This window comes from Numenius arquata, chromosome 5 (assembly GCF_964106895.1).
Source record: "Numenius arquata chromosome 5, bNumArq3.hap1.1, whole genome shotgun sequence".
NCBI lineage: Eukaryota > Metazoa > Chordata > Aves > Charadriiformes > Scolopacidae > Numenius > Numenius arquata.
In genome coordinates this window covers 23434671-23489409 of record NC_133580.1, presented here as the reverse complement: position 1 = coordinate 23489409, position 54739 = coordinate 23434671, and the positions used below count along the sequence as shown (strand labels likewise).

General features: G+C 42.9%; 1 protein-coding gene across 3 annotated transcripts; it reads right to left on the bottom strand.

The window, feature by feature from the left end:
* Window positions 1–2231: 2231 nt before the first annotated feature.
* LOC141464288 (integrator complex subunit 6-like) lies at window positions 2232–41644 on the bottom strand. 3 transcript variants are annotated; one of them, XM_074147090.1, is made up of 19 exons: window positions 41544–41644; window positions 41309–41497; window positions 41145–41222; window positions 24636–24785; window positions 23089–23178; window positions 22608–22791; window positions 21644–21772; window positions 19756–19919; window positions 18524–18676; window positions 16823–16955; window positions 10795–10889; window positions 9931–10041; window positions 8043–8258; window positions 7446–7569; window positions 6717–6859; window positions 6155–6386; window positions 5113–5505; window positions 3154–3247; window positions 2232–2738 (listed from the first exon to the last, which is right to left on the bottom strand). In XM_074147090.1, exons 1-19 carry the CDS (start codon window positions 41622–41624, stop codon window positions 2639–2641), a joined length of 2859 nt encoding a protein of 952 aa, XP_074003191.1. In that variant the 5' UTR covers window positions 41625–41644; the 3' UTR covers window positions 2232–2638. The 3 variants fall into 3 exon arrangements, with proteins under 3 accessions (XP_074003191.1, XP_074003190.1, XP_074003192.1); XM_074147089.1 differs by having other exon boundaries at window positions 41309–41624; XM_074147091.1 differs by lacking the exons at window positions 9931–10041; window positions 41544–41644 and having other exon boundaries at window positions 6284–6386; window positions 41309–41419.
* Window positions 41645–54739: the final 13095 nt, after the last annotated feature.

The window sequence follows — 54739 nt, the reverse complement described above, 5'->3', positions numbered from 1 at the left end:
TCCCACCAGAGTGAAGCATCCATTCCCAGCTTGTACCTTGTTCAGCGCCTGTTCCGCCCACATCCCACACGGCTGCTTGTCTAACTTATCTCTGAGAAGATTCTCCTTAATGCAGTCGTGGAGCTTTTGCTGTTTCCTGAGCAAGCAAATGTTTGTTTTGTGCTCCGTTTGGGATGCAGGACTGGGCCACTTCCATGGAGAGTTGTCACTCCTCTTCCTTCATCTCTGCACGGACACCACCCAGGAGGACAGCACATCTTCCTTCCTTCTTCTGAAGACTCATGTCCAGTGCACTATAAGGTTTCTTCCCCTCTAATATTCTGATCCAAATTCAATTTATTCAGGTAAGGGAAAATTCTCACCGCTTGGACTTGGACTATTTTATCGTTTCTGAAGCGTAAGATTCCAAACAAGTGAACGAGTCATCAGCTTCCTGTAGTTAATTTGGCAGCCAATGGCATCACACCAAGAGAGCAGGTTTACACACTAACAAGGTCACTAGTTAAAAACTCAGCCCCTGCTCAGACACATCATCAAGTGAGTGTTTCTAGAACCAGGAAATAAAATTAAATAACCATTAACTAGGTAGAAGAGAGCTGTCTCCTCTTACCACCTACGACTTCAAAAATAGCACATTACATTCAACTTGATGCACGCAACCCTTTTAAAACAAGGTATGCACAGTATATCTGACCTGCTGTACATAAATTCCCTATTAAGAATCCGTCATTAGGCACAGGAGGTCTCTCGTGGTGACACGAAGCTTCCACGTAAATTTTGAAAGTGTGAATCCCTCTTTCATATCATTCCAAGGTATTTCTGTGTTTTTAAAAAAACATTCAACTGTACAGATGAATAAAAGTTACTCCCAAGAGAAGAATTAGGAGGCTTTTATAGTAACGCCTTTCCCCATGTCATTTCATTCATGTAACAGTGCGACAGAGATTTGCTGTTGCTCGGTCTTCTTTCTTTCTTGAATTTCACTGGTGTGACTCCAGTGGTCAAACTGCATCTTCCAGAGAGACAAGGCCACTGCTTCAGAGCAGGTGGAAAAGATGTCTCACAGGCTGGTTGGTACTATAAATACCAGCAGGAACAGAGAAGTACAGGCTCACCAGTTAAAATCTGTTTTCCTGCCTCTCACACACTGGCTCGTCAACTGGAATCCGTAGGCTATTGGCAGCACAAGGTGAAGAGCTAGATACCACGAGGCACAACTGCCACCTGCCTTTAAAAGAAAGCTCTTAGAGGACGTTACATGCGAACAACTGAAAATACACAACAATCGGAACAGCTGCTTGCTGCTGGCACGTTATTGGTACTGCTTTAAAGGAAAAAAAAAAATTACACGCAGGTGCTTCAGTCTTCTTTGTATGTTCTGCGAGATATAAAATTACCTTTGGATAAAACAGTAAGAGGAAGGGAGGAGAGGATACCAGCTCGGGTAACCAAGGGTTTGGTTATGGAACCCAGTGCCTTTAATACGGAGTAAGAAGGTGTGCCCCGCGCAGGCTGAGCTGAGTGATGGGGCAGGTGCTCCAGGGTACAAACGTTCTGCAACTCTTAACCACGTGCTGTGTCAGAGGGTATGCAGATCAGGTTCAGCCACAGCAGAGCTCCGCTACTCACTGCTTTTACAAAAATACTGGCAGTCTGCTGGTAACAGACAACTGGAGGAACTCGGTGCTGCCCGCTACAGACTCCTCAGATTAGCGCTTATTAAAAATTAATAAAATGGTTTATTTTATATATACACATATGTTCCAAAAAATTTATACAGTTAAAATATCAAATTAGTGATCTGGTAACAATACTGTTCAAAATAATCTCTTTTGTATGAACATTAAAATACACGTTTTTAAAAGCGTTTCCTTTTAGTGCTTCCAAAGCACAGCGTGTGCCAAGGCCACCTGAAGAATCTCCGTCCTCCTCACAGGATGAAAGAGAACTGAAGTCGGGGACCTGGGAAGCCTCAGGTGCACTTTCATAATGTCTGCAGACAAAACAGAAGAGAGTCTGAGGTAGATTGTTTAGTGACCATCGGGTGGTAACAGTCACAGGGCTGTCTTTAGCTTTCATTAACACAATAGCAGTTTCTTTACTCTCAATTCTACACTGAATCTCAAGTTTAAAGGCATGGCTAGCAGTTCTCGGGAACAAGACCCTCGTCTCTGTGGTGGCAACATGCAATTTTACCAGTGCAGGTGTTTCTGGGAGGGTTTTTTTTTTTTGGGAACACACGGGCTCTCTCCACGATGCAGACAGTGTGTGCATTTGACAGTGCCCCATTTTAGTGCAACCTGCTGCCTATAGCACGTAAATGTCTAATGACAGTGTTCAAATGAGTAAATTCTCATCACCTGCAGGAGGGGCAGCAATGGTTATTTTCTTCAGCCTGTTGAGCAAATAGCACCCTCCACAGGAAAAAAGCCACACCTTTCATAGCAAATCCTTAAGGTTATAGCCCAGCTTCTGCCGATAGGGGTTCTTAAAGTTAAAGCTCCACTGCTTCTTCTCAGACTGTGACAGTAAAATCACTTGACTGCCAAGATGGTGAGGGCAGCACCTACATCCTCTTCCACTCTTCTGCAGCGCAGCAAACTCCTTCGTGGTCCATATTCGTCTGGCTGGTTCATTATTATCTACTGTTGACATGATTAACTCTGTTGGGTAGGCTGTTCAACTCTACTTCCTCTAGTATTCTCTCCAAGTGTTGTATTAAGACCCGTTTTTTAAACCTAAGAAAGAAAGGGAGATCGATTTATACTTTTTTCTACCAATAATACAGTTGAACAACTCAAGACTATTCAGCCATGATAAATCATACTACCAGAGGCTCTCTGTTTCCAGTACGGAAGAGCTTGCTTTATTTCTGGCATTAGCATGGCCAGAAAATTTGATTTAATACAGCCACCCTTCCTCCAACCCACCCAAATTTTTGGTCAGTCTTCAATAAAAACCCATCTCTCTTTTTCACATTTAAATTTTAAGTAAAGCCCACTTACTCCATAAAAATAGAATGGTAGTTTGACCACTAAACCAATTATAATAATTGAAATACGTCAAAAAGGAAAACAGAAAATACTAGTACTGGAGAAGTTTGTGATTTAATATTATGACCCAAATTAACATTTAATTTATATTTATACAAACCTTGCTGCTTCCTTGATAGCAAATTCAATGAAATACTTCTGAATTTCCATAGGTCCTTGCACCTCCTCAAGAAGACTGAAAATTTTTTCATAATCTAAAAAAAAATTAAAATCCAACCATATATTAAAAATTAATCTTGCAAACGCATTTTCAATGAAGTTTAACAGCCAGAACAAAAAGGAAACCCCAGAGATTCACGCTTCTGTGTATGGCAATAGATGCAAGGCAAGAAAAAAAAGCCCCCATCAGCTCTATGCACAGAAAGCAGGTGATACCGATAATTTGAAAAGTTGATACTGATGACCTGGTATTTGAATGTGGCACCAAAGAATTAGGTTCTCTTTAGGAGCAGCAGCTAAAAACAGCTGTCCTCAGAAAATGCAGGGTAGGTAGAGAAGCCTCATGCCTCCAGGAACACAGTGCCATCATTACCAGTTAATAGCCACCAAGGGCCACCAAGCCCTGTTTTAACCCAGAGCTGTCATTTCTGAAAGCGAAGGTTGGGATTAGTTCTCTTAGAAAGATAAATTATTAGTGCAGGCACAATTAATAGGACTATCTTACAGGTACACAGTAAATATACCCACTGCCAAAGAATGAACTGGACACATTAAATTAGAAACAAAACATAGCATTTTTTGCAGTATTTTCTGTGGTTGAAGCCAACGTGGAGATATTTACAGTGCTGTGACTAAGAGGCTGCTCAGAGCGATGCAGCAGGCGCAGAGAGGATATATGGTCAGAACTGGGAATATATGTACATATTTTAACCCAGTACTATTTATACTCTTTCTTTGATGACTGCCTGAACTCTGCAGCAAGACGGGTGACTCACACAGAACATAGTACTATTTTACTCTGTATCACCATTCACCAGACATGAATTTGGTGGATGATTAGATGAGCCCACTTGGCAAAAACAGGAAGCAAAGACATACCCATTTAGGAAATTTTAAAACATCTTAAAAATAAAATACAGACGCAGTATAAAAATGGCTTCACCTCTCCACAGCCTCAATCTGCCACAATGATTATGTGCCTCAACAAAATACTAAGTTTTGCGAAAGCAATGCAAGATCAGAAAAACAGAAAAGTTAAGACTACTCCATTTACTAATTATTGGCACTTGACAATGTATTTGAAAAATATTCAGTAGTTTGATTTGTAAAAATAATTCATTCAGACACGGACCACATTAGGGACATCTGCCATTCAACAAAAACAGAAAGATTATGCCTATGGCAAATCCTACAGCATATACATTAGCTGGCGTTTCAGGTTAGTGTTTTGGGTTTGATCCTGAATGCAAATACAGGCAAAAAACATGTAACTGAGGAGGCAAGTTACTCTTCCTCACAACGTTTTAGATTTTGGGGGGTTATCAAAAAGAGAGGAGGTAATTTTTAGTATTCAGTTCTTAAAGAGTTTATTTACATAAACTTAAAGAGTTTATTTACATAATTACATTATCTCGCAAAATGAAATAATATCACTATTATCTACTAAGATTCCCTTTGGAATGTATTCCAAGATGCACCCTTGTAGCTACATGTCTTTGCCCTCCAAAGGAAGCTCTGGCAGACACACAGCAATGGAGTACCCCAGGCACACGCAAGGAGCCACGCAGCACAAGGCCCAGTCTATCCAGTAGCATTAGATCAAGGTAACACCTTCGTGGAGCTACACACGGTACCTCTCACAGCAGTTAACCTACCTTCAAGGTCAACAAGGTCACCTGGCACTCAACTTCCCAAACACTGCTGTCTAAACTTTAACTCACCTCCCCAGCACACAAGAACTTTCTTCCTTTTTGTCCCTCCATTGCTCATTTGCAAGCAATCAGAAATTATCCAAAAGCTGAAGTTGTACGTGTACTGAAAACAGCTTCTCATTTCAAGAAAAAAAAACCTCCTCTCCCTAGCGCCATGTATAATATACTAATAAAAACCCCCAACTTACTTCTTCCAGGTTTGCGAACCTCTTTCATCACTTTAATTTTGATATCAGCATTGCTTCCCTCCAACATCATAGGTGTTATTTTAAACGAATTTGGCACAGATTCGGAAGTAGACTCCATTGCCCGTTTTTGGTCATCTCCAGTCATGCTATAATTTAGAGGCCCTCGAACAAGTGCATTGGTACCAGGTTTGTGATCCAACCCGTCTTCACTTAAACAATTGAATTCAACAGGTAGAGAGTCCAAGTCATTGGGTAACATTTCATCCTCTCCCACAGTGGCTGGAACCAATGGAGCCATTAGCACAGGTAAGCCATCAATTTGCTTTTCCGGTGACTGACAGTTTTCTGCTTTCTTCTCTCCATTTCCATCTTGGACAACACTGTTATTGGTATCTACAAATTAAAAATACGTATCTTATTAGTGCATAACTGTAGTATCAAAAAATCAAAAGGAAACAGTTCTTGTTTGAAGTACTGGGTAGTGATCCGACAGTGCTCAACAACTCTCCGATACTTTTATTCAACCTTTGACGTGATTAAGGGAATACTTCCCTTCAGACTGTTACCATCTTGTGTCACTATCGTGAAGTCACCATTTTCTGTATTCCTACTGCAGTTTTATGACTTCTAATGTTTTCCTTCTTTCCCCCAATTTCAGCCAATAGAGTTTTATTCTAACTCCATTTGCTGCAATAGGTGGGTAAGAAAATTAGTACTTAATGGGAAATGAAAACATAACCATATTTTAACTTTCCTTCCCCACCACAGAATCTGCAAATGAGAACTAAAAGCTGATCCGAAATCCTTGCTACCTCCAAAGCACTCTGGGGAAAGGTTTCCGTTTTATTTTTTAAAAACAGTTCATCAAAATTATTTTTTCTTCCAGACTTAATCAGCTGTAACAGCAGACTGTTTATCCAGGCCAACAAAAGAAACTCAGTCCTAATTAACACTAAAGCCCAGGTACATGGCGATACACCCTTTTGAATCAACTCAAAGAGAGTGGTGACTACGCAGGGTGCTGTACAACAACTCCATATACCTTTATTTGCTGGGACGCCTTTGAGGTTCAGATACGACGGGGATCCAGAAGCAGCTGGTGGCCCTTTCCCACCAACATGATTCGTTACGACAGGTGGTGACTGTGGCCGTCTCAACAGCGGTGACAGGCTACGCCTTCTCTTTAGTGACGCCGGAGTATTGGGCTCTCCAGGACGCTTTATCTTATTCTGAGGCCCAGCGACAAATTCATCTGCTTCATCGATCATCATACCCTGTAAAGAAAAAAAATTTAAAATTTTAAAAACAGTACAAAATAGAAATTGTTTCATCATTGATGGAATAAATCCCTCTGCGTTAAAATTCAATTCAAAGTGAATTTTAACACTTCACAGCTCTCAGAACAGAGATACCTAATGCACACTGTCGCCAGAGACAGACTCTGTAAACCAGCATGATTCTTTACACATTTCTCTTGGACCATGTGAAAGACACCACTCCTTTCGCACATGACAGAAGAGCTACACAGGTCAGCAATGTGCTGCAGCTGGAGAGAAATTCTATGTTAAATATAAAGACACAGTAGCTCACGTGGCTCCTCCTACCTTCTTATCCTGCTTAAACGGATTGCCAAATGTATGAAGTCTTTTTGGTTGATCTGGGTCGATCTCCCGAAGGGGTGAAGGCATCATTTTCAAGTATTCCTGGTAATTTCCCATCTGAGCAACAGGAACGCTATGAAGGCAGTCTGCAACACAGCAAGAGGTCCCAATTTAGTTTATCTTAAAACTAAGGCAATGCAGACTTCATGCGCTTCAATTATGAGTTTTAGCATTTAAGAACTGGAAATGACTATTACCTTTCACTATGGAGGAAGAACTAAACACTACAATTTTAGAAATAAGGCTGGCAAGAGCTGAGCTTAATCGGCAGAAGAAGAATGAAAAATAATCAAGTTTAATCCCTATATTAACAACTGCTTTTTTTTTTTAGACCCCCCAGCACCTAACAAAGGTAAAACAAAATAAGCCCCTCTCTGCTTTAAGCCACCATCACTATAAAAAACTTGCGTACTGAAACTTACTGTATGGGAAAGCTCTCCCATCAAACTTAATTTTAAAATTCAAAGCAAGCATGACATTTTGCATGACAGAAGGCAAAAAATCCCTTCTTTCCCTTTCAGAGTCAAGAAAAGGACACCAACTGACTCAATAAATGATGCAATGTCCACTTCTGCTCCCACACCCAGGACAGAAAACACTACTTCAGGGAATAAAAAAAAAAAAGAAGCTGTGCCTTCTCCAAACTGTTAACAAAGAACAGTGGCTACTTACCTTCATCCTGCCCCAAGATAAGCCTGTGTGTTTTCAGAAGATTAGTTCTCATTCTAGTTAGCTGGTCTAGAAGACTGCGACGAGGAATATCATACGCATTTCTGAATGCCTGCGGCTTCAAATCCTAGTTTTATAACAAAACAAATAGCTTTCAGTTAACCCATCAGTTCTCATGCACAGAGAAACTCCTCTATGAACTGTAATAATGTTAACTATTAAAAAAATTATTCTGAAGTCTCTTCAGAGCTTCAAAACTGGACAGAGCAGACTCAACTGACTGTCTTTTCAACAAAATCTTATTCAGCATTAGCACTTTCAGCTCCATTAAGAATAAGCATGTTAATTCCCGGATGAACACCACTAGCTGTCTTTTGCAGAGATTGTCACTTAAAACACCGTCATCTTTGTTTACTACCACGGGATTTTCAAACAGTGTCTGAAAAGCAAGTGCAAAAAATTGCATTTACTCTTCTCACTATTTATGCCTGTGCTGCATTCTTCATAATTCAATGAAAGTACTTCATGTCTTTGTCTACACTAAGTCCAAAAAAGTCACCCATTTAAAACAGATGAGATCACCTGCTTAATCACGTTTACCTTGTTTAAAAGTCCTATGTGGAAGCCAGTAAATTCTTTAACATTCATTTCCGCCAGTCTCAGTGGAGATTCCCCAGTGATGCCTTGCAGCAGTTGCTTAAAATCCCTACTGTGTACCAAGGAGAGGCCACTGGAATGATTTTTCACTTTTATTCCAATTTCTTGAGGAACTTTCTTACCCACTGAACCTATTATCCGTTCCGACTCTATTTTTGTCTAAAATGGAATCACACCATGAGTTAAAGAATCAGCAGGCATTGCAGATTTCCAGTAAAAAACACATCATACATTAACAGAATAAAACTATAAATTTAGTTCCTAACTACTCAACAAACGGGAGAACTACCTACCCAGGGATATACTGGATTACATAGATTAGATCTCAAGGAGAAAGAAATCCTATTGTGCTAGCACATGGAAAAAATATTTAGCCAGTGTATCTAAATTTATATGTCAGTAGGAGGTCTGGGGATATCCCTGATTTTGCTGCAAGTCTTGTGACTTTCTTTTGTGTCCCTGAAGAATCATTTTTAAAGGGAAAGGAAAAAAAAAATAACGGAAGGTGGGATGCCTTAGGTTACTGTAAAGTTTTATATAAAACAGTATTATTCAGACACAGTAACATAATTCCAGATTTCATTTTTGAAACAACCTGCGAACTAAGGTTTGCGCTTTATGTTTGCAACAAGGGTAGGGAGGAAAGTTGTAGAAGAAATTTGCTTCATCAGTAACTTTCTAAAACCATATTACTTCTCCAACTAGCACAGATTTCTTATTACAGCTAAAGGTAATTTTACTGTATTAAGCGTTAACTACATTCAAGGTAAGACCCGCTGGCAATACTTCCAGAGAACCCCAACCAACCAAACCCCCAAACCCCACAGTGATTGCAACCCACTTCCCCCAGATCTCATCCTCTGCGGGGTTTGCTTCATTATCTGTGGGGAACTCTGAATTTAAGGAAAGCAGGAGCACAGCAGAGTTCTGGAATTGCCTGTCCTTATCCATGAGCATCCAGCACATTTAGACTGTTTCTTGTGCTGAGAATGTCTGTGAAAACCACAGTAACCATCTCAAGCCATTTCAGCTCTGTATTGCAGATAAATAATGTGAATTTGCATATCGTTAAGTTACCAAAATGCCACAGGAAGTTTTATATGTAATAGATGCTCAGTCATTCGGAGGCTTTTGGAATGTATTTTGTGCATTCTTTAAGGCAGAGGATTTTTTTTTCTTTGTAATTTTAAAGGCTGCACTGCTTCCCCACTGACTTCTAGATATTTAACTACTGTTTAAAGAACCATTGGTGCTAAGGAGGCGTGGTTTTCAGACAGCTACACCTGAAATGGCATTCTTGACAAAGAGAAAAAGATATGCAAAACTATTTCCCAACAGGTCATGCTTAACATAGAATGGATTTGACCTGAAGGAAACAGAAAGCTCAAACATAAAGCTTAAACTATGACTTTAAGTCCTGTGGACAAGAGCATACACTTTTTTGGAACATACACATTGCCAAGGCACACATGGAAATAAACATGACACTCAGAGCAAGGCTCTAACTTCAGCTGTGAAGAACAATGGCAAGAGCAGTCATAAATCCAATTAGTGATAATCTTTGGAGTTTCAAGGTCTAGCAGATACTTAAAAATGTAGCTGAAGAGGTCTCCTTCGCACTCCCCTCCACCACTTACAGAAGGCACAATCACTGGCTACAGAATTGCTCTGGATTGATCCACGTTTGCGGTGGAAATGCTGACCCATCTTCAGTTATGATATATGCTGTACACCCATATGAACTCCCACAGGGATTAACTGCTTTATAATGAGATTACCACAAACTAAATAATCAACGCACTTCTAATTGCAAAGGTTTTATCAATACTACCTGTTGGCTGAGTTTTTTAAGGTAAGAGATAACACTGTAACTAAGTCCACAATCTAAATTATCTGATATCAGATTTGGAGCTCCCATCATCCTTAGGGCTTTCTTTAATGGCTATAAGGAAAACAAAATACACAATAGTAAGAGAGTAAGTCTTTAAAAAAGAAATTTATAAGATCAATTACAGGAAGCTAAGGCACGTGGATTAGTGCTCTAGCTTTTCCACTTTTGGCCACTAAAATTCCAGTCTATTCAGATAACATGTGACGTGAGTTTGGCAGTCTAACTAGCTCGCAATGGACGGTCTGCCACATTACCACGACACCACACCACGTGGTGCCACTGGCAATTTCCACTCAAAGGCTCAGTACCAGAATAGCCGGGATGATGCAAGTCCATATTGAGGTGCATTGTCCAAGCTACACGTAAAAGGTGACACGGTGCCTCCCCCCACCCTTTCTTTGGCCCAGCCAGTTCACTTCGCAGCAGCTTCCCGAGTTCTAGCACTTCACCCACATTAATAAGCAAACAAATCTGCATTTTCCTTATCACGTTACAAAAATAATGCCAAATTTGCCTTCTCTGAACAATCTAAAGTACTTTAGATCAAAGCTTATTTAATATTTAATGCACAGAAAATACATTTAATATCTTAATATAGTTACTATTACTCAGTATTACTAGAAATTTATTTATCTCTTAAAAATGTTTGACCTGATCTACATACCTCTGCAAAGCAAAATGTTTACTACCTAAAATGTCATCATAATTAGGTAAACAAAATTTACTAGGAAGAGGTATGATGCACAGGACTCTGGTCACACCAGCCATTATACCCGGGAGGATGAAATGAGAAAAGGAACATACCAGTAAGTAGTAAGGAGGCATGGTTTTTAAGTAGTTGTCAAAAGCCTGTCGCCACTTCAGATTTGGCTTAAGTTTGTGAACCTTAAACAAGTCATCTGCAAGAAGGAAAACAAGAAAAGAAGGTTTCATTTATATAGTCCCAGACCATCAGCATTATCCAAAATTCAATGTGCCAATCTTCCCCCCCTTTTCTTCTCCCTCCACCCATTTCCCAATGGGGCCTCCCCACAAAAACTGTTCTTAATCTTAGGTTGGAAGGCTTGTGAACCCCAAGTCCTAGCTGCAGCAGACAATCCAGACCAAGTCCTCATTACAGTCAAACTTACAAGGTACACCAGCCTCAACCACACAACTACCAGCAGCATGGAAGGTGCGACAGATCCACCTGTGAAGAGTGTCACCTCCCTTGCATCGTCAGGGACTCCCCTCTAGCTGATTAAACCAAACAACACTCATTTGGTTCCATTTCCATTTTCAGCCCAGCTTTCTCTTGTTCAACCTGTATGACGAATTCTGGTCTCCAAGAACAACATTCTTGGGCATCAAAAGGAAAGGAAAATAAACATCAGAGCACGGAAATCTTTCTGGTCAGCTTTGTGGGACTCTGCTGCCAAGAGGAGCAGCTGGTGAGAAGGGGTGCACCTCCAGCCAAAGCAGCAAACTTGCCCCCAGACACAGACAAGAGACAGGAATTACCTAATAAAAACCACTGCCCTCTAAAAGAAGGGCAACCAGACAGATTATTTCCTTTGGGTACTGTTTTAGAAATACCCTGCTCACACTAGAGGTGTGCATATTGCCATTTCGGAATCACCGAGCTGAAGCATGTACCTATTTGCTGTGCACGCTATAAACTGTGACAGTGATATCTAAATATCAAAACCGAACACGATATGCTGCAAGGTATCATTTGAAATTATGGATTATCAATTGAGATCAAGTTTCTCCTTGATAGGGCTGTAACACGCTGGCAAAGTGAGGCTGATGAAAGGATACGTGGGACTGGAAAAAAGAATGTCCAAAAATGAGATGGGGAGAGCTGCGGGAGACAGAGATGCACAGCAGAGGGTGTGCGAAAGACAGATGCAGCAAGGAAATAATTTTCTCCAGATTGAGCTTTCAGGAAGATATATTTGGAAAAGCAAATTTGACTTACATAGGATTCTGCACAAATCGAACAGATGTTAAGATACGATTTTCCCAGCTCTCATAGTCAAACCACACTTAATTACAGGTATTTTCCAATCTAAATGAATGCTGTATCACATATAAAAACCACACTACAGATGCTAATTGTTCTCTTTCCTGGCCTGAAGGAAGCAGGGTGGAGTTGGAGAGGACAAGTTAGAACTCCATTTAAAATACCACATGCTTAGCACTATTATCAAAAAGAACCTGTGATGGTATCATGACATATGGCAAATATAAAGTTAACATCCATTCTTATCTTATAAGCCTATTAGCTATTTGCAGCAAAATGGAAGTTACATTATACCTCTCCCGAAATTCAAAACGGAAAAAAAAGTGTGAAATGTTTAGTATCATGGTATGTCCTAATATTTTAAAGCCTCTGAGTTGGTTATGAGTACAGCTTGAACCTTAAACCCCTTATCAGCACTTTATTAGTGCCTCACACCCTGCAGTGGTGCAGGCTGGACCAGTGTATAAGGCTTCAGTCTGAGTGCACAGCCCTCTCCAATGGCACAGACACTCACAATGCCCAGTGAGCCACTGTTCTTAATCCTCGCCAGAGCTGGACTCTGAGAAATCACATGCAAAAGCCCCTCCCTGACCTTTGCTATCCAAGTAAGAAGTTCTCAAATCTACGCAGAGCTTCAGCAAAGATTTGTCTATTTAAAACGAGAGCTTCCCCGCAGCATGAACTCACTGCAGGAACTCCTACCCCCTACAAGGAAGATGGTCACGGTGGGCAACACAGCCACAAGTTTCAGAGAACGTCACCATCAACATCTTACCTGCCTGTATCGCAGGAGTTCGAGATGTACACTCTCAGCAGGTTGCAACACAGGCACTTGAAATGGATTTTTTCTACCGTGCCCTGGGCTGCACATTATCATTTATATAAATAAGCAAACAGTAACCCAGTTAACTATGTCCTTCATAAATGAAACCCCAATCTTTTGTAGATAAAATCCAAAAGTATTGAAAATACCCTTTCACAAATTAGTTTTAATCCAGCCTATTCATCGTCAGATACTACTCTCTGCATAGCCCACTTAAGGCAGAATTCTTCTTACTTCTAAACTCAGAGGGAGCTAAAAGCACTGGGTAATTGGAAACGTGGAATTAAAAACCACTAGGAAAGGGCCACAAGCTGCAACAATTCAAGAGATCTGGTAAAACTACAGACAGACCAGTTAATTTAAAACGGTGTTGCAAAGTCATTATCCACTTCAGATGAATGTACAAAACAATCAAATTGTGACAAACAGGATACTGATACACATCCTTTATGCCCAGTACCACAGAAGGGGGCTTGATGCACTCTCAGGCTCAGTGAACAGTTAACAAAACCAAAAAAAAAAACCCAAGGGAGTATAAGAGAGAGAATGGTCACCAGGTCATTTTAGTAGTTCAGCTGGAGCCTAATTATAGAACAGTTCGTGTGACAAGTCTAGCTGTAAGTGACGGCCTGCACCACGTAAACCAAAGTAAAAACTTGCATTTTTTTTTAATCACCACTCACATTAAATTTCACCTGAGCAAGTACACCACCCTTCCCTGCTGGCTCCTGTAATTCTCTGAGCTCTATAATGCCTCCGCACTAATAGATACACTCCTTTGTTTTTAAGCAGTAGAGACTCATGATTTTACATTCACAGAAATATCCTTCCCTGCAAACAATCTAGCCAAAAATAAGGCACTACAATGTAAAATAGTATCCACCATTAAAAAAGGTATTGTGGCACACTTTTTCCATTGACACAAAATGTTTGGCTCCCCCTCCCCGTGCCACACCTGCTATGGTCCCATTTGTGAGAAAGACAGCACTTGGTTTCCAAAATATAAAATCATTAGTTGCAGGTTCTGTCAAGGAGCCTGTAAAAGCCTCAAAGGAAACTGTCCATGTTGCTGTCCCTCACGGGCAGACGTTTTCCAAATGCTCAGTCTTCCGCATATTTAGACCCACAGAGAAAGGCTATTACCCACCTTCTGGTGGTATTTTCCCCATGGCTGTTTCACTACTGCTGCTTCTGCTGACATTCCCAATGGATAACCACTGCCATTGCCCAGCAGCAGCCAAGGAAACACCCCAGGCAAGGCAGAGGCACCCAGAAACGAACCTCATCTTTGCCAAGCTCTCTCTCTAACCCCTCGTTGGGCCTGGCTGTACAATTGTTTTTAAACAGAGTATCTGAAGTACAATAGCTTTGCTAGAATCCGTTAGCGGCAACAACCCTTCGAGAGGATGTTTCTATAATCCGTGGGTAAAACATTCAGCATCGGAGCACGTCAGCATCTACCTATGAAATGTTCTGTCTTCAGAGCTCTGTCTCTCACTGAGCAAAAGGAAGCCAAGAGGAGAACTGCACCCCACCTCCCCAGTTCTCCAAGCAAACCTCCGCCTCAAGCTCATCGTGCTACCTCTCTAGGCTTTCCCGTGAGAGCAAAAAGGAGCTGCTCAGCTCATCCCAAATGGTCTGTCTTACCATGGTACAAAATCTAGAGACCAGAATTTTTCTCAGACAAGCCATGGGGCAAGTTAACGCACGGACTGTGTGGCTACACAGTTTTATGAAGTCTCATTAATTGGCTCCTTTCCGTACAAAGCTTCAGATTCTAAAAGCAGACCCATTAAGTTACAAGGTAGGAGAGGCTACAGGATTCCCAAATCCACTCTCACAGAAAAGGACACGTAAATCACCAAATCTACAGGATGTGATACAATTTACCTCCTTCAGTCACGGACCACTACAACTTGTTTCAGTTTGCTCAAGTATCACTGCAAGTTTCTTCGTGCACACCTATCTTACCTGTCTTCTAGGGCTGTCTCTTACATTATTTTCCAAAAATAGAACTACAACTTCTCCTGCTCAAGAATGCAAAAGAAATATAAAAATGCAAGAAAAAAAAAATTTCTGAAGCATCTTGCTGTCTATTTATGAGGCTGAACACACATAAGCCACTTGATAAGACAGTACAAATAATGCAGTTGTGAAGTGGTTTTGGCTTTGTCTGAAAGAGTCACTAGAAGGAAGGGAGAGGCATTATCCACTGTACTATCCCAAGGTAAGTCCCAGTCCTCCAACAAAATATTCTAGCAGTAGGGCAGTATGTGATGCATCGGTATGGGTGGGTACTAGGGGCTGAATAGAGCAGACTTCTCCTAGGCTTGGAAGTTCTCACGTCCTTTTTAATGTGGGTGAGAGTAATGAAAGATTGGGTTTACACCCTCAAATCAGTCCTCTACTGCACCATCAGTAACGTGGTACGCATTAAGACAGACACAGGGAGAGAGTTTATAAACAGAAACAACCCCTATCTACAAACACAGAGTATTTTTTAAAACATCTATAAATAATTCAACAGGTAAGCTGCTCATCATCTTAGTAATTTTCTGTACTCCTAAGTAGAAAAGGGGGCAGATCTGCTTTTGTGTTTTATATTAATTCTGCCATGCCTTAGAGATCAAGGATAAACAAAGTCCTGGAAGAAGATCTGAAGGTCACACTTTGTATATGCGTTCGTGTTAACAATATGGAATGCACAGTATTTGAGTTCTAAAGAAAACATCTGCTTTACAACTCGGGCTCCGTGGAAGCTCCGCATTTCCCTTTAAACAGCCTTCAGAAATTTAAGATGTGGGATACCAGGTGAGTAAACTGCAGGATAGCACTGCCCATACTGAATAATGCCTTTCCCCAAAGAGTAGGAAGAGCTTTACACCCCTGCAAAAAAAAGGCAGGGGGGAAGACAAGAGCTGCCAGGGAAGACACAGCAGAACTGCAAATGTCAACATCAAAATGAACAGGGAAATTCACTTGGTATCAGTGATGGCTTTTCAGCTGGTGGATCTGCTGCAGTAATTCAGTAGCCACAAACTCGCAGAAACTCTGATTTAATCTAGAAGTATCTTTTTGCGTACTTCGGGACAATTATTAGGCTACATGGATGGCTATGTAAGACATACTCAAATTATGAGCAAGCATAAATTTATTTTTTTGGTTATGATCAGGATTATGAAAAAGCATTCCTGAACTCTGTTGTGGGTTTTTTCTAGAAATGAATAGAAAAATCCTGTGTAAGACAGTAAGAGTCAATGTTAATTCTCTTGATCTCCACTGCTATTCTGTCTCACTAAACACACCTACAAAAAAAAAAAAAAAACACAGAACAAAAAAGTCTTACAGCGTCTGCAACTAAAAGGGTTAGTAGCACCCAGGAAAGTCTTCTCTCTGCCATTACCTTTATGCCAGAACCCAACAGCCACAATTATTATGACAGTTATTCACACAGCACCTTTTCATACCATCTTTCCTGTAGAAAGTAATTTCACTGTGGGAGAAAAAAAAAACCCACTGGTCCTTTGGGCAGGGAAGAAGTGTAGGCTGTTTCACTGCTCAGTTCCTCCTTACTGCTCTAAACTGCGTCAGGGAATTCCCTCTTCCCAACACCCATGACAAACACTGCATCTCATCTTCCAGTAAAAAATTAGCTGCTACAAGAGCAACTGCAAAACCTGGATACACCACACCCTAAATGAGGGAAAAGAATGGAGGTTGAAGCTTACTCCAGGTTAAGGAAGAGGCTACGTGTCTAGGAGGTGAACAGCATCAAACATGCACTGGAAGCAGGTAGCTCTCCTCCTCTGCTGGAGAGAAAAAAAGGGAGAGGGGGTATGAAAATCCTCTCCTCCCAAATTATGTTAAAGAGTTTGCAACATTCTCTACTCTCTGATCTCCATTACTTTATAACGTCTCAAACTAAGGCAGAACACCAACCATTACTGTTTTTCTTTTACTCTGAAGCAGCTGCATGGGCAGTCCAATGTAAATTTATTACCTACCTAACAACGGAAGTAAAACAGGGTAGTTGTAAGGCATCACAAAGAGGTTTACACAGGTTAAAGTAGTGCTTGCTTTTAAATACCCGAACGGGTGGCCAAGTTCGCTGTATTTTCCACTGCTGCTCACAAATACCTGATAAAGAATAAAGAGATATGACTGTATTAGAAGAATATGAAGAATATTAAGCATGGGACATTTAAAAAATGAAAACCAATCTGAATCCAATTGCATTAAGACAGTAAGTTATCAAGAGCAGCCAAGGTTGAGGTTGTACACATTGGGGATGAGCACGCGCTTACGCTCCCCAGTCACACAAAACTGAGACATGCAACATTTAGTGTACCCCCAGCCAGTGTGGAAATGCTCTTCACAGCATCATTTTCAGTGCTTTAGTGAAACCACTTTGAAGCCATGCTCTGAGAAGTTTTTGAAACTATTTAAAATGGCTTAGGGGACATCTGTTGAGGGTACGTTAAAAAAAAAAAAAAACACCAGTCTGTTTGAGATTAGTCTACAGCACGACTAAAATTTGTAACACCGATAAAAGAAATCTTTTTAAGCATAGAAACTAAACAAAACAAACAAATATTCAAGAAACATCTTTTCATTATGCCAAGCACCAACATTCTTAACATTGACTTTTTAAGTGTGTACGTATACGGGGGTATTAACCTTAAAAAACATGCAAAACAACTACTTATTCTTATTGGGACAGTCAAAATAACACACATCTAACCAGAAAATTTTTTCCTAAAAAAAAGTAAACCTTGCAGTAAAAAGGGAGTGGTTTTTTCCCCTATTTTTTCGAAGTGTAAGGAGCAGGGTTTGTTACATGGTTTCTGTGACAATGAGCCTATTTCTCTAGTTTGTAAGGGCCTGACACGAAGCTGGGAGAAGAAAAGCAGTTTTTGAAAAACAACCGAGTAATTTTAATAACTTAGGCAAATAATGTAACTAGGAATGTGTAAAGGACATTTTTGAAATTAATTTAATAAAAGTACCTTCAATTTTTCTTCTGAATATGCATGTTGCATTTCCAGTTAATTTGTAATATTTATTAGGGAAACAGAAACATGAAAGAGACACCTCTGAACCCTTCTTTCCAGCTGAAGTACCATACTAAGCAAACTCCTAGTGTATGTATTAAGCTATTCTTTACAAGAACACCATTGAGAAGGGAATTACAAGCCTTTATTTTATAGAAGATGCAGAAACAAGTCACTTATCCAAAAGTCAGAAAAGGAGCATGACAGAGGATTTCAGCAACAGAACTTTGACCTCTTCAAGGCCAATCTAGTCAACAAGATCAACAGCTCCCATTTGATTCCCAGCAGCAGTTTCAACTATTTAGTGGAAATTATTTGCAGCTGTTGATGAGGTAACATGATGGAAACTAGTGCTAGGTTTTCCTTGTAAGCAAATAGAAGCCTAGAGAGAATTTCAATTTGGAGGAAAATGGAACCTGCGGGACACATTTCTTAGCAAAATGAGATGGACCTAGAAACAGAATTAAATGAGATTACAAAGCCTGGAGAGGGAACTCATCCTGACTCCTTGATAATTCTATTACAAAGGAGGTAAGGGAAACCTTGACACGTTTCTTCTCATCAGCTGTAGTCTGCATCCAGACCCCAATTCTCCAGGCTTACAGTACCTTAGGATGCCCACTACATTTCCAGAATCAAATAAAGGGTAAATACCTGCCAGCAGGTATGAGGAGACTTTCGTTCCAAGATGTACTGTGTTAAGGGCGAAGGCTCAAGCTCATACTTGTCAAAAGGAAGCTTGTCTATTACCATTGGCTCACAATCAACACAGGAGAACCTCACTACGGGGTGAGCCGTGCGCGGAGGCTGAAAGGAAGGGGGGGGAAAAAAGATACCAATTGTCTGGTATGTACAGCAAACAAATCAGTTCTCTTAAAAGGATTCATACACATGTATTTTACCATCCTATAGTCATAAACTCTCAGTTTCTACAATTTCCTTCAAGAGAGAAAAAGATACAAGCTCCCACAATAGAACACAGATTAATTAAATAATTCTGTAACTTGAAAAAGAGAGACACACACACGTGTACATACATTCTTCCCACCAAGAGAAAAACAGGGTTAATATTCAACTATTTATCTTGATATTTAAAATCCTCCATGCCTATCAACCTATAATATCACAGCTAGGTTTAAAGAAAAGAAACTTCAACTCTGCTTCCCAGCCTGATGTTCACAGAACTACAGATGTGAAACTCTGCTCACTTCACAAAGGATATCTCGAGATATTCCCTGTGAAATCTGATTTTTTTCCTCTTGAATCATGGGGGAGACAAAAAACAGTATCTTGAGCACTTGCAAACATGCCTAACAAAAGAGAGCTGTTTGGAAAAGCTAGTAAGACATGCCAAATATATGATCATTTCAGTAAGAAAAGGAGGAATGAATGCCGGTTTCCCCTCATTTTCTGAATGGGGTAACTCTCCTGTTTCAGTTTTAATTCTTCCTGCTAGTGAAAGAAGAGTCCATACATGTAGTAATACTAAGCAGAGAAAACACCATTGATCTATCAAAGCCAAATACTCCTTTTTCCATATAAATGCATTTTATAAAGCTTTTGACTAATATTTAAGAAGTTCACTATGATTTGTGGCATGTGAAATAATTTATAGTTAAATTTTATAATCTTTAAAAAAAACATTTACTAAATTAACTAACCATATACATGGAAGTAGACTTTCCAGATGTAAAAAACATCACTGCATTTAAATTATACCATTCTGTGTTAAAAATTGCTTTTAAAAGGTAGTTAAAACTAAGTCAGATCATATTAGTAAGCAGAGAAAGTAAAAAGAAAAAAAACACCCAACAATTACTTTATTATTCATTTTCAGTCTGTTTCAGTAGTTGTAGAATCCTTTTTTCAGTTCTTATTTTACTTACCAGTGTTGGTGAATTCTGATCAGGCCAAAATGATTCTGGGATTGGCCAATGCCCGACAGGAACCCCAGTTTTAGGGTTAGGCCGTACATAAATGAGTTTATGACAACTATGCCATGGTTGAGAAGCAAATGAATTGATGGGCCTGGATGAATCAACGAGTCCATCTAAAATTTAAACAAAGCAAAATAACAACAACAAAAAAAGAAAAAAAAGCTACGTGCATAGCATATGTCTTTCTGTATTAGCAACCCATAAGGTGTTTCATTACAATTGCTTCAAAGACATACACATCTTTACATCAGTGGTTGAAAAGAACCTACACATTGAAATGTGGAACAGCATCATCTGAGAAACACCGATAACATTTGCCCACATCTACCCTTCTGCTCCTGTGGCACAGATTAACAAGCGCAGCAAGGAATACTCACGTATAGAAAATGCTATTTGCTTACGCTTAGTGCTTTAACATAGATCTGATAGGCAACAGCAAACCTATCGGTTTGAGTTCTGCTGCACCTGTAAAGATTGATAATTTGCATTTACAGCCTTTCTACCCGGGATGCAAAGCTCTCTGACTGATGCTGCCATCAGTGGAAACTGGAAGTGAAGAAAAGTTTCAAGGAAAAGTTAGACACATATTGCAGGAGCAGCTTTTATCACCTTTTTAATTAGTAAGAATTCACAGATCACTTAAATCCCGCTCTCTACTGGAAGGACCAGTGCTTTCCGCCAGTCCACTGCAGTGTACCAGTATAGACTCCCCTTCACACTCAGGGCAAAGACGTTTGTAGCAGGACGGAATCTCAGCATTAGTTTTTAAATACTGCTCTTCAAAGCAAATGAAACAGCACAGATCACCCATTTAAAGACTCTTCTTCACTGTCCAAGTATTTTACACTACTCATTTTCCCTGCTTTAGATAGCTGGCCAATAATACTATGCAAAACACCTTTCACATACACACCAGTTTGGTTTCTCTGCATTACAAGTGCAGTATTCTTCTAGCATTGTGAAATCCCATCAAGTTTCTCTCTAGGACTTTCTCGATTCACATAAAGAGGGAAAATCTCGGGTTTTTTGTACGTTCATATACATGTACATACATACATTTTGTACATACATATACACACTGCATCACAACTTAAGTGTGACAAAAATAAAAAAACAATCCAACAACAAATTTCACCAGCCTTTTTGCCACCTGGGAGAATATTCGGGCCAGCAGAGAGACAGGAATTTGTTGAGGTGCTGTCCTGCAGAATATTATAGGAAAGCCTTCCAATAAAATGGCATTTAAATAAGCAAAAGGAGAAAAAAAAAATACATATACACAGCAAGAAAAAGGCGATTCAAAAAATGAAAGCAGGAATAAAGCTGGCTATGCTGGGAAGCTCAGGGGATCCTAAAAGCTATTGTTTCTGACATTCCAGAAACATCCTGATTTCCTAAACATGGTCAGGTCTCTATCCTTCCTTTCAGCCATGAATTTCTGCACATCTGAAAAACTGCTCCACATTAAGAGTGCATTTTCCTCTCCCCTGTTATGCCCTTTGCTCACCGCTAGCAAAATAATTCCTTGTTCTCTGCACACAATTCTTCGCTTGCAGCTAAGAATATTCAACCAAATCTTACTGTTGTGATCAATTAGTAGAATTAAAATGTATAGAAAATTAAGCCTTGAGACTACTTTGGAGATGTTTAAGTGTTTAAATACGCTACTCCTGGATTTAATTATTTTAAAATTAAGTTTTCACAACACTGTAATTCAAACTTTACTACTTCCTACAAAGATTCCCTTCCCTCAGGCCCCCAAAAAAGGTGACATTTGCATGCATACAAAACATCTTTTCTTGAACTTTGGGGGGGGGGGGGGGAACAGTTGCCATACCTTCTCCAATAGGAGCTGGATCCGGTCCTGACTTTTCAAAGTTAATAACAACTCCACTTTGGACTTTTTGAACTAGAGATTCTAAACACTGATTCAACATTCTTTGTGTCCGAACGCAGTAAGAACGACCTATGCAAGGGAGAAATTACACAGGGAAAATACAAAAGCAAGTTTTGAGTAATCTTAATTAAGGAAGATGGTTTTTTACAGAAGTCACGCTGCCAAGGCTTTCCGTTTTATCCAAAATAATAGCAACAAACTGTACAAGTTTATGTAGAAGGCAAATACTTCTCAAACGCAATACAACCAAGGGAAAAAAAACCAAACCCAACCTGCAGAGCTTTTACTCATTAGTAAAAGAGACAATTACGGCTAAATCAGCCTGGTCCAGGGCCAAGTTTATAAACACCCTGAAGAATGCCCGATTTCACCAAGTCTATGTTATCTATCTGCTCTTGTCTACCCAAACCTTACCAACTCCTATACACTCCCAAACTTCCCCCTCCCACACAACATTTTTTTCAAACACCAATTCAAAAAAATAAATCTGATTAACATCTCAAGGAACAGGCTCCAGAATTAACTCTTTTAAGATGAAATTTAGCTAATTAGCCCTGCAGCAGTCTCAGTAATACCCGTCCCATCCAATTCAACATTTAAGTAACAAATCTCATGACTGAGCAAAGGCAACCTCTGGAAGGACAATCTAAGAAATTTTACAATCGCTCCTACTGGTGCATTAAGAAAATTCTCTCACATCTAGAAGGTCTGAAATAGAAATATGGTTTTATTTTAAAGTTCTCCTGTGCTACTGGAAACCAAACTCAGAAAATACCACACAGATTCACATGGACACTGAGTAATTCAGATGAAGAAAACAGCAAGAGGTGAAGTGAATCAAAGAAAAAGAAATACTTTAAAGCAAATACCAAATGTGAACCAAAGCAAAGTAACATCCGGTTACCTCCTGTCACTTCACACATCTGTGTGATAGCAGACTCATCAGTAGGCACACTCCCGAGCTGCTCCGGTTCAGCAGAGGCAGCTCCTGGCAAACGCAGCACTAGAGCAAACAGCCTTTGATCCCAACGAAACGGTTCTTTGGTTAGTTCACTTCCAGGCAACGGAGAATTCAAAGGAAGATGAAGCTGGTAAAGAAAGATTTCAGAATATTTTCAAGTACTTGACAAACCAATACTCAAATTTATTCATTACTCTGTAGAAGACCCCATTTCTCTCCTATCCACTAACTTAATCTGAAGTTATAGCCTAGAAACCCATGTGAGCTATGGCCAAGCAATGACAGCAGAGCTAGCTCCTATTCTTTATTATAAAACAGGCTGACGAAGCAGAAGTACTATCAGCAGGAAAAAAACAATTAATATTAATCTCAGCATAACGACAAATTGCAAGATCATAACTTGAAGAATTTAATGCAAGTTTACCTCCTCTTGAACTCCAGCCGAATTTGTCAGTTTATTTCCATCTGTGATGGTAATCAAAATAGATGGCTCCAAAAAGAATGGATTCCTTCCCTAGAGACAAAAGCACAGGAATGCTAAGAGTAACCTTAACACTCAGTTAGAGGCTTATATTTTTGTCATTATAAAATAAACAGCGAGATAAGCAATCTTTCAAAATAATCCTGTAATTTTCTTTCAATAGGTGTGGAGCCATACAGAACTACGCGAGATGTGCTACTGTGCACAGGGTTTTTAGAAGTCTTTTACTCCCGTAACAATACAAAACCCCTCTAGCCTACAAAAGCAGTATATAAATTGGTAATAAGACAGAGAACTCAGAATTTCATTATGACAGTGGGGCAAAAACTAGAGTACTTTTTCAACCAGACTCTTCAGGTGTGAGGTCAGGACAGAATCAGAATCACAGAATGCTATGGGGTTGGAAGGGACCTCTGGAGATCATCCAGTCCAACCCCCTGCCAGAGCAGGTCCACCCAGAACAGGTTGCACAGGAACGTGTCCAGGCGGGGTTTGAATGTCTCCAGAGAAGGGGACTCCACCACCTCCCTGGGCAGCCTCTTCCAGGGCTCTGCCACCCTCACAGGAAAGAAGTTCCTCCTCATGTTTAGGTGGAACTTCTAACATTCAAGTTTGTGCCCATTTCCTCTTGTCCTGTCACTGGGCACCACTGAAAGAAGACTGGCCCCATCCTCCCTTTAAGTATTTATAGGTGTTGATCAGATCCCCCCTCAGTCTTCTCTTCTCCACACTAAACAGACCCAAGTTCCTCAGCCTTTCCTCCTAAGAGAGATGCTCCAGGCCCCTCATCATCTTTGTAGCCCTCTGCTGGACCCTCTCCAGCAGTTCCCTGTCCTTCTGGAACTGGGGAGCCCAGAACTGGACCCAGTGCTCCAGATGGGGCCTCCCCAGGGCAGAGCAGAGGGACAGGATGACCTCCCTCCACCTGCTGGCCACACTCTTCCTGATGCACCCCAAGAGACCATTGGCCTTCTTGGCCACAAGGGCACATTGCTGGCTCATGGTCATCCTGGTGTCCACCAGGACTCCCAGGTCTTTCTCCTCAGAGCTGCTCTCCAGCAGGTCAGCCCCAACCTGTACTGGTCCATGGGGTTATTCTTCCCCAGGTGCAGCACCCTACACTTGCCCTTGTTGAATTCCATCAGGTTCCTCTCTGACCAGCTCTCCAGCCTGTCCAGGTCTCACTGTACGGCAGCACAGCCTTCCAGTGTGTCAAACACCCCTCCCAGCTTTGTGTCATCAGCATATGATGATCCAAAAAGGACACTGACTAATTCATTGCCATTTGTATATATGTATATAAATACCTGGGTCATTTATACTACTGCTTTCTTTGTAGCCCAATAAGGCAAAAAGTGCTAGTATATTCCAGGGTATGTTGAGTGGGTGTCATAAGAAAGAAAAAAGAACCACTGAAATCCCTCCCCCGCTATAATTTCAAAAACCAGAGAAAAATATAGAAGACCAAAGACTACAAACAGATTTGTTACCTGTCCATAGTTGTCTATTCCAGACACTAATCTATTGAGATTTAACAAGTCAAACGATGACCTGAGTGCCTGACCAAGTGTTGTTAGTCCTGAAGCCTGAAGATTTTTCAGTTCATTCATAAACGTTGCGTGGTTTTCCTTCCATCCAGCCTATTAAGTAAACCAAAAAAAGCTTATTAGTTATTTTAGCAACAGACTGCAATCAACTGCAAATTGTTTTTTACCTCTCTTCCTGTCAAAAATTAGATTGTATTCCTGATTAATGGATATGCTGCATCATTTACATGCTACACACATCTAATCCATGTATGCACAACTTGATGTGAAACATCCGGTTAAGCCTACAATGGGAGACTCACAACACAGGCACTATCAAGCATTCTAAAAAATTTGCCAATACCCAACTCCGTCGAAACTGCTGTAAAGGCAATGTAATTAATTGAAGTATCTGGATTAAGCATGTGAATATTTTATTAGAAGAAGCTGTCAAATTTGGAAATCATAAATGCAGTAATAGCAATGATAAAACAAAGATACAAGCAGTATGGTGTTGCTGCTTCTGACATATACAGATCCCCCTTTCATTCCTTCCTCCATAAATCGAGGCTGGAAGGAGAGATGAATTTCTAACACGTACTGATGCAAAAGTCAAAAACGTAACAGTGCAGTGACAGTTAAATTCGAAGATGAAGACTCGCATCCTCCCCTTCCCACAACTTCCCCAAGTAGGAAGCAAGCAAACATATCAATTTAGTAGAAGGAATATTAAAAAAAAATTATAATCAGCTATTTTTAATATTACATGACTCTTGCACAACGTTTCCATTTTTCTTACGCTTGCTCCCAGCCCAGCCCCCCAGGCTCACTTCTTGCCTTTTAACATTCTATCAAGCACCCTCTGTCCCTTCTCTGGTACAAACCCTCCAACTTTTCTCCTACCTTCACCTGCCAGCCCTCGAACAACACCCTTCTGCTCTCACCTCCCAACATAAACTTTCTATGGAGTACCTGCAAACACTCCATATAACACAGAACCACATCAGTGGTTAGAGAGTCTCAGCAGCACAGCCTGAAATTTTGAAGGTCAGGAAAAAAAAGCCGTTATCGCTGACAAAGCCTGCAGGAACACTCCAAGGAACAGCAAAAAGTGCTGAGGATGGATCAGCCCTGCCAAGGACTCTGGATCCTACAGTAAGCAGGGCTGACACCCCTCAGCATCAGCTGTGATTCGTGTATCCTTCTCTTTGGAAGTGGTGTGCTGCAGAGCTCAGAAGCTATTTTAGAAAAAACTATCTCACAGGAAATCAGTGCAGGATTTAAGCCACCTCAACTAAAACTCCAGGTATTCACACAATTATCAGCCTTGCTCTCACATTGTACTCTCCAAGCCATTCTTGCAGTAAGTAAGCAAGCAGAGAAGAACCTAATGAGGTTCAACAAGGCCAAGCGTAGGGCCCTGCACCTGGGGAGGAAGAACCCCAGGCACCAATACAGGTTAGGGGTGGACCTGCTGGAAAGCACTTCTGAGGAGAAGGATCTGGGGGTCCTGGTGGATAGCAAACTATCCATGAGCCAGCAATGTGCCCTTGCGGCCAAGAGGGCCAATGGGATCCTGGGCTGCAGAGGGAAGAGTGTGGCCAGTAGGTGGAGAGAGGTCATTCTCCCCGTCTGCTCTGCCCTGGTGAGGCCACAACTGGAATATCGCATCCAGTTCCGGCCTCCCCAGTTCAGGAGAGACAGGGAACTACTGGAAAGAGTCCAGCGCAGGGCAACTAAGGTGACTGAGGGATTGGAGCATCTCCCTGATGAGGAAAGGCTGAGAGAGCTGGGACTCTTTAGCCTGGAGAAGAGAAGGCTGAGGGGAGACCTTATTAATGCTTACAAGTATCTAAAGGGTGGGTTGAGGGAGGATGGAGCCGGACTCTTTTCAGTGGTTGCCAGTGACAGGACGAGGGGCAACAGGCACAAGCTGGAACATGGGAAGTTCCATCCAAATATGAGGAGAAACTTCTTTCCGGTGAGGGTGGCAGAGCCCTGGAACAGGCTGCCCAGGGAGGTTGTGGAGTCCCCTTCTCTGGAGATCTTCAAGACCCGCCTGGATGCCGTCCTGAGTGATGTGCTCTGGACAACCCTGCTTTAGCAGGGGAGTTGCACTAGATGATCTCTAGGGGTTCCTTCCAACTCTGACAATTCCGTGATTCTGTGATCTGGCACCAGAGATGTTCCTGTGCTCCACAAGGAATCCCACTTAGGCAGACACAGAGACAATCATTGCAGACAGCCTGACTTTTCCTGGGAGAACCTCCGGGTAGGTTCTCTCCTCCCCGGTGCGCTCAGCAGCAATCACCTGCTGACCGTGCCATGCTGTGCAAGGACATGAAAGGCCAGGATTTTCCTCTCCTTTTTAACCAGGTATATCCCTCTGCTGATCTCTACTCCACACTGCAGAGGTGGTCATAGAACTGACAAGTTCAGAGCCATAAATGAATATAAAAAGCTAGACTTTGGTCAAGTCTAGCTCCCTGACCCAGTTCTTCAACCTTTACATTAATTAGTGCAAGGGAAACAGAAAGAAAACTCTGCAACGGGACAAAGAACGAACAGACTTTCCACAGGCCTGGCCCAGCTTTATCACCAAAGTGCACATGAAGCTGGAAGGAGCAGCATGGTGCAATCGGCCTGGAAATCCTCAATAAACCCCCCTTCACAGCCACAACTGGGCAAAATACAGCCTGAGCCCCCTCCTCCCCACGCACTGTCAGCCCCAGGCAAGGACAAAGTACAAACACAGGGTAAATCATTTTTACTCCAAAGCAATTAAGTTAATGATCCTTTTTTTCCCCAGAGTAAAAGTACACCAAATCCCAACAAGATGATTTATAATATAATAGTAATAAAAATAATAATTCGATAATAATAATATGTAAATAATAATTTAAAAGTTTGCCTTAAAACAATTTAAAGTGAACAATTACAAAAACCTTTTTGTATGAATTCTGTGAACCCTTAGATGTAGGCGACACTTCGTTCTGTCTGGTAAGAACACCCATCCGATGAGTCCAGCTTCACAAGAATAGCAGGGCTGTAGTTCAAAACCTGTTTTCCAGCAAGAACTGCTGTTTGAGTTACTTAGTTGCAAAAGCACATGGAATAAAACATTTACAAAGGAACCGCTATTCCCAGCCTATTGAACTCCAATGAATTTAATAGTATTTCTTAAACAAACAGTAACAATCTTTGGTGGTACTGGGAGATCCTGCTGTTTTTTCCTTTTCTGAAAGCATGTGCCTGGCTTCCAGCTCCTCCCAGGTTTGATCCAGCTGTAGCGGGGTCAGCTGCCTGCAAAATACACTACCGTTTTCCCCCTGCAAAACCAAGGAAGCTGAAGGTAGAAGGAGCAGCTCACCACCACTGGTTTGCCTTCAAAGAAAATGGTTTTTCACCTCGCAGCCTCTCACAGGATCTTTCAAGATAAAGCTGAGGAGAGCTGTACTTTTTAAATAAACAGAGTAACGCTGAAGGACTTCTCATCCAGTGAACAAGGGCAGCAAACGCAAGATTTTTTAATTCCATACCCAGTTTTAAACAAACATCTGATTAGTTAGTGTAGTACCTTCTCTAGCTTATGCTCAAACAAGCTTTTTGAATCAAACCCACCAAAATTAATGACAAGAAGTTCTACTTCTGAAAAATGTTTTGGTTTTTTTTTTTTTTCCAGAAAGACTCTAGCCAATGTATGCAATTAAACATGTATTTCAGGGACAGAAACTAAAGCCCCAAAGAACTTATTCACCTCTCCATATATACGGTACGATCATTCTTATGGCAGAATAAAGAGCTGAGTATGTAATACACAGCATATGCATAATGAGTTCAACAAAGCACTTTAAAGTGATTAAATAATCCTTCCAAAATTCAAAATACTGCCACTAATGCTGCTTAGAAAAAAGGACTGCTTTTATGTAGCACTACCTCCATTTGCCAGCAGAAACACTAACAAAGGAAAAAAAAAACCTCACCAACCAAAACAACCACCAAAACCCCACAACCTTAGAGAACCAAAACCAAACCTATTCTACAAAACCTATGTATCCTCTACAGGTCAGTAATTATGAAGTTAAAACTAAACATTAATTATTTTAGTTGTTTAAGAACCAACTCTAACCTTGTGAGTAATTTCTCATCATCTTCAATATTACATTACTACTTAGTCACTTTTATGCCCAGAATTTATTAATAGCAATCTGGGCAGCCTTTGTCTTCCCACTATGTTACCAGCTTCTCCTTTGATAATTTATATGAACAAATAATTTTATCCTGTACACACATACCAAGAGGCTTTCAAAGATAGCTCAGAAAAAAACCCATGTGCTATAAGCAATAATCTCATCCCGTTTGCTTATGCCAAGACCAGGCAAAAATGCAGTGTCATTTTAGCCTTCTGTGTTGACATCTGCAAGCTTTGGATGCCATCCTAGGGAACCCTGAGATCTGGAAGCAGCGCACCACCTTCCAGCTCCTGCTTTCAGCCTTCACAAGCAAATCATACTGGGGAAAAAAAAAAAAAAAAAGGACTTAAAAAGCAACTTTTTTTTTTTCTGGTGACTTAGTTTTCAGACAAATCCATGCCCTGCTCTATTTCACCATACAGCTATAGAAGCGTTTCAGCTGCTTCAAGAAGCAGGGATGGTCAAAATTGCTTTTCTTCAGCAGCAGATAGGCCCAGATCATCTAGAATTCAGACAGACATCAAGGTGAAACACCTAGTAAAGAAGAGAAAGTTTTATTTGCCCCAACCAGGACTAACTGAACATCAGAAGGAACAGAGTTGAGCAGCAGAAGAAAGTCTCATTCAAAATCAGTAGCTTAAAAATACCTTCAAGACATTGGAGAAACAGCAGCAGTAGATTTCCATTGCAAAAGGCAGGAAAGAACATCTAATAAAATGCCTTTTTTTTGGTGGGGGTGGGGTGGGGGGGAAGCCACTACCTTTATCACACAAAAGAGAGCAATATCAAAAAGGTACGAGTAAAACATTACCAAGTTTTGAATATGTGCCTAACACATACTGTAATCTCAGCTACACTACCTGTCACATTTACTGGTTTTATTGTCGTTTGGTTGGTTGTTCAGTTTCAGGGTTGTTTTTTTTTTTTTTTAAACAATTTTTGGGCAGATTGATTGTTTCTAACTATTTCTTAGCACGGTTTGAGGGTGCAGGGGCAGAATCAGAGGTTGGGCATTAGAGCACAAGAATTCCAGGTCCAAAGCAGGCTCTCCCAATTTTACCAGCTCCACGGAATCCAGGGGCCGGTGCTTCGGAGGCTGCACATCTTCATCTTTAGTGTTTCTCCAGGCAATGCCAAAAGACAGAACTGCAGAGTTTATTGTTCACCGGATTTCAGATTTGATTCAAAAATTATAACATTACTAAAAATAACCTTCCAAGTAAGAAGACAATTTGCAACCTAGCATGATAATCACAACAGTTTGTGTTACAATAAGTCCTCAATATTTATTTAAACACACAGATTTTTAGAGTTCTGCTAATGTTGCCCTAGATTTTAAATACTTTAAACAAGTTGTAATATCTAAGTTTCTCAATAATTCAAGCTATAATTAAATGGACCCACCTTAGGAAAACCAAGACTACTTTAGGATGACAAGCCTGTGACATGCTAAGTTGTCGGTGACATTCATTTGGAACAAAATCAGGTAAGAAAAAAATCCAGCTGTTGAAATCTGAAACCCCTCCTGCTATGGAATTTCCAAGTGCTGTGTGAAGACAGTGAAACCAGCAGAGCATTTCGCCTTCCAACTCCTAAGAATGATTAACTTTTAAGTTACCTTTCTGTTCACAGGTAACCATACACGCAATCACAGAATGCTATGGGGTTGGAAGGGACCTCTGGAGATCATCTAGTCCAACCCCCTGCCAGAGCAGGTCCACCCAGAGCAGGTTGCACAGGAACGTGTCCAGGCGGGGTTTGAATGTCTCCAGAGAAGGGGACTCCACCACCTCCCTGGGCAGCCTCTTCCAGGGCTCTGCCACCCTCACAGGAAAGAAGTTCCTCCTCATGTTTAGGTGGAACTTCTAACATTCAAGTTTGTGCCCATTTCCTCTTGTCCTGTCACTGGGCACCACTGAAAGAAGACTGGCCCCATCCTCCCTTTAAGTATTTATAGGTGTTGATCAGATCCCCCCTCAGTCTTCTCTTCTCCACACTAAACAGACCCAAGTCCCTCAGCCTCTCCTTGTAAGAGAGATGCTCCAGGCCCCTCATCATCTTTGTAGCCCTCTGCTGGACCCTCTCCAGCAGTTCCCTGTCCTTCTGGAACTGGGGAGCCCAGAACTGGACCCAGTGCTCCAGATGGGGCCTCACCAGGGCAGGTTGGACGGGGCTTGGAGCAACCTGGTGTGGTGGGAGGTGTCCCTGCCCAGGGCAGGAGTGGCACTGCATTGGTCTTTAAGGTCCCTTCCAACCCAAACCATTCTGTGATTCTATGACGTTATCCAAGGCACTGCTGGGAAAAAGAAAGATAGACTTTAGGTCACAATTAATTCATATACTCACTGAAGGAACACAAATTGAGAAACCTCAACTAACTAGTCTGGCAAATAATGTCACTTCACCTTCAAGTCTGATACAGCAAAAAAACACGTTGGTGGAGTCAGCAGCATTGTTAGGGTCAGCTTTTTATTTTAGAGGAGAGTAAGTCACAGCTTCCCCCTGCAGTCACACAACTCCAAAGGTACCTCAGCTTCAGCTCTGTGGATGAGCCGGAGGCACTCTCTGCCCCGCAGCACCCTGCGTGCTCCTCCACATACTGTCCTCACTGAGGACGTGCCCAGGGCACCCACCACTTCCCCGGCCCGCGAGCACCAGGGGTCCTGGCAGCAGCTGAAGGCACTGAGTGTTCTGCCTCAACAGATGCAGATTTTCCCACAAAGCAGAATTTAACTTTTTTCCCCCGCCCTCTCCAATAAAAACCTACCAGCTCTACTGCTAACATGCTCTGAAGACCAATACTAATGCATTATTCTCACTTATAAGCAGAGCATAGCAACACCAGCTTAACCGCACTGTAGATCTTTGTTTCCAGTCAAATTAGACGTTCAGCAACATCCATCTTATGAAGATTTGTATTTTTTAAATAACTATTTTACACTTTTAAGAGCTTAAAAGCATCTCTGAAAACACAGCCAAACAAAAAACCATCTTCAGATTTAAAAAGCGAAATTAAGGAGTTCTGAAGCATTGATTTTGTAGCCTAGAATAACATTTAACACATCTAGTGCTGCTTTGCCTGGAGAGTTTGCATAGGAGCCCAAGCAAAGAACCACAGTAACTGGGTAAAATGTGAAATTGGCCCTTTAGTTAGAAAATAATGGGGGAGGGCAGGAGAAGCTATTTAAAAGAAAACAAGGCTTTGGTTTACTTATCTGGTAATAAGTAGGTCAAGTTTCAGAGATACTTGTAAATGCCAGGTCTTACACCAGAAGAAACTTCGTCTTTCAAACACTCTGCAGAGCAAATATACCAATCAATGCAAGTGTCTATGGGCAACCACAGACTCTGAGCTGCAACACATTCAAGTCACATTACAAGAACGTACTTTTTCCTCGGCACCTTACTGGAACCTTAACCCTAGCACATGCTGCTTACAGCTGAAACCGATTGCTACACAACTATTCTCTCACTATTCTAAAATTAGCAAGAAAAATGCAAAGCAAAAGATTCAAGTTATTAGTACCTGCTATACTTTTTTTGGGGGGTAGAAGCACAAGAGTTACATACTAAGCGGTACAGTGTAAGAACAAAGTTTAAGAAGGAAGAAAAAATTCCAAGACTCTAAATCTACGAGAGTGAACTAATTAAGTAACAATCTGCATTTAAAAATCATAACAGCAGCAACTCCTCTTTCCATTCCCAGAGCCCTTGGACTCGCACTGCTCTCCCCTTTCAAAAGCACCAATCTCCAGAAGACAAGTCACACGGCACAGAAATTACCCTTTCCCATTTGATTCCGACTGTCTGAAGTATGAAAACACTAGTAGGAGGCGGTACTAAGTTTTGTCTTTTCTTCTTCACAATAAGCTCTGAACATCATTGTCACACCACTGCTGCAAATCACAGATCTTTTCGGCAAGCTTTTTTGAAAAATATGCAGGGGTGAACACTGTAGAAGTGTCTGCAACATTAATTACCTTTCTCCACTATGACAGCGTGAGACAATCAGCATTTAACACAATATTAGTTTTTCATGAAGTTTAAAAATAATAAATGCCCATTTTTAAGATATCACAGAATTATTTTGTGCATGTTTTTAGCTACACCACAAAGCCAGGTTACAAGGCCTAGGCCTTCTTCCGTAAATATCAACAAAAAAGAAATCTTTTTTAAAAAAAAAACATACGTGCAAGACCCAAATACTAACAGCACAAAAGGGGAGAAGGCAGCCAATAAAGATTACACGTGGCAGGAACCACCAACTTCACACAGCACCTTCCTTCTAACAGAATGTCTCACTACAAAAATACAACTAGGGAGATGCAACTCAACTGTCTGATTCCACATTTTAAGCTTCTATTTTTAAAATAAAAGCGACCTTTGCACTGAGGATGAGTTAAGCCTCTTAGTGCAAACATATCTACTTTTGTCTAGTTTATCCTGTAGTCTTAAGGGCTTACATCTTTGAATGGTCCAAGATCAAATAAAGAACCAAATAAAAAGATGAAAAAATAAATTGCTACAGTGGCTCTGAACAACAGATGTTGGTTTCCATTCAAGGCCTCTGGCATCTCATCAATAGTACGAAGCAGCAGCACACTTCAGATGAAAAAGCAAGCTTTTTAGTTTGCAGATTCCTGTAGGAACAGAATCAATTAAAATATTTTCATTAAGAATTAACCTAACAACACAGACTCTCCCTTCCCATGAAGGTAGCAGGTAGAAGGGGAAAGCACAAGTTCACGTATTTAACTAAATGATAAAAAATGACAGCCAAGCAGAGTTTGGTCCATTGTATCAACCAAAAAGTTAATTTCTGAACTGCCCTTCCATTTAAAATCAATTCCTTTCAAGAACTTCATCACCACCTTCTTGCATGAACTTGAATTTTTACAAGAGACCTCCATTTCAGAACACACCAAACTATTTCTTTTAGAAGAATGAATCGCTCTGACTATTACTGGTACATTACTATGGCCAAAATTCCTTAATATAATGTTTTCTCCTCGTCACACCAGTTCCTGCAAAAGGATGTTGACTACAACTCCCAAACAAAAGACAGACAGCAAGCAGCAGTGGCTCAGGACGCAGAGAACAACAACTAGCATGCTCAGGCATGGTTAAAAGCACTTTAACATGCTTTACACTACCCAATATGTTATATCTCAAGAAAGGGAGTATGCTTTTTAAAGAATGCTCTCTATTGGAACCCATTTAGTACCTTTATAAGCTAAAAAAGAGCTACAATATTTTATTGTGTGATTGCTACAGAGATGCCAACCCTAAGTTTTTTTAGTAATTTTTTTTTTTTTTTTTAGATTTAGAGACACATGCACTACAGTACATAAAATACAAACTGGTTTTGGCCTTACTTGTCAAATTCCAAAACATGATTAAAAAAAAAAAAAGGACCTTTTTGCATGCACGCACACAGAGCACACACCCTTCGTTCAAAGACTTCAGTGATAAGGCAATTAAATAGAAAGGAGCAGGTAAAAACTGTTTGGTGGAGGATTCTCAAACAGTATTTAGAGGATTTTGTTTTGTCCTCAAAAAGAACTAGACAATGAGGATTTGCACGAGTGGTTCTTAACACAATTAGGTGACTTCTGTTTCTTTTCTTAAATTCATTGTGTTTAACAGAGTAAGAGCAATTGCTGGTTTTAAACTGCCATTTACGCTGAAAGTCGAGAATACACAAATTCCATGAAAAAGCCCAAACCAAGCGCAGTGGAAGATGTATGGCAAGACTGGAGGGGAGGTGCGCTTAGTACTTCACAGGCAATGGGAGCTGTTAGTGCTCAGAAATACAAATGTTGCCATTACTGACTCACAAGGTGTGAGGTGGTAGAACAGGAATGGCTATCTCTCCCCGCTAAACAAATACAGAACGTGTTCTCCTGAATTTGTTACCAAGAACAGACACCGTGTATCCTACATTTCATCCAGTTCTTCAGTATTATATTCCACGTGTGTTTTTTTTTTCCTCCTTCCAATAACGTTTGGCTGGTAGGTTCACTAAGTTTGTACGTAATTTACAGCATATCTGGAGAGAAAGATAGGCCTCTCCCATTTACCTCAAGCTTTCTTTGCCTTTTGCATCTCTCCGCTATCAGCTTCCCTCCTGCCCCTGCAGCTCCTATCTGCCTCACACCAAACAATCCAGCCTCAGTGCCTCACGACCAGCTTCTAAACCTCCAACCCTATTGCCAGCTGCTCACATCCCTTCCACAGCACGGGTCACACCACTAAGGACCCGCATTTGCCAAAAGCCAGACCTTTAACATATAAAACTGATGGGTTGTGGTGTCTCAAGGCTCCTGTAAAAGCTAAATTAATTTAAGATTATTCTGTGGATTTGCTATGAGGTATTCCTCTGGTTTTCTTCCTTGACAAAAGTTAAAGCGCACACACCCCTTTGCTATCACCTCAGGCAGCTTTCATGAAGCCCTCTGCCTCAAACTCAACAGGTTTCGCTGCCGGGTTTCTCTGTCTCCCTGCAGCTCAGGGTCAGGAGCTCATTTCATTTCTTCCGGAAAGAGAAACACAGATCACAGAATCACCTAGGTTGGAAGGGACCCTTTAAGATCATCTAGTCCAACCAAAAAAAACAAAAACAAAAAACCACCAAAAAACACAAAAAACCCACACACACACACAACACACCACGCACAACCCACACACACACACCACCACACCACCCAACACTAATCCATATCCCCAAGCACCATGTCAACTCCTCTCTTGAATACCTCCAGGGATGGTGCCTCAACCACCTCCCTGGGCAGCCCATTCCAATGCCTCATAACCCTTTCAGTAAAGAAATATTTCCTAATATCTAACCTGAACTTCCCCTGGCGTAACTTGAGGCCATTACCCCTTGTCCTATCATCTGTAACTTGGGAGAAGAGACCGACCCCCGCCTCTCTACAGCCTCCTTTCAGGTAGTTGTAGAGAGCGATAAGGTCTCCCCTCAGTCTCCTCTTCCCCAGACTGAACAACCCCAGCTCCCTCAGCCTCTCCTCGTAAGATCCAACATCTCAGCCCCCTTTGCAGAGACACCGGTAACTGGTGACATTCTACACCAGCACAGATCCTATGTGAAAGCAGAATTTAAAAATGCAGGCAAGAGCTTTTGTGCCACTGAAAAAAAAAAAAAAAAAAAAAAAAAAAAAGAGACAGCAAAGTTAAGTCTCCCCAAGTCTGACCTTATCAACTCCGGGTTTTGAAGCATTATTTTAGTACCATAAATGAACAGGTGACTTACATATTAGTAAGTACTCCTTGACAGATGCTTAAAAGAGCCTTCTACAAATTCCTATTCCAGCCTCTAAGGTACCTCAATCCATCACCAAAATCAAAGGTCATCAAGCTCAACCCCTTACGAGGATTGCAGGGAAACAGAGGAGGTTGCTCAGAGTCCATCAGGAAGAGCTGCTTCCACGAGAGCTCTTTAGCGGCCAGACATATGTTCAGACTAGCAGGGACCTGGAAGGCATCCTACCTATCAGCCCCAGTTTGCATTTCTCAAACAGTAAAGGGTGCCACATACATCGTATTCAGGATTTTGAGCTGCTTCTCAGAGAGTTACATACATATTTCTACAAACTAAGGGAGCCTATTTTTATAGCGCGGTCACAACTGACTCTTGAATTCAGTATAATGAATAACAGAAAGAGGAAAATACGTATCATTTCAGACTCAGCAGAGTAAACTAAAGTTCTCTCAGTCCTCTGAATTGTGACCAGATCATTTCTGAAGCTCATGCTACAGTCTCACAAAAGCTGTATTTCTGTGACCCTATCATAAATAATACTCCTAAGCAATGAGGAAGGGCCATATCTCTGCCAGCAGCCAGCTATCACTCACAAGGGAACGGGGCAGTCCAGTTCATACCTTCACATAAGACCACCACCGGTTTTTTCATCTGAGCCTGAACAAGCCATTTGCAGCACAAACCCACGAGCAGACCACAAACTGCAGGATGAGAGGTTTAACGAAATTCAAGAATGGATAAAAAACAAAGAGCTAAACCTCGCCTTCCTTTTCAAAAGCTCTTTTCAGGCAGAGACTTCAGTATGAGCTCCATTTACAGAGCAATCTAGGTGGATCATGCTGAAACCTCCCTCCCCCTCTTCTGCATCACTGGAAAACAGGAAAAGCGTGGGGGTAAGGGGCAGATGAGAAGACTCTTCCCTTCTCCCCATACTTACTCTAGCAGCAGTACTTCAGGAAAAAAACAAATAAAATGGCTTAAGATTTCATCCATTTATACCATGGCATGTGCTTAGGTATGGAGAAACAAGTATATTTGGCAGAGGGGAAAAACCCAAATAAGCAAAAAAACCGAAAGAGCTGAGGATGCTAAAACTTTGATTAAAAAAAAAGGAAATGGTAAAATACATAGAAAAAGCCACCGTTACTGGCATACCAACCCTCGGCATGGGTCTCTGAATCTGCAGACTGGCAAAAGTGCTCTGCTTGGCCTGTTTTCTCCCTCCTCCCTGCACACTCAATACCATTTTGCAGACAGGGGCGAGGAAGGGCGCACAGTCCTCCAGGAGGTACTGCAACACCAGGTCAATGTACTGATGGGCCGGAGCAAGCTCCGAGTTCTAACAATCCGTTAATATAAAGTCTTTAAAACAAGCACACATCAGGTACCATCTTCATTGATTCAGATACACATCTATCTTAGCTAGAAGGCCTAAAACATCAAATACTGTGCCAGACAGCAAGGCTGTTCTCGAAACCAGTTTTCTCACCCAAGAGAGCTGGATCCACGTGGGACATTAAATTTCTTCAATACCCAAATTTAAGCACTAGTGTTTTAATTGTAACAGACACCTGCCACATGCTACTGGATGCAAAGGAGTTTGGCTATAGGTATCATTAGCTTCCCAAGCGTGCCAAATACCCAAAATCAGAAGAGGTTGAACACTCTTGCTTCATGAAGTAACATACTACTTTTCCCTTCTAGTCCATTAAACGAGAATATGAGCCAACGTTCAACAGAACTTACAGGTATCTTATACAGGGTCACATCATTGCACAACTGCAGGTTTACACGTTTCATAACATGCATTTAACATGCTGAATATTTGTCTCTTATTGGAGAGCATTTTGGAAGCAAAGCGAGTTGTAAATAAGCCACATCATAATTACTGGCACAAATCACCATCTATACATTATGTAAGGCACGGGAGCAAAGCATCTGAGGAGGTTCCAGAGGCATTTGCTGCGGGAGTGGAACCCAGATTCCCCCCATCTCCCTGTCCCACCCCCCGCCAGGACAGCACCCTGCCTCCTCTTCAGACACACGCCACCACAGCTCTTTGCACACACTGCAAACTCAGAGACTAAATAATCCCCTTTTTAAAAGTGTCATAAAGAGAGCTACGAGCAGTCTGTTAAAAACAGGAGTGACTGGGAGAGTGGCCACAGGTCTCAGAAATAAATAATCGAACTCCCCATACTGAAGACAGTTCCAAAAACATCCTCGTATTTGCATGGATCTTAGCAAAATCATTTGTGCAATAGCAGAATCCTTTCACTTAGCACAATATCACCGTCCAGGTGATGTTTTCTTGAGATATTCTTGTCTGTCGCACTGTTGGTTGAAAATACTTTAAGGCTACAGGTAACCAAATTCCAAAACAAACAAAACCAATGCACTCTGAGATCTCAGTCACCCCTGCTCCAAGCTGACCTTCCCGTAATAGCTCTACCTCCTGAGTGGTCTCAACTCCACAACAAGATTATTTCCCTCAATTGCTTCACTCATAACCTTAAGAACTATCTGTGAGATTATATAATCGAATTTGTGCAAATCACAAAGAAAACAAGGGAATAAAGCACCACTGCATGGACTTGGAAAGCAGACTTGCAAAATACATTTACTTGACAAGTTTGTTTTCTCCTCTAAATCAAGACAGATAAAGTATCTAACTCCAACAGCATTAGCAAAGAAACTAAATTTTATGTGAATTTTATGTTTTGCAAGACATACAGAATCTGGCCTAGACCAGAAAGTTTTCCTGGCATAACTATGGTTGTTAGAAAACACAACAGAGGGGCATCATAAATACCAGTAAGAAGTCTTGAGAACATGTCTTCAAACAGGGAAAGAATCATGTTGTTGCTGTAAGGCTTTCTCTGCTCCACTAACAGCCAGGATGACAGCCTAACCATGCTAATTTCTGCCACCAAGCCTTTACGTAACAGTTGAATTGGAGTTGTGATCATAATTACAATAAACATGTATTTATTGGACCTGCAGCCTGTTCCTAAACAAGTCACTATGTTTTGAAATATTATTTTAAGATTGTTTAAGGTCCAATTTAAAAATCAACATGCTAAAAGTAAAAAATAAATTTCTAAGAAGAGACATTAGCCACAATACTTTTTCTTTCCATGTCTATTTGCTGTACAGCAAACATGATTCAATACTACGATGGGTATCACACAGTCCCATTTATTTCAATTACTATTTACTAAAACCGGGAACACAGTCAGATGCTCATTAGCACATCAGAATGTACACAGATGCTCATTAAACATAAGGATCTTCCTCAGCAAATCTGAGTATATGTATGTGGTAATAACCTGCAGTGTTACCATGCAGACCTCCAGCAAAAGAGTAATTTCTTTATCAAATCCCCACTATCCTTGCTACCACTGCAGTAGAAAGGTTTCTTCCTCAAACACACTTGTAAAACATTTGACACAGAAGTGGGAGAAAAACATCCTTAACGCAAGAAATCTACAGTTAATGCTGCCACAACAAAGATTTGGGATTTGCATCCAGCCACAAACATAGATGGGGAAAAGGATGGGTGCATTACGTCTTAAAAAAGAAAAAAACAAACACCTCTCCAAGGCAGACCTAGGTTTTTTGACAGATTTCTGAAACTCAAGAGGGATGGTTTCACAGAAATAGGGTTAACTTCTGCACCTTCTGAGGAAACGAAAGGGAGAGGTGCAATAACAAACATAAATAGTGACTCAGTAAATCACTTCTCTCATTTCAGAAGGCAGGCTGCACTTTTTAGCTCGTATAAATATATTGCTGATGAAAGGAGCCAAGATTCATAGCTCTTGATAATTAAGTTTCCTCATTATCAAAGATGTGAGCAGACAGCATCAGCAAGCACTGTTTTTTTACGACTTCTCTTCAAGAAATTTTAGCTGGGGGATCTAGAGAGGGTTCTCTCTTCTCTGGCAAGACTAGCAACGAATTTTTACATTAATTTCTTTGGCCTTCTTAGTATGGGTCTAAGGCCCAACGGTTGTAATAACTACTATATTGGTCATGGCAAACACAGCCCTAATCCACGTCTGTTCAGGAGGATTCTAAAGCTCCCATAGCAATGATGTGCTCTGTGGTAAGCTTTATTTAAGTGTTTTGAATTAAGTTGGATGTTTCTATCAGCACATTGAAGGCTACAGTGACACAGGGCCCCGGTTTCTTTTCCTCCTGCCACAACCTCGTGGCACAGTCGACGTGATATACGGCATGGCCCTGCTGGCCTCGATCTTGGGGAGCGAGAAGAAGGGGCACAAGAGAAGCCAGCCCGGTGGACTCCCGCTCACAACCCTGCACTGACATGTCCACCCGGCTGGCAGTCACCAGCACCTTACACAAAACTGGTGTGTTACCGTGCACAGACAGAGGAAAATGGGGGAGGGGGAACCCTCTTCTTCTCGCCTTGCAGAGGCGGAAAACGGCCCCGGGTGCCTCCGTCCCCAAAAGCCACAGTCCTGCTGGGGGGAAGGCGGCGGGAGGCTCCGGGGGTCCCGCAGGGGCGAGGGGGGCGCTGCCTCCTGCCCTAACCCCGTGTCCCCGCAGCCCGGCCGGGGCACTACCTTCGCTGCCGGGGCGGGGGTAAAAGGGCCGGAGAGGGGCCGGGGCCCGCGGCGGAGGCTGAGGCGAGGCGCGGCCCCCGACGGAGCCACCGCCTCACGGGAGGCGGGCGAGCAACGGCCGGGGAGGCGGAGCGCGGCCGCACGCCCGCCCCCCCCGCGGCGGGCCGGGGCGGTGAATCACGCACCCGTCCGTCTCCTCCTCCCTCCCCCTCCCTCCTCCTCCATCTCAGCAGCGCCCTCAGCCCTCTCTCCTCCATACAAAAGCAAAATGTCCGCCATCTTCACAGGCTGCTGCTGCCGCCGCCGGGCCGGACGGGGGCTGCGCCGCGCCGCCGCCACGCCATGGCGGCCCCACGGCGGGGCCTGGGCGGCGGCGGAGGGTCCGGGGCGGCGGCGGGGGGGCGGTTATTACCTTGATGCAGTAGGGCGGCTCGTCGAAGGTAACCAGCATGTACCTGTCGCCGCGGCTGGCCGGGTCCCGGGCCCGCAGCTGCGGAGAGAGCAGAGAGAAGCGGCGTGAGCGGGCGAAAGGGGCGACCGGCTCGGCGGCGGCGGCCCTCTCGGCCCCGCACTCACCTTCATGAAGATCTCCACGGCGCCCTTGGCGATGTCCAGGTAGCTGGTGCCCAGATACGCCCGCTGGTTCATGGAGGCGGACGTGTCTATGAGGAAGAGGAGGATCGGCATGGTCCAGGCAGAGCCCCGGCCCGCCGGGCACCCTGCGGGGAGGAGGGGGAGCGGCTGGCTGGCTCGCTCACTCGCTCGCTCCCCCGGCCGCCCGTCCGCCCGCCCCGGCTGGGCTCGGCTCCGCCTGCGGCCGCTGCGGCTCGTTACTGAGCTGCTGTGTGCGCCGAGACTCAACTTCTCTCCCCTCAGCTTCCACCAGCACCATGTGACCAGCGTGCACGCCATTGGCTGCCAATTATACCCTCATTTGCATATTCATGAAGGCGAACAGGGATGACGGGGGGGGAAGAGCAGGGAGGAGGAGGAGGAGCCGCGGCCGCCCCCCCGGCACCTGTCACCTCGCCCCGCCCCGTCGCGGGGCTCCCCGCCCCTCCCCACAGGGGCCGCCCCGTCCCCTCCCCCCCCACGGCCGGGGCTCCCCGGGGAGGGCGCCTGGTGGCGACCCCGCGTCACCGTCTGTTCAACCCCGCACGGTCCTTCCCCTAGCATCCGCCCTCTCCCCGGTACCCATCCGTCCCTTTCCTGCGGCTGAGTCACCGCACACCGCTGCCTCACACCTGCCCGTCGCGGCCTACTCGGCCCGGCCCGGCCTCGGCCCTCGACGACCCCCGCTGGCGCTGAGGAGTGGGCAGGAGGTGTAGGCTGGCCCCGGGGAACATCGGCTAATCCCCCGGCGGTATAATCGCTCCCTTTCTGGTCTTCAGAGGTGTCGCTTAAGCACTCAATCTTTAGGCCTCCACGGGCAGTTGTTTTCCAGTCGGGTAACGGCCATCTTCCAAAGGCAGATGCGGGTGTCCTGCACCGTCTTCAGGGCATCTCACAGGACCTGGATGGAGGCAGGATGAAAACAAATTAACAAAACACATAAAACACTGCGTTATTTCCTTCTCAGGTAACAAAAAAAAGAAAAAGCCGATCTGAAAGAGGTGTCCTGCTCTGAGGAATAAAATGGAGGCCTGGGCCCTGGAGCAGGCCGGGCCAGGCCCCCGCCCGCACGGGCCCAGCGACTGCAGCCGATGGGAACGGGGTGAGTGGAAGGAGGGCCAGGAGAGGTTCAGCAGCACCAGGGCTGCGCCTGCAGCCTGCCAGCTTCCAGGACCCAGTCCAAGAAACACAACAGCAGCACTGTCAACATGAATCCTGGCTTAAAATAATAATTAAGTAACTGGATAACAGTTTCCAACGTTTTTACATTCAAAGACTTTTTCCGCAGGTTTGGTTTTTTTTCTGTTCAGGCAAAGAGTAGGTTTCAGTTTTCACTCCCTTTTTGTGAAGCCTTTGGACAATACTGTTGTTTCACACCACCACAGGTGAATTCTAAAATCCCCATTACAAAGCATTATGAGAGATGAATGCTTGCAAAGATATCGTTACCCACCTTGATCAAAATAATCAGAGATGTATTCCCTTTAATTCAGGGATGTACTTGTCCCTTTTTGTCACCAGAAAAAAAGCCAGCATCTAAATACAGGTCAGTGGCAAACCTGTGGTTTGGTTTTAGAAAGAGGTTTGCTTTTACAGAAATCTTAGCTTCTGCAAATACTTTTCATATAACATCATTAAATTATTTGATTTTAGTGAACCATACGTTGCTAAATTAATAGTTGAAAAGCAGCTCATTTTGAAAACAAATACTGTCAAACTTGGACACTTTCCATCCCGTTATCCAGGTCCTCTTCATAAGTTGCGTATGTGTGAGGGGAACTGCGATCAAGGTTTCTGAATTCTAGCAATCATAGCAGAAATGCCAGGAGGTATAAACAGATAAATATTTTTACGCAAGTCATTAGTGCACATGAATGGAGCCAGACTGAAGGAAATGGGATTTGAATCTCTATAGATAAGACAAAAATGCAGATACCATATTTTTGTAGCACTGCACATTAGTCTGGCAAGACAGCTCCTGGATAGGAACAGATTTGCGACGGGCTGAATGGAAACTAAACTATTGGTAGAAGATGCCAGCTAAAACCGCTAGGTCCCAGCGCCAAGAACTTGATGAGGCCACCTATGCATTTCTCTCGCATCAGCCAGATGAGATCAGAGACTAACTTTTGACTCCAGCTGACTTCAGCCAATTCGAACTGGCAACCTACAGGCCCCACGCCCTGCAGCGTCCTCAAGTCAGATGATACAAAATGCTAAACAATTCCAGGTTCATACTCTCAACATTATTTTTTTTTTTCACTCCAGACTGCCAGATACCTAAAAGGCACTTCTCTTACATCCAAGCATAGTATTTAAAGGTCAAGACGAAACAATCTTGTTTCCCATTTCAGAGGTTGACCTTTCCAAGGGTGGCAGCAGGCAAGGTTCGCATACTCTCCCTCTCTCTCTGTTGAGGATTTTGGCTTTTGGAGTCTGCTCCTGCTAAACACAAGAGCTGAAGTCTAGCAATTTTCTGGGCACAATGCAAGATATTTATTTAGTTCAATGAGACTTTTTTATTCCTGAAAAGAACATACACCACGGTTGCTAATGTGCATGAACACAGCTTGAGTGAGTGGTTCTGTACTGCTCCTCCATACAATTTGTGCTTGCAGCGCTGATCACCTGGAAGTTATGGCAGCAGACATTTGCTACACCTATAAAGTTCAAACTTTTCTTGTTTTTTTAATTGAAATTATACTCGTCTACATTTCTTCAACTGCAATAGTTAAAGAAATTGTCTCTATGGGGAAATTAATCGGAACAGCTACTGCAGATTAAGCTTGCCTATAATTAAATAGTTTGAAATAGCTCCTGTGTAAATATTCTACCCCATAGTAAAAAGGAACATAATTCTGGAAGAATCATTTCAGTCAATTTCTGACCAAACAGATCAGTGGTATTTCTCCCTGTTGCGCTGATAACTTCTTATTTTTCTGTTCTGTCCTAACACAGGTTAACATCTAAGCTGTTGCCTCTAATGGGATTTTAGCACTAACAATCTTCCTTTCTTCTTAACACTTTTGTATTGGTTTATCTGTTACTTTTTTCTCACCTAGCTGCTGTCTGACCTGAACAAGTAATATACCTGGGAGACACTAGCCATGCTGAAGGAGGTCAGCTTTGGCACTGATTAGCCATCTGAATTTGGGGCACACTCGATACCTTAGTCGGAAATTATCTACTTAAAATCTGGATCAACAGCTAAACCTTCAAACCTCCCTCTGCTTCCGTCGTTCCCTATCTTGGTCTTGTAATACAGCTGCCCTGATGACTTTCCTGCTTGATTTCAAAGGCTTCAAACCAGAGCAGAAATGGTCACTGCTATATGAAAATACCAATTAATCCATCCCGTGAGTTGGGAAGCATTATCCCTATCATACAGAAAAGGGGCTGCCACCAGAGCCAAGGGACTCTCTTGGCACCACACAAGATGCAATGTTCAGTACCACAGTGAGAATTCAGAAGTGTAAATCTTAGCCAGCCACAGTTCTGTTCTGGCCCTTTCAGAAAGATTAAATCCCCTGTTTGCATAAAAAAAAAAAATTGTGTACAGCTGAACTCCAGTATGAAAGGTAAGAAACTGTCCTAAATAATAACTTCTCCTTCCCAGCTCCAGTAACTACATGGCAGAGTGAGAGTACAGAGAATTATATCCAAGATGGCAGAAGCTGGGCAAGTTCAAGTCCTTTGATATTGTCTGCTGTATCGGGGCTAAATATTCCCACCCATCAGCAGTTACCTGCTCTTAAGAGGCCTAGAAAAGGCCAGGCTGCTTCTGCCAGGGTGCCACACAGACCCTTCTGAAAAAAGAACAAACTAGTATTTTCTAGGATATCGCTCAACTGCACCTTTTCTTTTTTCCCCCTTTATTTTGTAACTACACTACAAACTTCCACAAAACTGTAACTCACCCCTTAAAGATTTCTGCCCCTTTCACCCGCTCCATCTCCATTCTGCATTCATTCCACTAAAGACAAGCAAGAGTTTGGGAGTCTCATCCAAAACCTGCCTTTCAGGAGTCTGGGTTTGCAGATTGGAGGGCAGTAACAGACATTACTATGGGCCACCAGACTTTGTGTAGGTCTCCCATAGAGATGTGCACCTGAATTTCTTTTCACAGGCTTCAGCGAATTCAAGAATTCCATTTTCAGCTAAAGTATAAGGAACAGACCTCAGATACATGCCCTGAGTGCAGCACGTTTTCTGTTGATTTATTGACTGTGCATAAATACTGCACTATAACTGTCATATTTAACCACAAAAAAGAGAAAGCTGGATGCTTGGGAAAATAATTCAGGGCAACTCTGAGATTTTCATCTGTCTTCCATGCACTTCAGAAAAAGAGGCCTATTAGCAAAGGGGCAGAGTCCAGCCAGCGTGATTTCTGCCCCCCCTCTCCCCAACACGAGTTAACCCTTTGCTGTGCAGGGTACGGAGCACCTTTCTGCTTTCTGCAAGGTTTTTATGCAAGCACAGCTAAAACTGCCCTTGGTCCAAAGGTGAAAGCCCAATCACCAGAGCCTGCATAACAGCAGACGCGGTTTAATTTCCATTTTGCTTTAAAGACTGATGAAAAGGGGATGAGGAAGTGATTGGTTGCCTAAGATGGTGGATCGTTTTGCAATAATGGTAGATAAGCAAAATTCTGACAAAATGTCTCCGAGGAGACGTAAAAATGAATACATGAAAACAAACCAAGCTGGAACAAGCTTCCAGGCAGGCAAGGCTTTCCATAGGAGAGCTGGTTTCAAAGTCCAAGACTCTCCAAAGAAGAAAGAACATTCAGAATAAAAGTTTCAAAAACATTCTGGCTACCGAAAGAGAAACTGAAACCCTCTTGGGAAATTTAGCACACCGCGAAATGAGTTACTCTAAACGTGAAGATGAGAAAAAGAAATTAAAATCATGCACATACCCATGCATGTAAAGGGAGATACAAAACCAAAAGTGTGTGCTTCAGCTTAGTGCATCGTTGCGATCAAACAGCAAATAACATCAGATCAATGGGGTGGGTCCCCCAGCTCCAAGACCCTACGTGTCCCACCAAGTTCTCCCCACATAAAGATTCATCATCTCTCTCTTATAAATGCTGAGAGACAGCAGAGCTTGTTCTGGGGGCGAGGGGGAGAAAAAAGGGAAGGGAGAGGGATTCCTGAGAGAGGAGAGATTTGCACCAGCCACGGGAAGCAGGGGCTCGTGGGCCGGGGATGCTCTGACCTGTCAGTGCGTTTGGGTTGACAGCCAGCCAAGAACCGCGTGAAATTCCCCGTTACTTCCTTTTACTGGTCTTATGCTAAGTGTTGCTAAGCTGTACCTGGGAACCGGGCCAAATCAGCTTAGGATCTTTGGATGAAAGGAATTATTAAAAAAAAAAATAAAAATATCCAGAGTATTACCCATGTGGAAAGCAACAACATGAATTAAATGAATGTGCAAAATAGCAGGATTTGGATTTTATTACATTCTACAAGGTAAAATATAAAGACAGACTAAAATAAATTGCCTCTTCTGATGAAAACTACATCCTTTTGCCTGGGTTTCTGAGAGGAAGAGTCATAAATGCAGTGTATCATTACCAGAACTAACACCTGAAAACACATATTTTTAAATAGACCAGAGCCAACAGGGACTGGTTAGGAAAGCCATTTTCCTAGGCTAAGGTATGCGGGTTTGTGCCACCAAGTGAACATGGCTTCAGCTGTTACCTATCAGCATTTATCTTATGACAAAGAATATTCTCATAGACTGGGGACCTGCTCTGAACCGACAGGATTCATCATAAAGGCAACGCCACGCTTGGCTGTTTAATTTCTGGCCACAGTTACGATTTTTTTACTATATCCAGGGCTTGCCTGCAACAGCAGTTTTCTCTTACAGAGTCCAAAGTATCTCCCCCAGAGAAGGTTTACCCAACCCGACAGTGCTCTCCACGTCCTGCTTGTGCCTCATCCAGAGCAGACCAGACCCCACTGTGAGTCTTGGGGAGCCTCAGCCCTCGTACAGGGTCTCCAGTTTTGGCTGTACAAGTCACTTTTCAGCCCACAGTATCATTTCACTCCACCAGGAACACCCACTGTCCTCCGCTGGCATAGCACTTCGGGGGTCAAAACCCAAAAAGTTAGGGACAGTCTGCAAAATCTGGAGAGATGTAGCTCCATGAGATGTTAACTCTGTGCTGAGAGCACCTAAAATGGAGTTACTGGTCCCAAACTGGAAATCTGATGTATTATTTAGGGATTAATGTTAACATTTCCATTATCACCTTAAGAGATCATCATCACCTTACTGAAACTGAACTCTTTCATGGCATCAGTATATTTATTTTATCATCATTTCATTGCCAAAAAAACCCCAAAACCCCACCACCCTAAAGCTACTACAGGAAACACTGTGCAATAAAAGCGTTACATTTTACCGTAAGTCACAAAGTATTTTTTTTTCCCCCCAAAGGAATCCAATATTTCACCCCAATGAGTATTCGTCACTGAAGGCAGTTACAGAACTGGACAGAATTACCTACTTGGAGCACAAGCTTTGGTGCAACACGAGCTCCTGGTGGCTCTGCTACAGGCCATCACCAGCATCTTCCACAGGTATCTGGCCTCCCTGCCTCGGTTTCCCCAGCTGCACGAGGATTTATTTTGTTGATCTTACTGTTGTTGTGTTTTTTTTTTTTTTTCAAAACTGTGCCAAGCCCTCACTAAAGAGGTGAGAGAAATCAACCCTGCCCTGTAGTTCTCACAAGCTAATTTGAGACATGATCTAATGAGTGGGTGGTAACAAGACAGCAAGGCGGGACAGGAGAGAGAGGCCCAAGCAGCTCTGCTGAGCTTAGAAGGAAACTCAGCAAAAAGCAAGTGCACAGGAAAACAAGACAGAGATCCTTTTCTTCTTCAATATTTATTTTTTATAGATAAGTAACGCGGAAGAGGAAGCAAAGGCTCATCTCCTGAGGTATCTGGTAGGTGTTTGGAAGAAACAAGTTTCCAGGAGGAGCTTAGGCAGAGACACAACCTCATCTTGCGAGAGCAGCGCTCTGCATAGTGGGATGAAAAAGAGGAGAAGGCAGGAGCAGAGAGCGCAGTGCAGCAGCGTTCCCAGCAGCACACACCAGATAGGAAATTCAAAGAGCTGAGACGCAGCAGCAGCAGCAAGAAATAGGTGCACAGAGTCTTGAAGAGTCAGCTCGAATGTGACGGGGTTGGAAAAAAGGGCACGAGGCGGAAGAGCTGGGCGACTGTGCCAGGCTGAAAGGGCAGCAAGGTCTTCCCTGCAGACGCTGGCGCCTGAATCTGAAGACATTTGCCTCCTTCAAATGGGGTATTTATGCCAGATATAAACATAGAAATTTAGAATAAAAATGTGCTATGTCTTTTACTCCCCTGTCTCTTTAAATTTACACACAATAGAAGATATTGTGCTTATTCTGGACTAAGCAGGAAAAAAAACCCCTCTGCTCTCTCTGGAGTTGCTATCTTTGTTCCTGTTTAGTGCTGCCAACCTTGCTCAGAACAGGCTGAATTACTGAACTTCCTGATCTCTCAGGTCCTGATTTTGTCACTTCCTTGCACTCACTCGGGTTTTGTGCATTCAGTTTGAAGGTTTGTTGGCAGCAAAGGAGAATTTTGAATGCAGACACTTCTCCTGTTTACTTGCTGCATGCTCTTACCTCTTTTTGGATAGGAAAGGAACCTCAAATGGAGAGGGTTAGAAGCATAAAGTTTTCACATCCTTTCAAAAGCTTTTGGCAATTTCTAAGAGCTGAAAACTAATTATTTTGGCACAAAGAGACACCAAAGAATCTTTTAACTATGGCATTCCTGTATAAGTTTTCCTTGACACTTTTGTCTGAGAGATAAAAGAAGGAGAGTAACAAAAAGCCCACATTTATCTTTTTCTGAGATACAGAACAGCTTCGCTACAAGAAAAAATTAAATACACAAGAGCTCTTCAGGTTGGGGAAAAAGAAAAGATGACTGCAGAGGGAAATGATAGCAGTCTATAACATGCTGAATGGAGAAGGTAAATACAGAATAATTGTTCACTTTCTCTTACAGCACAAAAGCTGAAGGGGCATCCAACAAAGTCATTAAGCAGCAGGTTTCAAACAAACACACCCAAAAGGAAGTACTCTTTCTTACCATCCCTAATTGCATTGTGGCAGTCAGAGCCTCGGGAGGTTGTGAAGCCTGAAAATGGATTTTAAAAGGCATTAAAGAAATTCATAGGGGACAGTGTGATCAACAGCAAATAAACACAGCAGCTTAGGTGAAACTTTTGGGTTTCCAAACCCTCACTCAGCTGATTTCCCCAAGCTGGGAGGAGACAAGTGAAGATGATTTGGTACGTGGCCTTTTTCTTCATCGCTGAGCATCTGTTCCTGGAACCAGCGTGGCAGTTCCTGTGGTTCAGCACCGAGCTACGAGGCTGAGTGTTGCACATCAGTAACGAGCAGCCAACGGTTCTCTGCCCTTCTGCTCGGCTCTTCTCCTTCTTCTAGCAGGCGGAATTCCTCTCAGGACAGGAGATGCTGCTGGCAGAGCTTCACAACCCAGCCCTCCCCGCCATTATCCCTGCAGCAACCACACTTAGAATGTGCAGGGAGAGAATACTGCATTAGCTCTTTCCAGTGAAGTGCAGATCTCAGGTTAAAACCAGGAAAATTTTAATCCTGTGCTTTTGTATTTAATTGTAGCCTCTGTGTCTCATACTCAAAGGGTAGAAAATGCAGCACCATTCTTGGTCAAAAAGCTCCCCAGTCCCCAATGATAATTTGGTACTATCTACAAAAAAAAAAAAAGAAAAAAGACTAGGAGGCAACCCAACAAGTGCTCTCCATAACCAAGTGAAACAATTCACCTCAGACAGCAAGGAAAAACAAACAAATAAAATGAAAAACCCAGAGCTCCACCCTGAAGTCACTCAGTTTCATTTTAAAAAAGAGCAACTACAATAAAAGATTTTATATGCAACATTTATAAGAGACAAGAATTTCCAATTATGATTATGCCCAGCCTTTTTTAAAAACAAGCTATAATAATGCTAATTCTTTTCCAAACAATTTCAGAACAGAGTCAGAAACATTTTCTAACTTCAATTATTCCCTAGTCAGCTCAACCCATTGTGTTCGCAAGGAAAATCCAACTGAACTGGGAGTTTGTGCCAGCGATTTCCCGTGTCACAACACGCTCATTCGTCACCCCAACACTTCTTCAGCCTTGCACAACGCACACCCTACAGCATCACCGAGCCAAGGCAGGGCAGCTTGGCCCTTACTCCCCCAGCAGCAATACCCTCTCCTGCTATCCCTTCCAGTTCCCACCTGCCATCTCCCAGTTCCTCCCAGCACACACGTCCGGATCGCTACTTTTACCACCCAGCAACAAGACAGGAAAGAGAGGAGGGAGCAGGACATAGTGGGTGAGCAGCACTGGGCACAGACTTCTCACACGGATGAGAAAGGAAACAGGATTGAAAATCCAAGGGGAGAGACCACAAAAGCCTCGTGATGCGCAAGGGCAAGTGCAGGGTGCTGCACCTGGGGAGGAATAACCCCATGGACCAGTACAGGTTGGGGCTGACCTGCTGGAGAGCAGCTCTAAGGAAAAAGACCTGGGAGTCCTGGTGGACTACAGGATGACCATGAGCCAGCAATGTGCCCTTGTGGCCAAGAAGGCCAATGGCATCCTGGGGGGCATCAGGAAGAGTGTGGCCAGCAGGTGAAGGGAGGTCATCCTGTCCCTCTGCTCTGCCCTGGGGAGGCCCCATCTGGAGCACTGGGTCCAGTTCTGGGCTCCCCAGTTCCAGAAGGACAGGGAACTGCTGGAGAGGGTACAGCAGAGGGCTACAAAGATGATGAGGAGCCTGGAGCATCTCTCTTGCGAGGAAAGGCCGAGGGACTTGGGTCTGTTTAGTGTGGAGAAGAGAAGGCTGAGGGGGGATCTGATCAATGCCTATAAATACTTAAAGGGTGGGTGTCAGAAGGATGGGGCCAGTCTTTTTTCAGTGGTGCCCAGTGACAGGACAAGAGGAAATGGGCACAAACTTGAATGTTAGAAGTTCCCTCTAAACACAAGGAAGAACTTCTTCCCTTTGAGGGTGGCAGAGCCCTGGAAGAGGCTGCCCAGGGAGGTGGTGGAGTCTCCTTCTCTGGAGACATTCAAAGCCCACCTGGACACGTTCCTGTGCAACCTGCTCTGGGGGGACCTGCTCTGGCAGGGGGTTGGACTAGGTGATCTCCAGAGGTCCCTTCCAACCCCATAGCATTCTGTGATTCTGTGGTCCAGCATGGTGGAAATCTGCAATGAGCCACCCATGACTCAAGGTTTCCACAGCACTTGTATTCCCAGCTTTGGAGCACATTAAATCAAAAATATAAGGCATGTGTCACACCTGCACCAAGGCAGAGGCATCCTAAGCTGTTTGGCACCCCTGCCAACATGGTTCTCCCAGGGAGAGGGTCACCGGCACTGGACTGGGCCCATCGAGGGTTGGTATCTCAGAGCTAACGCTCTGGGGTTTCCTCCCGAGCGCTCACAGCCCCTTTGCTCCTCCCTAGATGCTCATCTCTCCTTGGTGAGGAACACAGGCAGGAGAGAAGTGAAAACTGCAGGAGAACAGAAACAAAATAGGGAAAAAAACACTTTGAAAAGTAGTCTGGGAAAAAAAAAAAAAAAGGTGTAGATCAGAAGGAAAACAAGCACAGAGAAAAGCACAGGTCTAACAAGGTTGTTCTTTAGGAAGAGCCACAATTACACAAAATACATAAATTAATAAACTGAAACCATAAATTACCCTTTGGTAGAAATAACAGGAGCTTACCTGAATCACACCCCAGGCAACCACAGTCACCTGATAAAACTAAAATGACCACAAAATTAACTTTTTCTGATTTAGAAAATAGTACCAGAGACATTCTTTCGCCATCAGACTACTTAAAAAAAATAATTCATAACATTACATTACATCTCAGTGCATCCAGGCACAACACGTGGCAACAAAGGAAAAATCAGCCTCAGCCTTCTCAAGAGAATTTGGGTGAAATACAGACATTTCGGTTAAGGGGCTCTGTCTGTGGGTATTTCAGCTCTAGACAGCTCAGCCTGGTGCACTTTGGGGTATCAATCACTTGAAACTGGTGATTCCCAGGGGTATCAATCACCTGAAACTACAGCTGAAGTCGGTAAGATCAGCAGCTGATGCCAGTCCAGTGTCCTGAAACAGTTAATCCAACAGAGGCATAAAAAAACCATGAATCCACCAAGGTTTTGACAAGCAGGGATTTATCTGTAACGGGACTAAGAGGGCAGCAGGGTCCTGAATCTAAGGATCCTCCCTGCATCACCAGCAGAGCAACAAACAAAATAGGAAGACTTCTGTTGTAACAACGATATCCAAACCACAATATTCCACATGCAGCACAAGCTGCGGCCACAGCTCCCCTGCGTGAAGGGCAGTCCCTGGGCCTGCAGAGAGCAGGAGGCACCTGTGGCTACCTGGGCTGCGGCTCCTACAGGGAATGCAGTCACCGCTGGTGCATTCCTGGCTAATTAAATAGAGGCTGCCAGCCAATTACCCCTGCAACCCTCCCATGGCCACATTTGCAAGCCTCTGGTCAAATATGGGCTATGTGGAGAGCTCATAAGGCAAGGAAACTCAAATGTAAAGCCTTGCTGCATACCAGATACAACCATAATATTTTTCTTGCTGTCCCGTGGACCTTTTTCCTCTTGGCTTTTTCCTGCTGTCCTTTTCCAGGCCCAGCACATCCACAGCACCCCTGGCTACCCTGACCCGGCCATGTGGGGAACAGGGAGGGCAATGAAAGCACAGGGAAAACTGCTCTACTTGCTGTAAGTATAAGATGGACATTCCTGCCGTCAGTGCAACTCTTTGTCAAAGTACAAAATGAGAATCTTATCTTTTTCAAAGCTTTTCTTGAAATGCTCTACAGAGCTGCCTGTGTGTGAGCATTATACTCAGCTGCTCCTTTTCCCAGCAGATAGGCAAAAGAGCACTATCTAATTTCCTAGGCCAGGTCTACACTATACCTTCTGTCTCACTGTGGAGTTTTTCCCTAATGTCATTAAAATAAAGCAAGCCCGTCTAAGAAATGGGACTCTGCAGACAGCGGACTTTAGGGTTTTGCTAACTGCTCCTTCGTGTTGAGATTCATTTTCTCGTTGTAGCCTAATCATTGGTTTTACAGGGGTACAGAACATACACAACTCAGCAAGGCAGCTGGCACATCCTGCCTCCTGCCAAAATCCACCTGGGAGGATCTAAACAAGCTTGGTAAAAATCCTCACTTTGCCACTGCTCTGCAACCAAGAAAGCAGCCAGGAACGATTCTGTCACTACCAGGTCTTCCCACACACCCTGCCTTCGCCTGAATTTTTATTCATAGGAACATGCAAATTTCCTGCGACATGGGCTGGAAACAGCTTCTGTCGCATTTCCAAAAGACGTCAAAGGCTTTCAGCATCAGTCACTGTGTCACACAGGCCATAAAACAACTTTTAACAGACAATAGTGGAAAAAATCCTGACCCAAGAACCAGCACGACAAACATCCAGAGAAACTCAGTCCTCCCTTTGAAAAGAGTATTGTTTATTGCTGCCAAGGTCAATGAGACTATAAGCAGACTGCTTATAGTTTCGCAAACTGCTTATGGTTTTCACCCCACAAATTTACCAATGCCAATTTACCTGCTGCTTCCCCAACGGATTCCCTTCCCTTTGGAATCTTGGGCGGGAGGGACAAACACGTCAATCTTTAAAGAACTTAGTGAAGAAAGTATGAATTTCTGGCCTCGATGTCTAAGGGCTATTTGCTACTCCCTCAAGGGGATCAGAATTTTATCCAGTGCCTTAAGCCATCCCAGATGGCCACCCCAAAGTCCTTCAGAGCAAGGAAGTCCAGCATCTGTCCTGGGTTTCTCAGGGTCCAGTTAAAACCAAGTATCGCCAGACTGGAAGAATCACAGAATCACAAAATCGTCATGGTTGGAAAGGACCTCTGAGATCACCGAGTCCAGCCATAAGAAGGTCTCTGGAATTGGCTGGATGTGGTTTAGGATCATAACAGATCATAACATAATCCTTCTGCCCAACCATAGTCATGGGCATGCAGCTTTAATGATAATTACACTATTACTTCATGTGAAAGTCAAGGCTTTTGTATCCCAGCAAAAACTAAAGAGGGGAACGTGAACATCCAGGGAAACTGAGAAACGGTGATGCTCCCCTATTACTCGCCTACTTACCAGTATTTTGCCTTAGTGTCAAATACTAATCCCAACTGTTAATAGTCATATAAACTAACTCACAACCAACCCGCTTCACGTGGTGCAAGTGTTTCAGTCACTGAGGGAGAAATCAGAGTCTGATT

Excerpts from the sequence above, each read along its gene's own strand:
- LOC141464288 (XM_074147090.1), bottom strand. The coding sequence starts at position 41,624 with ATGGTGCTGGTGGAAGCTGAGGGGAGAGAAGTTGAGTCTCGGCGCACA. Across the intron at positions 18,677-19,755 it reads ATCAGAATTCACCAACACTG|CCTCCGCGCACGGCTCACCC; the intron begins GTAAGTAAAATA and ends CCTTCCTTTCAG. Across the intron at positions 16,956-18,523 it reads CTCCTCATACCTGCTGGCAG|GTATTTGTGAGCAGCAGTGG; the intron begins GTATTTACCCTT and ends ATTCTTTATCAG.